The 72,089-nt window shown below is 39.3% G+C and overlaps 2 protein-coding genes across 3 annotated transcripts; one reads left to right on the forward strand and one right to left on the reverse strand.

Moving 5' to 3' along the window:
* Window positions 1-9,402: 9,402 nt before the first annotated feature.
* Window positions 9,403-24,403, forward strand: LOC120537562 (leucine-rich repeat-containing protein 25-like). 2 transcript variants are annotated; one of them, XM_039766590.1, is made up of 3 exons: window positions 9,403-9,548; window positions 17,770-18,608; window positions 23,608-24,403. In XM_039766590.1, exons 1-3 carry the CDS (start codon window positions 9,465-9,467, stop codon window positions 23,759-23,761), a joined length of 1,077 nt encoding a protein of 358 aa, XP_039622524.1. In that variant the 5' UTR covers window positions 9,403-9,464; the 3' UTR covers window positions 23,762-24,403. The 2 variants fall into 2 exon arrangements, with proteins under 2 accessions (XP_039622524.1, XP_039622526.1); XM_039766592.1 differs by lacking the exon at window positions 9,403-9,548 and adding an exon at window positions 11,267-11,736.
* Window positions 24,404-44,147: 19,744 nt separating this feature from the next.
* LOC120538240 (trichohyalin-like) lies at window positions 44,148-46,861 on the reverse strand. Its single transcript, XM_039767692.1, has 2 exons — window positions 46,085-46,861; window positions 44,148-44,195 (listed from the first exon to the last, which is right to left on the reverse strand). Exons 1-2 carry the CDS (start codon window positions 46,859-46,861, stop codon window positions 44,148-44,150), a joined length of 825 nt encoding a protein of 274 aa, XP_039623626.1.
* Between the last annotated feature and the right edge of the window lie 25,228 nt (window positions 46,862-72,089).

The following is a 72,089-nucleotide window of genomic DNA, read 5'->3' on the forward strand; positions in this document are numbered from 1 at the left end:
CATCAGTGTCAGCTTCATTGAAACTAGTGAATTTCAGTTTTGTCGTTAAGCAAAGACATGTGGATGCTATCTCATGTTACCCATCAATTATCAGAACTATCCAGATCTCTAAAGTGATATCAATGCGATTCTAAACAGCTCAATTTGGGTGATAGACATAATATAAACATCAAATTGCTTAGTAGGACATGCATGTTTTTGAGATGTTGAAATTCACACTTTTTGTCTTTCATTATTCAAAAATATACAAAAAAAGCAATAGTGCACATTTTCTCCAATGTGTTGTTCAGATTGGTTATGCGGAGAAGCCAATCACAGTTTATGTGATTTGCATTGGGTGTGATGAGGATGGACAGGATTAGAAATGAGGACATTAGAGGGTCAGCTCAAGTAGAGAGACAAAGTCAGAGAGGTGAGATTGTGTTGTTTTGTACATGTGCAGAGGTGAGATGCTGGGTATACTGGGAAAAGGATGCTAAGGATAGAGCTGCCAGGCAAGAGGTAAAGAGGAAGGCCTAAGAGGAGGTTTAGGGATGTGGTGAGAGAAGACATGCAGGTGTTGAGTGTATCAGAGCAAGATGCAGAGGTCAGGAAGAAATGGAAAAAGATGATCTGCTATGGAAACCCCTAACGGGAGCAGCCGAAAGAAGAAGAAGAATTACAGTTTAATTACAATCTAAAATCTACAATCTACAACTATTCAAATAATACATTTTGTGTCATCATTAATTTTTTGTGGCCAAAAACAGATATCTTTTAAGTTAACAGCCAAAACACTTTGCTCGCCATACATTTCATTGCTTGAAGATTAAGAACTACTTGAGCTTGAAGATCGCTTTAATTCGGAAACTTTTTCACGTGCATTAACAGTAGTTTCTTCACAGTTGAGGTATTTAAATAATGCCCTTCATTCTTTTTTAATACTTCTTCCCTCGCCTTTTTCTTTTTTCTAAAAGCAGCACCGCTCTCTTTGTTTTGCGCATAATCTTGAGATCGAGAGAGTAATTAAATTCTAATTATGAAACTGAAGGTTTGTCCCTTTCGGTCGGAGGAAGTCGGTGAACCGGTCAAGAATCACATTTGTAAAATATAACTTTGCAGCATATGTATTTATAACCATTTTAAAACTTTAAAAATGGTGTAATTTTGGAGTAGATTACACATTTGACATTAGCTTGCCAAAGCCCTATCAAACAAAATTGTCAAAAAAGTCTAAGAAGTCTAGAGTTTATTAAAAGCGCCATATCCCCCTACTTGAAACAGCTTATCCTGACTAGGGGCGCCGTGACGACTCTCATGAATTTATAATACCATATATATATATATATATATATATATATATATATATATATATATATATATATATATATATATATATATATATAGTGTATATATAAATATATATATATAATATATATATATATACTGCTGAAAATAATTAAAGGACCACTTTTTAATCAGAGTATAGCATCAAGTCAGTGAAACCTCTGGGCTATTAATCTGGTCAGTTAAGTAGCAGAGGTGGTTGTTAATCAGTTTCAGCTGCTGTGGTGTTAATGAAATTAACAACAGGTGCATTAGAGGGGCAACAATGAGATGACCCCCAAAACAGGAATGGTTTAACAGGTGGAGGCCACTGACATTTTTCCCTCCTTATCTTTTCGGACTGTTTTTTCACAAGTTTTGCATTTGGCTATGGTCAGTGTCACTATTGGTAGCATGTGGTGATACCCGGACCCTACAGAGGTTACACAGGTAGTCCAACTTGTCCAGGATGGCACATCAATACATACCACTGCCAAAAGGTTTGCTGTATCTCAGAGCACAGTCTCAAGGGCATGGAGGAGATTCCAGGAGACAGGAAGTTACTCTAGGAGAGCTGGATTGTAAAAAATAAATCTTGAATGTGTGAAAAATGATAACACAAAATAACTATGTGCAAAATAATCATCAAAAATGGGTTTTACCCTTTTTCTTGATAATTTAATTCTAATTCAATAAAAAATTAAGAATAATTTTTTAAGTAAAAAAAAACTATACTGTGAACTAAACACATTTAAGATAAGTTAAAGTTAATGACACTGCACTTCACCTCACATCGATTTGTTGGTCTTTACAACAACGCATTCAGCTGTAACTTTTATCCATAATAAGAGCTATTTTACTACAAATGTGTAAATTTAAAGCACATTAATTCTGTAATGAATAACTAGTATTTCATTTCGTTAGTTACAAACGTATTCTGTTGTTGTTGTTGAAACCTTTCCCTTCATATGGGAAACATGGTGAGCAAGGTACTGTCTTTTTAACAACCTACCTCGTTGGTTTGCTTTAAAAAGAAAGCACATTTCTCAGATAGCTATGTATGTTCATATATATTTTTATCGTTTAAAACCACTATTTTACACAGAAAAAGAAAATGACACTTTGAGATAAGTTTGAGAACGATATGGCTTTTGCCCTAAACTATGACCAGTAAACAACATAAAAGGATGTTTGCCTAGCCGTCACAGTATTATTTGACCTCTTATTTAATTAGTGTTCTGCATAGATAAAAAAAAAACAACTTGTGATTTCCTATGTCCTTTTTTATTTCATGATTTTCACTATCGCATTCTGAAAAGTAGTGGAAACTGTCTCCTTCCCATTTACCTCTCATTCCTGGGACATTACTTGATTGAGATACAGTGTACTTTTTGTGTAAGTTAAAAAAAAAAGTAAATTTGCATTGACATTTGAATGTCAGTAATTAAGTAAAAATAATCTTCAGACATTTGATTTAATTTTCAAATGTTTCCATCTATCCATCCATTATCTAACCCGCTATATCCTAACTACAGGGTCACGGTGGTCTGCCAGAGCCAATCCCAGCCAACACAGGGCGCAAGGCAGGAAACAAACCCAGGGCAGGGCGCCAGCCCACCGCAGTTTTCAAATGTATACATTTCAAAGTATAACTCCATTGTTGTGACTGTCTGGGTATGTTCAAATAAATAAAGATATATGGAATTTTAGCATTTATTTGTTATACAGTCATTACTGTCCAGCGTTGCATTATTACTTTTTTTGTGTAATTCAAATGAAAGTCGGAGTAAAATAAAAATATTTTTGCCACTTATAATATTTAATCAAACTCATTTATTTGAAGTAAATTTGAGTAAATTAATAAATGAAGTTTACTCAATAGTGCAGTATATTAAATCTACTCAAGAATATTGCTGGTAATTTGTTGCCTTTTTTGAAAATACTTTTAACAAATTATTTTTTACAGTGGGGCCATAGAAGGCCCTTAATCCATCAGCAGGACTGGTATCTGCTTCTTTGGGCAAGGAGGAAAGGATGAGCACTATCAGATCCCTATAAAATGACCTTCAGCAGACCACTGGTGTGAATGTATCTGACCAAACAATCAGAAGCAGACTTCAAGAGGGTGGCCTGAGGGCCTGAAGTCCATCTTCCCTGTACCGAGGAGCTTGATTGGCATTTTCCATAGAAAACTAGAATTGGCAGGTCCACCACTGGCTCCCTGTTCTTTTCACAGATGAGAGCAGGTTCACCCTGAGCACATTTGGCAAACATGAAAGGGTCTGGAGAAGCCGTGGAGAACGTTATGCTGCCTGTAACATCATTCAGCATGACCAGTTTGGTGGTGGGTTAGTGATGGTCTGGGGAGGCGTATCCATGGAGGGACGTAAAGATCTCTACAGGCTAGACAACAGCATGTTGACTGCCAATAGGTATCAGGATGAAATCCTTGGATCCATTGTCAAACCCTATGCTGGTAGAGTGAGTCCTGGGTTCTTCCTTGTGCGTGACAATGTGCCCAGCCTCATATAGTGAGAGTATGTAGGCAGGTCCTGGAAGATGAAGGAATTGATACCATTGAATGGCCCCCACGCTTGCCTGACCTGAATTCAATAGAACACCTCTGGGACACTATGTTTCGATCCATCCAACACTGCCAGGTTGCACCTCAGACTGTCCAGGAGCTGAGTGATGCCCTAGTCCAGATCTGGGAGGAGATCCCCCAAGACAGCATCCTTTGTTTCATTAGGAGTATGCCCCAATGTTGTCAAGCATGCATACAAGCACATAGGGGCCATACAAACTACTGAGTATGGTTTTGAGTTGCTGCAGTGAAATTTCGGCAAAATGTACTAGCCTGCTGCAACATTTCTTTACTTTGATTTTCAGAGTGTCTCTGAATTCTGCCCTTCGCAGGTTGATCATTTTCACTTCCATCAATGTGGCATCCGTTCGTTCCTAATACATTACTCAGTCCATATCAGTATAAATATCCAGCATCATTTTTTTCCCATTGAGATTTGATGTATTTTCAAAGTGTTCCTTTAAGTTTTTGAGCAGTTATATATATATTGTGACAGATGCTGGGAGGTGACCTGGCCGGGATGCCTTGGAGGACCGGAAGAGGGCATATGCCCACCTCAGTCCACGTGGGGGCGACCACGGGTACAGAGCTTTGAAGCTCAACCCAGTAGGGGCCTGTGGTCATTGCCAGGGGGTTCCCCAATGTGGTGGAAGTGCTGGGGGGAAGAAGTGCAGGGACACCCAGAGTGCTTCCGGGGATACAGCCAGCACTTCTGCCACACTGGGGCGTGTCGGTGAAAGATTGCCGGAGCACGCCTGGAGCTCATCCGGGTGCTTTTAAAAGGGGCCGCCTCCCTTCAGACAATGGCTGGTGTCAGAAATGAGAAAGACAAGATCTGGAAGGAGGTGGCCTGAAGAGTGAAGGCGTTGGTGTTGTGGCCAGGACTTTGGGGGTTTTGAGGTGCACAATTGTAAATATGATTGTAAATAAATGTGTGTTGGGTGACATCAACGTGTCCGCCTGTCTGTGTCCGGGCCGGCTTCCACAATATATATATATATATCAACCCCAGCCCCTAATCCAGTAGAGTTAAAGGCAGTAAACCTCAGTCCTTCTAACATGGGGTTTAAGAGGGCCTGCATATCTATAGAAAAGAATCTCTTGCATCTGCTTTTAGAACAAATTCCTTCCACTTGATCAGGTCTGCAGGCGCATAGATGAATCAGATGGCACAAATATATATACGATAAGTATTTACTTATGTTTCCTTGTAAGAAGTTGTGTTTTCTTATCACCATCTATCCACCTTTATTTTATATAGTGCATTTATGCAGGGAACTCCATGAATTGCACATGCGCGTAGAGCCAAGCAGTCAGATTGAAAGACTGAGGGTCATATAGCAAGTCGCTTGATAAAGTCAAATTATATCTTATCTGCAGATGAGATTAAAACAATGTCCAGAGTCCTGAGGTCATATCCTTGAATGGGGTACTGCAGTTTACAAATTTACAAGTTTACATTATAGCAATTTATACAAATGTAACCAGAGATGGAGTGGGGGTCCTGTCCAGTGCTTCCGGAAAAGGCTCTTGCACGACAGAAACCTGTCCTGCAGAAGCTGGCTATAAAATGAATGGGAGGAAAGCATTTAGAAAAAAAAGGTAGTGAGAATAATGAAGAGTTAGTTAAAGATCCCATCTGCAAAATATACATTTTGCTGAGTTCTAGTTTTGCAATCTTACACTCTTGGGGGGTTTGGGTTCAGTTGGTACATTGCACTGGGGCAAAGGGAGCCTGGCTTCCGTTGCCAAATGTCGGTTTAAAAAAAAGAGGAACTACATTAAAGATAGCAACACTACAAATAGATACGCACTTCGTACTTTTCTCTCCATGTAATGTACAGACACAATTGGTAGTTTCCCTTGTACCAGCATTTCTTAACCTTTAAGTATTTGCGACCCGAGTTTTCATAACAGTTTTAATCGTGCCCCCCCTATTTTTTAAAGGAGCCCACTAATACCAATTTGTTCTTTTTTAATTAATGATATATCATAGATGCATATTTTATTATACCTACTTAACCTTTATCTAACTCTATATTTATTTTTCTAGTATCAGAATGTAGTTTAAGTTAATTTGTTTTGGTTTCAATAGATGTATTTTTTCATATTTTTGATTCTTATTTTCTTTTATTCACATCTTCGCGCCCAACAGATTGAGATCCACTACCTTGTACAGTATTGGGCAAATGTTTTGGCAGTGACAAACACGTTGTGTTTTGCTAAATTTTCAGCTTCAGTGTTTGTGGTGGTAATTCACATTGTTTTTAGATTACTGTGCAGTGTGATCAGATGCATATTAATTCTTTGCAAAGAGTTTTTTTTTAGCATAAAAAGTTAACTTTATCACAAAAAGCCATTTTCATTATAGTTTGGCCCTGGCACAAAATGATCAGCTAACTTCATTTCCATATAGTCACATCATCAGCACAGGTGAAGGTGTGAACAAGTACAGTTGAAATCACTCTATTAAATTAGAAGGGTAGACTGATTACTACAAAAGAGGGGCAGATGTGATTGAAATCAATGTCTTCTTGTGTTAACAACGGTTACCTCCAAAGAAACGTGTGCAGCCATCATTGCTTTGCATCAAAAAGGTCTCACATGCAGGGAAATTGCTGCTAGGAATATTGCACCTGAAAGAACCATTAATGGATCATCAAGAACTTCAAGGTAAGAGGTTCAGTTGTGGTGATGAAGGCTTCGGAATGTCCAAGAGTGTCCAGCAAGTGCCAGGATCATCTTCTCCCATGAAGTCAGCTACAGAATCATGTTGCAAAGCTTGCTCAATATTGGCAACAGGTGGGTGTGAGTGCATCTGCACACTCAGTGAGGCAAACACATTTGGACAATGGCCTTGTGTCAAGAAGGGCAGCAAAGAAGCCACTTCCTTCCAAGAAAAACATGAAGTTCAGACTGAAATTCTGTCAGAAAGTATAACGATCGGACAGCCGAAGACTGTTTTTTTAAAAAGAATCCTCCTTCCGACTGTTCGGGACATGAGGAAAATTGATTTTCTGGAGAAGGAAACGTGAATACTTCCATGAGTCCAGCGTCATGCCAACAGTTAATCATCCAGAGACAATCCATGTGTGGGGTTGCTTCTCATACACAGGAGTGGGCCTACTCACAATTCTGCCCAAGGACACTGAAATGAATCAAAACGTCTTGCAAGAGCAACTTCTCCCAACAATCCACTCTCAGTTTGGTGATGATCTGTGTATTTTCCAGCAGGATGGAGCACCATGTCACAAAGCAAAAGTGATAAGAAAGTGGCTCACAGATCATAATAATGAAAGTTTGGACTTGTGGCCAGGAAACTCCCCAGATCTTAATCTCATGGAGAACCTATGGTTGATTCTCAAAAAGCGGATGGACAAGCAGAAGCCCACAAATTGTGATCAACTCCAAGCACTAACAAAGCAACAATGGTTCACCATCAGTCAGGATTTGACCCAGAAGCTGATATCTACCATGCCAGAGTGTATTGCAGAAGTTATGAAGAAGAAGGGTCAATACTGTAAATATTGACCATTGCATAAATGTAATATTATTTGCCAATAAAAGCCTTTGAAACTTATGTTTATAATTGTTCTTTAGTATTTCTATGAAATACTAAAAAAATTAATCTAAAAATGCTGAAGCAGCAAAGTTTGCAAAGAACAACATTGTGTGTCTTTGCTGTGTGTGCCTCTCAATCAATATTAGATCAACCCACACACTGCCAAAATGAAAGTTGTGCTTTCTGCTTATATTAAAACAGATTTGTTTTACAGGATACAGGATTGCATGAACAATCAAATAAAACTAGGCATTGCTTTTTCCAAACTGATGGGACTAAAGACCAAAAGAATGCGTCATGGTTGGGTATAGATCGAGAACAGAATACACAGGTAAAGTATATTATATGTGTTGCAAAATTACTTTTGCAGAAAATATAAGTACTTCATTTTTATTAATTTCTTTATGTTGTCAAACTACACATTTAAATTATATGCAGTTTGTCTGGAGGCTAAATTGTTCAGAAATTGTAATACAGAGAGCAAACTGCTTTATAGTGTCCACAGGCACAATCATAACGATTGGCTCATGTAATATTGTAGCTCCAGCCACTGCAGAGCTCCCCGGCTTTAAGTGCCAGTGGATTCTCCCTAATTCTTAATTCTTCTGCTTCTTCTTCAGTTGGCTTTGGTGATAACTTACCTGATGAAATGCCAGCTCATTCTGTTAGTGACTCTTTTTCAGGCTGATGTATAATGTCGGCGCCGTCACACTATTTATGTATTGCATAATTGTAGGCAATCACTTGGCTGAATGTTTGTTGTTAGTTTTATTTCAGTATTGGATTCTGTTACATTCTAATAAAATGAGAAAGAAATGATATGCTTTAGAAAGCTTTTTTGCTTGTTTAGACATCAGCTTCAACAAAAATGTCCCGTGAAGATAGTGAAAATAAAAATGTAAATGAAAAAAGCACCATGCAATTGGAAATATGACGATTTGTAAATTAAACTATGATTAAAACTATGAGGGGGTAAAGAACCAACAATATGTGAGCAACGCACTGAGGGTATCGCTCAGTATTACTCAGTATTTTGAGTGACACCATCAAACAGCATGATTAACTGTAAGATTCAATGCTGTGGAACCATTGACTTGATGAAAGTTGTATTTCTATTATAAATGACTTAAAATTCTGAAAGGGATTTGAATTGGAAAGCTTTGTTTTTATCAAATCAATATCTCAGTGTCCGTAATGATGAGAACTTTGTAGCAGAAATTCAAACTTTACCCTCTGTACATAAGGAACATTTTGGAAATGCACAACCACTAGATCTGTTACGCATATTAAAAGAATACAGACTTAGTGAACTGTTTTCAAATGTATATGTCAGCTTTCAAATACTTCTAACAATTCCAGTGAGTATTTTCTTCTAAAGAGAGATCATTTAGCAAACTGAAGCCGATTAAGAATTCTTATAAGGTCTACAATGTATCAAGAGCGTCGCGTGGATATGGCCTGGCTGAGTATTGAATCAAAACTGCCAGAACAATTCATTTGGATGCTGTCATTAGAAAATCTTCACAAAAAAAGTTAAGAAAATCTAATTTTTAAGTAAATACTAAGCCTATTTTTCAGTTATGATTTATAATTATATGCATTGTAGCATTTGAAATATAAATAAAAGAATGTTCACATACTATTTTTTTTTTCTTCTGATCTGACCCCTCTTTTCACTTTTTATCATGTAGGAGGGAATATAGGGATATGCAGAAAATCAACGGAGTGCTCAAGTCCACCCCTCATCTTTATAGATTTTTTGAACTTATTCTTAAAACCAAACTGGATGAAAACGCAGTGGAACGGGCCAGGGAAGGGGCTCTGAGGATATTTTTGAACCACCTCATAAAATTTCTCTCAGAGGCCCCGATGCAAAGCTTTCATGTTCTCCCTGTCTGTGTGTATGCATGGATTTTTATCTGGTATTTCGGTTTCCACCTGCTTCCCATTGAGGAGAGATGCACGCACACGCGGCACGTTTAGCTCCAGAAACCCCCAAAGGGCACTGCGCTGATGGGAAAGAAACGGTCCGGGAGGACGCAAAAGTCAACCATCCGCCACCACCACGGTGGCCAGCACCGTGGGTTGCAGCAGGAGGTAGGTAACGGATTGCGAGAATGTTACTCTGCCTTCTCGTCTATCTGCCTCCTAGACGCTGAGGGGTGAGATACTCGTTGGTGGTCTGAGGATGGGCTTCCATGGCAGGTCGGCGGAGTGAACCCCGGTGAGAGCGAGGCCGACCTGAGTACCTTTTTCGGCCTCGGAGATCCTGCGGAGGACGGAGGCCCGGACGATCTCCCCAGCACAGTGGCTCCAGCGGAGGTGCAGAAAGGCCTTACCTTGTCTGGTAAGGGGGTGAGAGACGCGTGCCGATCCCCCGTTGAGACAAGCGCCGAGATGGGGGCGGCGAATCTCCACCCCGAATCCGAGAGACACCCGGAGGGGCCCCTGGGTGGAACGCTGGACGGGGGTGGCTCGCGGTTGGTGGGAGGGGTCAAGAGGAACATAAGTCCACCGCCGACCGGAGAAACTGACCTGCGTCAGGCTGCACGGGGTATGGAGGCCATCGTCCTACCCCTGCAGTCCCTTTTTCAGGTGTTCCAGGCCCTGCAAGACTGGTGACTGATGTTACGAAGGAGGTGCGTGAGGGGAGGCAACTGAATGACTGCAGTTGTCAAACAACCCTCCCACAACTACCGACATCAGTCTCGCGGGCGGCCAAAGGGGTGCAGATGGCACGGGGTCCCCGTTTCTCCCATAAGGGTTCTCAGACTGTCATGGCACCTCAGAGAAAAAAGAAGACTTGCAAAAAGGCGGGGACTCCCAACAGTGCGCAGCACGAGCTTGTTTGCTAAAAGTCAGTGAAGGGTTGCGCTGCGAAGGGTCGGAGACACCGAGAGCGCTCTACTGAGCTGCCGTTGAGGCAGGAATTTCCATCCTGCCTGCTTCCACACCCGCACGGTTTGGAGTAAGGTGGAGCGGCGCTGCTACGAATGCGGCCGCTGTGGACATGGTTAGAGGGCTTGTTCCTGGAGGACGTCCAAAGGATGCGGACATCGGGACAACCCCTCCCGGTTTTCCAATGTTGTCTCCACAGGTCAGGTCCGCAAACCGGATGACGCCGTTCTCCCATCTTGGAGAAGACCAGCCCTCGCAGGACGTGTCGATGATCACGATAGGGCTCATCGAAGAGAGGGGCACTGTGCCCGGCGGCTGGCGTCCATGCCCAGCCGGGACGCCCCTGCATACTGTATTCAGGGGGAGCAGCCCTGGACAGTGCAATACCTCCCCCTGGATGCTAGATGGCCGCCCCCCTGGGCTGGTGTAGTGCCTCGGTTTCCCACAGGGCTCCCTGGGAATTGGAGTTGGGGCAGCCCTGTTGGGGTGCTGTGTTTGGGACTCCTGAGCCCGTGTGGGCAACAGATTCATCACACCTGGAAGTGCCATCGGATCTTGGTGATCAAACACCTGGACCACTTCCAGGTGACCTATAAAAGGGAGCCAGCAACTACCACTCATCGGCCAGAGTCGGGTGGAGGAGGACAATGTTGCGAGGGAGAAGTGGTGGTGCCAAGGAAGAGAAGAGAAGAGTGCTTGTGCTGTACTGGTCTTTGGGACTGTATTGTGGCTGGGGGGAGAACAGGGAAGACGTGCCCTCCAGCTGAAGAGTAATGAAAGTCTTTTTATTTTACACGTGCCTCCCGTGTCCAAGCTGTGTCGGGTGAGGCGCTATGTAGCGTCTTCTTACTATATATATATATATATATATATATATATATATATATATATATATATATATATATAAAATTACACCAAGAGTGTTTATGAACATCTCCCTATAACTTGTAATACATTTAACTCAGCATGTTTTCTGTTTGCCATTAATGCTGGACCATCAGTTTGCACCCCCCTTTATTCAGAAGCAGCTGTGCTGTCCTCATCTCCTGGAAATTACAAGTGTTTGAGAAATGCTTGCTCAGCGCTGGTCTGCATTTCTCAACAATTCAACAGTGGTAATGAACAGCCACAAGCTTCTGGTAATGGAGCAAGGGGGAGCTTGGCTTCACCCGGGTTTCTTTAAACATGCATGCCTCAGCTTGAGAGAAACAGGAACTGAAATCCCCGCTCTGACAGAACGGCTGTCCAAGTTCCTTTTTCTCGACATTGGTTCAGCGACATTCGGGAGAACGGCGCTCAGTGTGCTTCACTTGTGGGCGCAGGGAACTCGTTGGGTTTCATCTCGGCCTAAGAGATATTTTGAACTGGGAGTACAGTGTTCAGTCAGGTAAGAAGGGATGTTCTTGGGTATATAACTTATATCTGTGGAAGTAGTTTGGTTGCTAAGTTATGACAGACCAACTGGTCAGGGATCAGGTCAAAACACAATGTGTCTATCAACAAATTCATCATGTTGGGACCAGCAGTAAAACTGCTTAGGTTACAGAAGCTGGTATCTACTACTCCACCTTCTATCTTTGCATGCATTAATTTATCTATTACTGTATGTATTTTCAATGTTATCAAAACTCAGCATTTTAATTTAAAATACACAGACACTGTGTGTCTCATTAGTCAATGTTGCTTCCTCACAGCTCTAGGCATGTGAATTTTCAATCCTTGTTCAGCAATTACATTTGTGAAACTGTCATGTTTTGTCTGTGCCTGTGTGTGTACTTTCTCTAAGTATTCCTTTTTCAATTTTATTACTAATGTTGAGGAAATTAGATTGATTGGTGACTCTAAGTTAGCCCAGTAAAAATAAATGTGGGTATAATTGTGAGTGTACCCTATGATGAACTGGTATTCCATGGAAAGTAAGACAACCTTGCACACTTATAGGTAGCACTGGTGCAAAGAATCTCCCCATTAACAGAGAGTATAAATACAGTTGCAGGCAAAAGTTTGGACACTTACATAATTTGTTGATATTTGAGGCAAAAATAAGTGAATACAACTTTGATAGCAATAAAACTAAACAATGACATTTTTATGAAAATTTTAATGTACAACTACAGTTTTATCAACTTAAAAAAGTAAATAAAAAGGTGAGTGTAAAATATGCAATAGTGTGGGCACCCTACTACGTCGGTGCTAAGTAACATCCCCTTTGACAAAAATCACAGTTGGCAAACATTTTTGTAGCCAGCTTGAAACCTTTGAATTGTTGTTTTGGAATTTTTTTCCCATCTTTCTTGCAGATCTCTTCCATCTATGAGATATTCTCCCTGTGCCTCAAGTGTGCAGCATTTTTAAGATCTGCCCAGGGCTGGCAGTCTTTGTTGTTTACCGGCAGTGTTTCATAAGTTCCCAACACACATCACAGATATCTTTGTAGTCCAACTGCCATCTCAGATCAAATTAATGTTTCTTTGTACTTAAATGGAAAATACTGGTATTTATGTGTTTCCACTTCAGGCACTGGATCCACAAATTGATTTTCAATACTGTTCAAGTCTGAGGACTGCATGGGTCATTTCATAACCTTCACCTTGTGTCTCTTAAGGTACTTCATAGTAGATGTTGTGGTGTGTTTTCATTGTTGCCCTGTTGTAGAAGTTCTTTTTAAACTTCAGTTTCCTGGCTCACTTTCTGACATTCAGTTGATTTTCATGTTTGCTGAAAACCATTCTTCCATGTACTTACACAATGTACCACTCACTACCACACAACCCCAAAGCATAATGGATTCACCAATGTATTTAAGAGTTGGCAAGGTGTACTTTTCTTCAAGTGCTGCTGCTTTTTCCCCCAAACAAATCTTATGTGGTTGCAGTCAACGAGTTTGATTTTAACTTTACCTGTCCACATTGCTTGGTTCCACATGTCTGTGGTTTAAGCAGATGTTGTTTTTCATGATGAGATCACAAGAGGTTTCCTTTTGATGGCTCTTCCATGAAGGCCATGTCTATGTAAGTAACGCTTCTGGGTAGGGCAATGCACTACCACTCTTTTCTCAAGTAAACCTCACTGTAGGTCCCTTGCAGTCATATGGGGGTTTTGTGTTTGTCTTCCTGCATAGTACATGAGCTGTTCTATCTGTCAGCTGTCTTGGGTTTCCAGACCTTGCCTTGACCTCCACAGTCACTCTTAACTGCCATTTCTTAATGATATTTTGAACTTTGGAAATTGCTTGGTGGAAGTGCTTTACAAATTTTATAGTATTTCCCTCCTTTGTAGGTATCAGTTGCTTTCACTTTCAGATCCTCAGTTGGCTTGTTAGAAGAACACATGATAGCTGAGTGTTGCACAGTGTTTGAGGAGTCATGGAATATATTAGACTCTGTAAGTGACTTCAGCTGAATATTCATAATAGATAGATAGATACTTTATTAATCCCAAGGGGAAATTTACATACTCCAGCAGTAGCATACTGATATTAAATTTAAGATTGATAACAATCAAAGTATAACAGACAGACAATAATTTTGTATAATATCAACGTTTACCCCTCCCGGGTGGAATTGAAGAGTTGCATAGTGTGGGGGAGGAACAATCTCCTCAGTCTGTCAGTGGAGGAGGACGGTGACAGCAGTCTGTCGCTGAAGCTGCTCCTCTGTCTGGAGATGATCCTGTTCATTGGATGCAGTGGATTTTCCATTATTGACAGGAGCTTGCTCAGCGCCCATCACTGTGCCACTGATGTCAAACTGTCCAGCTCCGTGCCTACAATAGAACCTGCCTTCCTCACCAGTTTGTCCAGGCGTGAGGCATCCCTCTTCTTTATGCTGCCTCCTCAGCACACCACCGCGTAGAAGACAGCACTCACCACAACCACCTGATAGAACTTCTGCAGCATCTTATTGCAGATGTTGAAAGACGCCAGCCTTCTAAGGAAGTATAGTCGGCTCTGCACTTTCTTACACAGAGCATCAGTATTGGCAGTCCAGTCCAATTTATCATCCAGCTGCACTGCCAGGTATTTATAGGTCTACACCCTCTACACACAGTCACCTCTGATGATCACGGGGTCCATGAGGAGCCTGGGCCTCCTAAAATCCACCACCAGCTCCTTGGTTTTGCTGGTGTTCAGTTGTAGGTGGTTTGAGTCGCACAATTTAACAAAGTCCTTGATTAGGTTCCTATACTCCTCCTTCTGCCCACTCCTGATGCAGCCCACAATAGCAGTGTCATCTGCTAACTTTTGCACATGGCAGGACTCCGAGTTTTATTGGAAGTCCGATATATATAGGCTGAACAGGACCGGAGAAAGTACAGTCCCCTGCGGTGCTCCTGTGTTGCTGACCACAGTGTCAGACCTGTAGTTCCCGAGGCAGTCAACAGCCTCTTCAGTGTTCTTACTATGTGACCCCCAGCAGTATATCCCAGTCTGTAGTTTCAAAGCAGTCTCTCAGAGCCTGCTCTGCCTCAGGGGACCACATCCTTAATGAGCGTGTGGTTGTAGGTAGCGCCTTCACTCTTGGTTTGTAGTGAGGCTGAAGCAGAACCAGGTTATGATCTCCTTTCCCAAGCGCAGGCAGCGGGGTAGCGCTGTATGCATCTTTAACATTTGCATACAGTAGGTCGATAGTCCTGTTTCCTCGGTGTTACAATCCTTGACCAGAATAGCAACCTAACGAGCTAACCCAGACAAAACTAATGTCCTAACGTGTTCGATAACCTTACAACTAAAAGGGTGCCCAAGTTTTGCATATGCCACTTTACAGTTTAATTTTTATTTTTTTTCAGTTAACTAAATAAGTTGTAAATATACATTAACATTTTCAAAGCCAAAATTATGTTTAGCTTTTTTTAACATTGTAATGAAAATTTGTGTGTGAGTGCTTGTTTGTGTGTGTGTGTGTGTGTGTGTGTGTGTATATATATATATATACATATACAAAGTCAGCGTCGGTATATATAAAGTCAGAACTTGTTTCTGAATATATAAAGTCAAAACTTGAATATACAAAGTCAGCGTCGGAATATATAAAGTCAGCGTCGGTATATATAAAGTCAAAGCTTGAATATATAAAGTCATTCCCGAATATATAAAGTTAAACCTTGAATATATAAAGTCAAAACCTGAGTATATAAAGTCAGCGTTGGAATATTTAAAGTCATAACTTGAATATACAAAGTCAGCGCTGAAATATCCATCCATTTCTCAACCCGTTGAATCCGACCACAGGGTCACGGGGGTCTGCTGGAGCCAAACCCAGCCAACACTGCGCGCAAGGCAGAAACCAATCCTGGGCAGGGCACATGCATCATTTTCAAAACATTAACCGAACAGTGTTTTTTTAATTTATTTTTCTGAATACGTTTTTGTTAACTTATTTCAGTTTTTTTAGTTTGCTAAAAATGTGAGTCGTTTCAATCAATATATTTTGACTTTGACTTTATATATTCAGGAATGACTTTATATACTCCGATGCTGACTTTATAGCCTATAATCAGGAATGACTTTATAAATTCCGACGCTGACTTTATATATTCAGGTTTTGACTTTATATATTCCAGCGCTGACTTTATATATTCTGACGCTGACTTTATATATTCAAGTTTTGACTTTATATATTTCGACAGTCACTTTATATATTCAAGTTTTGATTTTATACATTCGGAAATGACTTTTTATATTCAAGTTTTGACTTTATATATTCTGACGCCGACTTCATATATTCAGAAAATCAATGTATTTGCCTGTTTGGCACCCCATAATATAATATATCATATATATATATCTCTATTATAATAAAAAGATCTTGGGTCGAGATGTGATCTTCTTGAAAGACACTTTGACGTCCCGTGAGAGACACTTTACTGTCCTGCAAGACAAGGCAGTGAGACAAAAAGACAGCTGCTGTTTAGGCTTTTAAATGGACGACATGCAGCATGACAAGCAGAACACGCAGCTTGGCAGCAACAAGCTAGCAGCTGATCCGTCCGCATCTCCTTAGCATGTGTTCAGGCCCCCCATCCACCTCCAACCCGTCACATCACTATCGGCAGAGACATGAATATACTAGGGGGCTCTGCCCCTGCTCACTTTGCTTGTGGCGGGTGATACACGCTAGCCACTTCGCGGATCTGCTGCTCGCACATGGGGAAGCGGATGTGCAATTTAAACAGATTGTTATTTTCATGGAAATTGTTACATATGCATAATAGAACTAACTATTTTACATTACAGTGAGTAATCAACCGTAGTAAAAAATAGTAAAACATAATAAATGCAGTATGTTTCATGTTGCGTTAGAGGTATTCGTTGCATTATATACTTTTTAAACTTACACTTTTACTGTAAAACCTCATTAAAAAAAATTTTTGAATGAACTTTTCATGAAAATCGCATTGAATTTTGATTCTGTTTTTGGACTTGCATTGTGACAATGCAACGTATAACTGCCCATGAGCGAATATCATTTCTTTCTCTCTCATAAATAAACCGACTTTTTCAAATGTTTGTCCCTGTGATTTGTTAATTGTCATAGCAAAAGCTATTCTAACGGGAAACTGTAAACGTTTTAATATGAATGGCATATCAAGATCTCCTTTGGTATCTAACGTTATCCGTGGAAGATGTGCTACATTACCTTTCTTGTCACCTGTTAAAATTTTACATGTCATTGCTTTGTAGCTGATCGCCAATTTTTGCATTAATTCATTTGACTTCATCGTTTCTCTGTGCTAGGATTGCCCGTGTACTCATTTCTTTTGTTGATAGCCCCTTGGGATGAAATTCATTAATAAGATTTGGGCATAATACGTCTTCTTTTATTGGGAACTTAAAGTGAGGAAAACAGAAATTTATAAGAGCTGAGAGCACAGGAACTGTGTCTGACAAAAGCATTCACACGAATGAGAGGTGAGTGGACCATGGGCGTGGTCGTAAATGGTTGAGAGGAGGGCGGGACTTGACAAAATCTCTTGGCAAAAGTCTTGTCTCAAGATTTTCTTTTATAATATACATATATGGCACATATGACTGGATTTTGCCTTCTAACCATTGATTAGCTCAAGAGGCCAACTGATTTCTCCATAGACAGTCAATCCCACTGGATGTTTCAAACCTTCCTTTCACTCGAGAGCCTCAGGTGTTAATTTTTTTTTTTTAGTGTTCACATGTACTGCTTTACTGTAAACACCTTTATGCATTCTTTAACCGAAAGGACTCAGGTGTCCGTTTTTGTGCTGCTTTTTCTGATAAGTTCTGAATACTAGATGGTAAAGCATCTCCGATCTTCTTTTTTCTAATGGCCTAAATGTTTGTCCTAGTCGAGTGTCACTAGTGGGGTGACTGACACTAGTGTCAGTATGTGACTTATGTATACTGTATGTACTGTATATTTTATTCACATTTTTTTTCTTTTACCAGGACATGGTCGATCAACTTTTACTTTTCCTGCTTCTTCTGAATATTTCCACCACTCTTGTTGTTGGGTGTTCCATAGGCCCCAGCTATATAAAAAAATCTGAGAGCAATTACAGCTATCTGAACATGGATATGATTGAAAATAGCAGGTGCCTGTATGTGGAGAATCGGACTATATCATTCATTACAGGGTACGGTGACAGAGTGGCACAACTCGTAGACATAAACCTGGCTTATAACCTTCTGACCTCTCTGCCAGAGCAATTTCTGAAGAATGCCACCAGTCTATTGGCACTCAACTTGAGCCACAACAACTTGACAAAGCTGCCTTCTGATTTTCTTGCACAATCTAACAATCTTGAAATCCTTAACCTAGAGGGAAATCAGCTGAGCACACTTCCCCTCACCATACTTCACGACACTTTGAAGAACCTGACCACGGATTGTAGCTGCCAGTTTGAATCTCTGCTGTCCAAGATCCCTTCTAATGTTAGTTTTACTTGCTACAGTGGTTTGGAGAGACAAAATATGGCAAGTTTTGCAGCACAGACATGCTCTAGTGGTCTCATGACTGGACTTGCTGTTGGCCTGAGTGTTTCTGCTCTAGTCATTGTTTTAATAGTTGCAGGGTTGATGTATTTCTTCCGGAGTCGATCCTCTAATCTCACCTGCCAGGAAGTCAACAAGACAGCAAAAAGGCAAAGTACTTTAAAGACTTGCCAACCTGAAGACGAAAAGAAAAAGCTACACTATGAAAATGTACAGCTGGGTGCCGCTCCAAGCCATGAGCAGTCTCTACGCTATGAACCTCTCAGCTTTTGTAAGCTGCCGCAGGTGACCAGGTGAGTGATTGGTGTCTTGTGGAATAATTAATAATTAAAATACAGATCCAGTTATGTCATGAAAGTATGACTCACCTGATGTGCCATAGGCTGTGCATCTTATCTAACTATGGACAGACACCAAAAATTAAAGGTTTGACTTCAGCAGTGGGAAATGTGGTGGCCTGTGTGAGCAGTGTATTGTAACTGAGGGTTTTGCACATTATCTGGTCCAGCATGCAACAGCTCAAGGTCAAAAACTGCCAGCAACAATGTCTTCTTTAGAAAAACTCATTCTAACAAAACACCTTCTTCCTCACAAACCTTACCTTTTCTGTCCTTCTCCTCAGGCCAAGTCGGCTCTTTCCACTTTTATCCTCCTGACATTGAACCTGAGTTATGGAAGCTTCTTTTAAAATCACACATGAAGAGTGTAGTCAGGAAGCACTTCTAGGCAAAAGCCCCTGACGGAGAGTGTAACTGCATTCCAAGCAGCTGCAGACAGTCCCGATAAGTAGACCTACAATACTGGGCAGCCCTGTGGGAGCCCATACTGGAGCAGCAAGAAAAAAAATGTTGTCATCCTCCAGTGTAGGGGAACACTTGTCCCCGTCCTTTCATTATGATGGTGTCCTGTCTGGACACATTGCCAAACACACTGTAAACCTAAATTACAGCAAATATCATGGAGCAATGACAATGCTCCCTTTAGGGAATGGGTTGGTATGTGCAAAAATTGTTCTTTGTAAGAGACAATTTTTAGTTATGTAACCCTGTGAGAACTACTTAATAATAAGCAATATTCGGTGCATTAGCAAAGCATGAGCGCATCCCATTTTGTTATGTTGCAGCCTTATGTTAAAGTCATTTAAATTTAGCTTTCTCTCAACCCTGACTAGTCTCCCAGTCCTCAATCCCATAGCACTATGCTCCTCTAGCATGATTCACCATTGGAATGTTAATGTACAGGTGATGTGTGGTGTATGGTTTCCTCCAGACATGACCCTTAATTGAGACCAAACGGTTCAGTCTTGGATTTATTAAACCAAAGAATCTTGTGTCTCACACTCTGAGAGTGTTTTAGGTGCCTGTTTGCAAACTCCAAGCAGGTTTCCAAGTGTCTTTTACTGAGATAAAACTTTTTGTATGGCCACCCTGCCATAAAGCCTAGAACAATATAGTGCTACAGCGATGGTTGTCCATCTGGAAGTTTCTCCAATCTCAAAACAAGTTCTCAGGAGCTAAAGCAGAGAGTTCCTTGGGTTTACCCCCTTCCTCCTCACCAATTCTTTTGCTCAGTTTGGCCAGGTAGCCAACTCTAGGAAGAGTTGTGGTTGTTACAAACTTCTTCCATCCAAGTATTATGGTGGCCACTGTGTTCTGGGAAGCCCTCAATGGTGCACAATGTTTTTGTGGCCTTTCAGAGATCTGTGCCCCTAAGCTCTTCAGGCAATTCTTTCAACCTTGTTTCTTCGGTTTTTGTGCTGTGTAACCATGTAAACAGGTGTGTGTCTTTCCTAATAATGCCCAATCAATTAAATTGGTCTCTAAACAAAATGTATAAGCATCTCAACAGCGATTAACAGAATATGGTGCAATTAAGTCAGATTTCAGGAGCTATGGCAAAGGGTCTTAATACTTGTGTCAATATGATGTTTAGTTTTTTTTTATTACTAGGGGGCTCTGCCTCCTGCTTGCTTTGCTCGCCAACCCCCGGGTGGGTGCTACATGCTACCCACCGGTAGCCCAGCAGATGTACAATTTAAACAGATTGCTATTTTCATGGGAATTGTTACATATGCATAATAGAACTAAATATTTTACATTACAGCGAGTAATTAACGCTAGTAAAATGTAATAAATTGAAAGAAAATGATGTTTCATGTCGCGTTAGGGGTATTCATTGCGTTATACGTTTTTGTTCTGTTTGGCATTGAAAATAACACGCAAATACTTTTTAAACTTACAGTATTACTATAAAACTTCAGTAAAAACAATTTTTTTAAATTAACTTTTCGTCAATATTGCATTGAAATTTGATTCTGTGTTTGGACTTACATCGTGACAACACAACGTATAACTGCCCGTGAGTGAATATTGTTTCACCCTAAAAAATAAACTGACTTTTTCGAATGTTTGTCCCTGTGATTTGCTAATTGTCATAGCAAAAGGTATTCTAATGGGACACTGTAAACATTTTAATATGGATGGCATATCAAGATCTCCTTTGGTGTCTAAGGTTATCCACAGAAGATGTACTACATTGCCTTTCTTGATGCCTGTTAAAATTTTACATGTCAGAATTGTTTGACCAATTTTGAATGCAACTAATCTTGTCCTATTGCATAGCCCATCACTCAGACATAAATTACACAATGACATTATGAGACATCCTTCTTTCAACAGTAATTTGACCAGTGAAAGACCAGACGGTGTTAACGGTTATAGATATTCTAAGTTATTGTAAGATATTGTAAGTTGATGTTTTCATCTTTGGCACCACCACCACCACCAACTGTTTCAGCATAGTCTTTTGAATTTAACCAATTTGTCATGTAATTGATTGACAATTTTCATTTTAATTCATTTGACTTCATTGTTTCTCTGTGCTAGGATTGTCCATGTACTCATTTCTTCTGTTGATAACCCTTTGGGATGAAATGCTTCAATAAGATTTGAACATAATAGGTCTTCTTTTATTGGGAACTTAAAGTGAGGAAAACATAAATATGTATAAGAGCTGAGAGCGCAGGAACTGTGTCTAACAAAAACATTCACACGAATGAGAGATGAGAGGACTGTGGGTGTGGTTGAAAATGGTTGAGAGGAAGGTGGGACTTGAAAAAATCTCTTTGCAATAGTCTCGTCTCAAGATTTTATTTTGTAATAGAAAGATTTATGACCTGTAGGGAGCATAGCGGCACATCAAACACTATTCCTCATGTAAAAGTCCCAGGTTCAAACAAGACGTCTTTATTGTACAAAGCACCTTGTCAGAGACTCTTCTTCCACAATGCTATCAATCACCATTCCTGCTCTTTTCTCATTCCTTTTCACTCTTCTCATTCTAAAAGATTGTGCGTCACAAAATTTTTTTAGTAATAAAATGCATTACATTTGTCATTCTAAGAGATGGCCCTTCACAAACATTAACACTACTTTTATGAATCCCATACCAAATGGTATATAATGGAGACATATGCATTGCATGGTGCACTGCAAACATTCCAAGCTGATTATTTAGATTTCACCATGTCTTAGATGGTTTGTAGAGCTAGTTATAAAGAAGTTTTTATGCTGAGATAATCATGAATGAGTAGTAATGAGATGAGAGAACAATAATAGTGTAGTATCATTTCAGAGAAGGTAATTGGATGAGATTGTCACAAGGAACACAGTAATACGGTGGTTCTCAACCTGTGGCAGGCCCCCCTAGGGGGGCGCGAAGTAACAAAAAGGGGGGCACGAAGATGTGAAAAAAAGAAAACAAGAATCAAAAATATGCAAAAAACATCTGTTGAAACCAAAACAAATTAACTTAAACTACATTCTGATACTAGAACAATAAATACAGAGTTAGATAAATGTCGATAAAAGTTAAGTAGGTATAATAAAATATGCATCTACATTTCAAAAAAATGTTAGGGGGGTGCTATTAAAACTGTTATGAAAACTCGGGTCACAAATACTTAAAGGTTGAGAAACGCTGCAGTAATAGGATATGATGACCATAGCATGGGGCTTAATAATAAATTGAGCCTATCATATAGAATATAACCATACAGGACAAAATAAAAAGGATGTGATGATTACAGAAGACATTAGTATGAGAAAAAAATGTAAATAGCAAAAGGATGGCTGGATGATTATGGTGAGGGAGCCATTCAGGCAGGAAGGCAATCACAGGGTGGGAAGATCTTGGGAAAAACATTAAGGGGTGGCAGAATGGTCACATATGATTGTTCAATGATATTTGGAATTATAAACATAGTGCAATTTATTAAATAGTTCTGTATGAGGTTTTCACCAACTAAAGGGTTGTCCAAAACTGAAGTACTCATCAAATTATGAAGTCTCTTTGAGGTGTTCCCAAAATGATTAATCCTCTGCAATTATTTAAATTATACACCACACATGAAAGCTCAGGGAAATTAAATCTTCCTATAAAGGTAAATACAATTCAGTGGCATCAGCAGGTGGAGGCTTACAGGGTGTTAGCCCCTGATCTCTAGCTACTAGCCCTTGATGTTTTAGAACCCAGCCTTCCCTTCCTCCTGTTCTGTGTACTGACCTGGATGGACAACTGCATGAAAGCTTATTGGGACTTCTGCTCTTCAAGGGCATATAACACCATGGGGGTCTCACTTGCTTTTTATCTGCATGAAGACCCAAGAAGGGCACTCCATTCACTTTTCCACCTGACTTGCTTGTAGGACTAACAGCATTGGTAGTGGCACCCCTTGATACAATCTAATAAAAATGTTCAGATGCTACCAAGATCCATTTTCATTAAAAAATAAAAAAAACTATGCACACTAATGTAGCATGAGAAGATGGCTGGCTGTCTTCTACTATTAGAGTTAGTGATGACACCACAGTGTCTCCCAACTAATTTCTTTTTTCATGCCCTACTGGGTGCTTTATTACAAATGAAACTGTAACACAGCCATTAAGGTGGCAATACAGCAAAAAGATGTGCTTCTGTACCAGGAAGCAATTAGGCATATACTGAGAACTAAAAGGGTCCCGACTTCTTGCTCCCATACGTCTCCATGACATCATCCAGCACTGAAGTTTCTGCCTATCTCTGGTGTAGAGCACCTCAGGGTTAACCTCTAATTACAAAAGAACAGGAAGAGTGGATCCCAGGGACAGTACAGCTTTTGTTATAACACAGGGTCAGCATACATTTTGCTCTGTTTTATGACAGTGTAGCTTGTGAGCATCTGTGTGTATTGCTGTGTGTGTTTCTTCATGTATACCAGCTATGACATCCTTTTGCTTGTGTGTTTTTCTACAGCCTTCCTCACTCTGATGGAGAGGATGGATGCTACATGCAGTATGACCCATCAGATGAAGCAATCTACAACAACGATCCTTCTTTTTATCCAGAGTACCACAACCCCTTGCAGGATGATGATGTTTATATCATGCCAGATGAAGAGGTGCTCTGAGGACCTGGGTGTCTGATTCTGTTTGAAAGGATGGCTTCCTGTAAATTTCATACAGCAGACTATAGGTTGCAACATTAATATTGCCATATATCATATAAAATACATTCTAGGTCATACTACTTGTGCAAACTTTGAATATGGTTCTATTAGGCTCACAGAACACTTTACACAACCAGACTTCTTTTGTTACTGTGGCTTAGCTGGCAGACTGTCCATGATGTATCTGGTGGACATTTTATATGAGGGACCTTGCTCCTTTTAGATATATTATCCATACACTTATTCATTTTCTGAATTTGTTTAATACAACTATAGGATCACATGGAGATGATTACAGGAACCAGATTTGTACAAAGTGCCAGACCTTCACATGGTACTATAAGGCATTGCAAACACCATTTACTTCTGGTTATTTAGAATCATCAACCAGATTCAGCTGTGGGAAGAGAACCCAAAAATCATTTAATCAGATTATTTTGACTTCTGTGTTCAGAATTAATGCAAACTTCTTCTACCAATATTCCATAGCTGGTTAGAAGCTTTTTGTAAATTGCATTTATGTAATGTTTTGGGGTTACAGATACTCGTCATATTTTGATTTGTAACATATGAAAGTTTTAAAAAATGGTCTCTTCCTTTGTGCCTTTGCTACATTCATTAGACTGTCTTTCCATGAATTTTTCAACTCACCTAATCCAGTTTCAGAGTTGCACTGATTTGGGGCCTATCCTGGTAACACTGGTTAAACGAATGCTGGAAAGTCCAAGTCTGGGTACTCTTGTAACAGACCCACTTCTAGTTGCAGTTTAATACAATTATCATGTCTTTTATTATGGAAGGAAAGCCAGAGTATCAAGAAAATGGCCAAACTCCAAAAGGACATTGGATGGACAGGATCAACTAGTTTCCTGGAGCTGTGAAGATGTAGAGCTAATTACCACCCTTTGTTACTGTTTTAGATTACCTGAGAGAAATTCATTTTGAACAATAAGGTCAATTTTAATTAGCATTTGACACCCTATAAAAAATGCAAAAATAGAAATTAAGAAGTTGTGTCCAAGTACACCAACAAAAAGGGCTGCTGAACTTCCTACGCTCTTAAATTGTGATTTGTAAGTTGCATTGGGTAATGTTGTCTAATATATCTATCTATATCTATATCTATTTATATGCTACACAACATTTTTTTAATACAAATATGCAGAGATGTTCTCGATATATTATGTGGTTACACAAAAATGATATACAGCAGGCAATTTAGAAGAAGCCAGAAGCTACACATGGCACTTTTGGGGTTTTATAATTCAGGCTCGTGTAATCTTTGATCCCTGATTCTTTAGAGAACAAAATCACTCTCCGGTGCCCAGGTGGGTGCCATTCAGCTCTTCTTCTTTTGTGGTGGTTATGAATCTCAGTCAGGTGGACCACCAGGAGAGTAAACCTCAAACTAGGAAGATTTAGCTATTTGTCTGTGGTAAGGCAGACAACAGCATATGTAGGCTGTCAGATGGACAGCAAACAAGACACACTTGAGCTCCCACCTCTAGGTGCACCGCCATGAGGCATTCTACTGAAAACCCATCACTTCCCAAAAATGTATCTGAACAGTTGCAATGGTTTTCAAACTTGGAGCTTTTTCAGGTCTGATGCTCTAAGTCTCCTTGGAAAAACAATGTCAGCCATATATGCAATAACAAGAATAAGAAAAATAAATAATAGTGAATGTAATATTTAGTAATAATATAATACATTTAATAATTTTTAATAACAATAATATAAAAATATTAGTAGAAATTAACATAATGAAAAATAAATTGTCTGCATTAGTACCACTCTAACCCAGTGTGTTTTCAAGAAATACAATGATTTACTTCATGAGGTAGAAGTACATAATAAACAAGAATAGTTATATCAGATAATGACATATTAAAAGGTTTGATTCAATTTAAATGTTGAAAGTCTAAACATTCTCGATTGCAATAGAAATGTGCCATTTTTCACGCTGATTTTTTTTCTTTTCTGTAACCTCAGTAAGAGGGAATGAAAAAATAGAAGAGTTGATACAAGTTATCTATATGAAAGGTTCTATATAGTAGATACATAGATAAATGTGAAAGGTACTATATAATCAACATAGAACATTAGAACAATCTAGATGAGAACAGACCATTCAGCTCAACAAAGCAAAGTCCTATCCACTTAATTTTTTTAAAATAACATCACAATTGACATTAATATCAAGACAGATGGGAATCAACAGATGTGTAGATTACTAGTGAAGGATCAAAATCAAAAATAACATCATATTCATAATCATTGACCTTAAAAAAGTCTAAAATGATACTCTGTATGTTTATGTTTGAAATATGTCATTTTTAACTTTCCTGGAGTGTCCTTTAGGTGGCTTGGGCCTCTGGCAAAGAATCAAATATCAAAAATATTACCATATTTATGATCAGTAACCTCAAAAATGGTATAATGCAACACTCCACATGCCTATATTACTGATCCCATTTTTTGGATATTTTGTGAAAAGGAGCAAATTTGACTCCTCATATCCCATTATGGGGTGAGCCCCTGGGATTGGTTAATGTGGCACGCGCAATTTAAAATCCTTCTGATCATTTTTGCTATAGACACATATTGGTTTACTCTATATCAAAAAGGTGAAATTGCCTGGACAAAATAGCCTTAAAATTAGTTTTTTGGGGATCTAGAGGGTCAAAAATAGGGGGGAGCCCTAAAGATCTCAATATTTTGCACAACTAGACATTAAGATGAGTAAAATGATATATTGCATGTGTTTATTTGTCCCAGTTAGTTGGGAGATGCCAGACAAAGACACCTGATTCTTATTAACACAATAGTAATAGCAGTAGTATTGTCATGAGTACACACTACAGTGAAACTCTTACTAGTGTGTTTAAACGTGCAACATGTCCCCACTGTACACCACCATGATAAAAACTGACTGTGCTAAAATGTACATGGCAGAGACTGTGCTGCGTCCTTTGTACAAAAGTGTTTTATAACAGTGTCGAACAGTCATCAAGTGATCTGGCGTGTTTTCAAACAATGAATCACATACTGAAGACCACCTAGTGGGTAATCTATAGCTGTCTCAGGGCATCTGGTCAGATCTTGAGTCTGTTTTCAATTAGTCTAAAGTGACTGGTGATAGATGACATTCAGAACATTGGTGTACCTCATCACAGCTCAGAAACGGCTCTTGATAGTGTTTGCGAATGATCTCCTCATGAATGCAGATGATGAAGCTCCTCCTGTGATGCTTCTCCTTTGCTAAACTTCACTGCTGATTTATTTTGGTGCTGGAGGGTAATGAGATGTTGTGAGTTGGTTGGAGAAGAGTATCAAGAAATATTCATGCTGTACTCTGTACACATAATGAAACAACTACCTCTACTTTTACTACTACTACTACTATAGTAATAAAAATAAAAATTGCCCACCCCTTCAATTGAGTAACCTGCTGGTGGACTGGCACTTTCTGAAACTTCAGATGCAGCCATAGAGATATAGAGAGGATGAAGAAATAGCTGGAATAAATGAAGGTGAAACATGGATGCATACGTCATGCATTTGAAAAGCAAATCAAGAATCACCGTTGAACTAACAAAATACTTCTGCACATGGAGCAATTAATATGGAATGAATCTTGCAAGAGACCTTCAAAACTAGATAAAGGGAAAAACCTGTGGCCTTTTAATTAGGGACCTCCATTCAGAATCTAGAGAAAAATAGTCACTAAGCTACAAAGTATTAGAAAATATCCGGGTCTCAGCTAGAAACATGCTTAACTAAAGGGTTTTCATTGGCATAACCCACGGGCAGTGCACTAGACTTCAGTTTCGTCCTGTGAAATGATTGGGTGGCTGATCGGTGTGGAAATGAAAATGGAATGTAGATGGTGGTAAACATTGGCACCTAACCAGGAAGCTGACCACCTGGCTGAAAGCAAAATTCAAGGCATTTTCAGAAGGCACCATGGACAATAAAGATCTCCCATTATGATTAGTCTTATTGGGAGGGAATGGCTGGGGAGTGGTGGGACAGGTTTGAGTGCACTCTAATGACTAAAGTACTGATTAATAGAATTAAGAGGCTGCCACCTAGCCTCACTCTTAAGTATTATGTTATAACTTTGGATTTTCTAAGTTGCTTAGAATAAAAAAAAATTTGAATGCAGGAAACATTGTGAGTTATCTGCTGAACCACAACAACTAAGTGAGCAATTGATTTTCACTATGTCAAACTAACCTCTTGTCAGTTTAAAATACAAAACATTCAGACCATGCATTAATCATGCCGAAACTGAATGTAATCAAATAATTAAAAGGTGAGGAAAGGAGTGCCAACAGTTGGGGTAACAAGCCTCCCACTTGTAAAAATGTCTGTGTTCTGGCAACATGCCTATTAATATGGACTGATTAATGAGAAGTATGTTTTAGGTCTTTCTGAAAAAAAAATGTGTGTAAATAATGTGTTATGCTTACCTAATATATTATTACGTTCTTCTTCAGATAGTCCTGACCGTTTCATCATACTGATATCCCCATGGCAATTACAAACCATATTTAGGGGAATATTGGTGTTCAGATGTGCTGGTTGATGAACTACAAAATCATATGCCACAGCTCTTCAGGCTCTTGAATGCCTTCTAAATATATTACTGTGGTAGTTATAAACACTTCTCCTGATGATTCTTCTATTGCATGGAAGAGAAAGTAATCAGCGATGACACCTGTTTAATGAGACGGCAGATCCCCAGCACTGACAAGTCACCATTTGCTGTCTTCACAGTGGCATTTAGATTACAGAATATACTGGCCAGATCTCTGTAGGTGGGAAAATCTTTTATTGGTCTGTTCACTCTGATGGCTGCCATACTCCGGGAGTAGCTGTTGCTGTGGCAAAATGGCCCCTTTTGATGGTGTCCAATGTCACTCCTTTCAACATGCGTATTATGAGACTCAGATTATGACACTCTCTGGGTGCCTTGTCTGTTGTCTCGGTGTATACTCCGATCACAGTGAGTGATGTCTCGGTGAGGGAGACATTTTATTTGCAGTTTCGCTTGGTGGTTAACAGGTACCTGCGTGGTGAGACTCTTCTGGTAATGGGTGATTTTAATTCCACCACTGGCACTGACAGGGCTGGCTATGAGGATTGTATCAGTCCACAAGGGTCTGGCGACCATGATGAAAGTAGCTCCATGTTCCTTGACTTGCAAAAGGTCAGAGGCTGCGATCGCTGGATCCTGGTTCCAGCACCCTGATCTGCATCGTTAGATTTGGTACTCCACTACTAGTGGTGCAATGAAGAAGATCAATCACATCCTCATGGGCAGATGCTGGAGGCTTTTACAAACAGTAAGGTCTACAGAAATGCCCAGTTTATTAATTCTGACCACAGACATGTTGCTACTCTGAAGATCCAGCTTAGGTTCAACAGGTTAACAACTACTAGGAGAATGAGGATGGACCTGGCCAGACTCCAAGACCAGGCTGTTTCTAATGAGTTTGCATACAGCTTGTGTGAGGAGCTTACACACTTGAGTGTGAATTCTTATCCTAATATGATGTGGGGACCTTCTGTGACAAGACCCTGAAAGTTGTTGAGGGTTGTGTTGGTGTTGCCAGTATTCCCAGAAAGAGGTATTTCATCTTGTAGGGTGTGATGATGCCGGTCCACTACAGACTCCCTCTTCCCACATGGCAGTCTGCTGAACCAACACCGTCAATAGTTATGATCGAGATGAGCTGACAAATGAGGACAATTCTCTGATGATGGCAGAGGTTGGTGGAAAAAGTGCCCAAGTGCCTTTATTAAAAAACAGCCAAAACAAAAGTAAAACCAAAAAAGTGTCCATTCTGCAGGGTTCTAAAAACAGTGCATATATAAATCCATAACAATCCAATGAAAAGTGAGAATAAAAATCAACAAATAAATCTGTTAAAAATCCGAGGTTAAAATGCAGACTAACTCCTCCTGGTCTCGGCCAACCTCCTTCTCATTCTCCCTGGCTCACCCTTTGCTCACGTAGCCAGCGGATACTCACCAGCCACAAGCTCCTTTCGGCCAACCTCCATCTTGGCTGCCTCCAGATTGTCCGAGGTCGGCTCTCCTCCCTTCTTCCTTCGTGCTCACGTGGTCGCAACTCAGAAGCCTAGGGCGGGCACTTGCCTTGCTCGGCACACTCCACCCGAATGTTCAGTGGGGTGAACTTGCCCCTGAAGTGCCACAGCCAACACTCCTTCGCGGGGCCCCAGCTCATTCTACTTCCTCCTTCCATGTGGCTAGATCAATCACCAAGACTGCCTTTGACATTTTTAACCTCTTTCTGTCTTTTTTCCTCTTTCCTTGTGCTGACCCGTATATATACACTCACGTCTCTGTGGGTGCAGCGCCTTAATCACACACCGCAGGAAGCCAATAAAGCAACTGAGAACGGTCACGCCCGCATGTACAGGTGTGTTTCACCCAAACTACCTAATTAACTCCCTGTGGTCATGCAATCGCGCCCACAGAGAGTGACACGGCTTTATGGATTTAAAACTGGCCCTTTTTTTTTTTGAAGCCACAGACCCGCTATACCACACAGAGCACCCTGGATATCACCGAGAGGTATCACAGCACATGGCTTGATGGAAATTCTGGTCTGTACCAGGAACTGAGAAGGATGGCTGTGAGGATTTTGAGGGCTGATAAGGAGGCATTTAAAGGAATCTGTGAGCAGGTAAAACATCATCTATGGTCTAGTGACTCATGTTCTGCTTAGAGGAATCAAAGCATTATGCACATCTGAATCTATTCCTCAAGAGAGTCAAGGTCAGGGCAGGTGAAGGAACAGTCCTTAAGGATTATGATATAATTGTGACCTGCTAGGCAGGCTACTTTGAGCAACTGTTTAAAGTTGATCCTCTGGCTAGGAGGATGGACATCTCTGAGTCCACGATTCCTGAGACTGATCCTCCAATTATCCATGAACCACCCAGTCTCACTGCGATTGCACAGGTGGTGAACCAGCTGAAGGTAATAAAGGCTGCAGGGATCTGTGGGATCCAAGATGAACTTCTCCAGGCTGGTGGTAAGGCTGTCCTTGCTTTGCAAACAATCCTTGCTTCCATTTGGGAGACAGGAGTCACCCCAACTGACTGGAAAACAGGACTTGTTGTCCTAATCTGGAAAGGGAAGGGTTATCGCCTGGAGTGCAGCAACAACAGGGGGATAATACTGCTATTATGCTAGGTAAGGCCCTTGCTAGGGACATCCTGAATAGGATCAGTGATCACTTGCTCAACTGCCAGCAACTGGAGCAGTCTGGTCTTATGTTAAGAAGTCTACCATTGACCACATCCTGGCACTATGGGTTCTCATGGCGCACAAATGTGAATATTGGCAGAGTTTCTTTGCAGCCTTTGTAGATTTTCGTAAAGCATTTGACTCAGTTGAGCGAGCTGCCCTGTGGGACATCCTGAAACTTTGCTTATATTAGCAGCGACATTAATGTGTCTGGTGACTCTTCCTATGAAGTCAGTAGATGAACTGGGAGAGCACGGGGGGTTATGAGGTCGCCGGAAAGGTGTGTGTGGTGTTGCCAATATCTTTGCAAAAGGATGTAGGTCCAAGTCTTTAGAGTCCTGGTGCTTTCTGTTTTGCTATATGATTGTGAGATATGGATGCTATCCAGTGGCCTGAGATGAAGACTTTGGTACTGTGTCCCTTCGGAGTATTATTGGGTACCACTGGTTTGACTTTGTGTTGAATGAGCGGTTGCACGAAATGAAATAAAGCACATTACCTGCATTATGAGGAAACTTCAGTTACGGCACTCTACAGTTTTATGGCATGATTCCCCAAGGGTGATCCAGCTCACAAGATCCTCAATGTTGAGGACCGGAGTGGCTGGATCAGGCCAAGGGGATGCCCATGTAACATCTGACTGCGACACATAGATGGTCATTTTCCTTCAACAAGAAGCAAACAACTGGAGGAAGTGAAAGGGGGCCCCACACTTGTCCAAGACATTTATTTCTCAAGCAGCTTAAAGACAACACCAATTATTTAAAACCATTTGTAGGAACTATGTAGTAGTAGACATACTGTACTTTAGTAATAATGGAGGGAAACACCATAGTGTTAGTCTGGTCCACATTCCCTATCTATCTATCTATCTATCTATCTATCTATCTATCTATCTATCTATCTATCTATCTATCTATCCCCTTTAAGAGGAATACTCTTATTGTTTTTGTTATTTGCCTTTTCATATGAACAGTTTGTGAATTCAAAATCAATTTAAATTGTCATACACAGTACTGTATGTACTGTATATCATTAGTAAGGATTTTGGAACCTGGTGCTACCTACTGGTTGCAATCTAAATGTCACAAGCGTAAAATAAGTAAGGTCAATAAAATAATACCACCCAATGGAAGAATGTAGGGAGCACAAATATCTAAAAAGAAAGACCAGTGCCATCTGGTGGTCCAGTCACAGTAAAGTGGTGCCATCTGCTAGACATTGCAGACAAAACTAACAGCACACAAGGCCAGTAAAGTGGGGACACCTAGAGGCTCCATGCAGAAAAGCAACATGGTCAGGAATGTATTAGTGGTAGAGTTGGCATCCTTACGTGTACAGACTGCAATGAAACACTTCCTTGCATGTCTGATGTTACATGTCCGTCCAATATAGATGGTACTGGACACAGAGCACTCTCAAAACCTGTCTTTCATTATATTGCTTTTTGTACACCCATGGAGTAAGACTGTAAAAAACAATGGCTGCCCAGTGCATGTCTAGATGTCTAGTTGTCAGATGCCAATCATTGCATCTTTTCCTGGTAGTCAATGATGTGATTTTCTGTTGTTACAGAACTCATCTGCATCTCAAACAATTCTGTCTTTTGTGCCTTCTTGCTTGTGAGCTATTAAAGACACCTCTGAAATGGCGACACAGAATTCAATGCTGCAGTGAGGTTTTACTTTACAAAGCTTAGACTATCATGTAGTGCCGTGCCCTCGAGCTCCATGTATCACTGCAATCAAACCTATTCTACTGATTGAAAAGTGACAGGCTTTCAGTGCAGGACCGTCTCCCTGGATATCTTTGGAATACACTTATTATCGACTGTGTTAACTGTATTAACCGTGCTTAGTAGGGGGGTATGGGCAGCTGTCTGAGGTCATTCTGACTTTCATGGTGCAGAAACTGATTACCATCAGACCTAACTATATCATTTGCTCATTTGTGTCTTCCAAATGTGGCCCTCCAGAGGTTTATTTTTCTCCTATGGCCTCTCGTGGGAGTTTTTTCTTTCACCTCTTCTGTGTCATCTGGCCAAGCAAAATCAAGAACTTCATCTACAAACTAAATCAACAAAAAACACTAGGGACTGTTTTATTTGCTTTTATATCTGTTCTTTATCTTTAATAACATCAGAATGTTTCTACTCAGTTGGTTTCCATGTACATATGTATATAATGAACATATTTATTTTATATATAATAGAACTGGTTGTTCTATTGTCATCCTTAATGTATACATAATATTTTAATTAGAAAACCTTTTTCTGACAAGAGTGAAGGTTTGTTCTGTACTTAAATGGTTACATTTTGCTTAACAATACCTGGTTGATTTTGTATTTAGTATATCTGTATTTATTAGTAATTATTATAGTATTTATTAATGATAATAATCCAAGTAAATGTGGTATATCTTTGTTTTCGTTGATTAATCTGTGAATAGCACATTGAGTTGCAAGTAAGTGTATGATATGGTGCTATATAAATAGTTATTATTATTATTTCTTAAAGAAGAGAGTTACGGTGTAGGAAATTGCTAACCCATAGACCTTTGTGGTTAGGTTCCTCCCATGTGTTTGAACATCCTCCTAAATTCAGACTTGTCACAATTCCCAGCCGGATTAGGAATGAGTACATTAGTGGGTCAGCTCAGGTTGGATGGTTTGGAAACAAAGTCAGAGAGCAAGATTGCGTTGGTTTGGACATGTGCAGAGAAGAGATGCTGAATATATTGGGAAAAGGGTGCTAAGGATAGAGCTGCCAGGGAAAAGGAAAAGAGGAAAACCTAAGAGAAGGTTTATGGATGTGGGGAGAGAGGACATGCAGGTGTTGGGTGTAACAGAGCAGGATGCAGAAGACAGGAATATATGGAAAAAGATGATCCGCTGTGACAACCCATAATGGGAGCAGCTGAAAGAAAAAGAAGAAGAGGAGGAAGAAGGTGTCTAAGCTGTCATGTTGAATGACTTCCTTGGAGTGGACCGACTGATTATGTTGTCCATAGTTGCTTTATGTTTGGATATAGCTATGGATCTGTACATGTCATAGTACATGATGATTTGGGGTACCACAAAAGTTTGTAGGGTGGCATGGTGGCGCAGTGGTAGCACTACTGCCTCGTAGTTAGGAGACCCAGGTTTGCTTCCCAGGTCCTCCCTGCGTGGAGTTTTCATGTTCTCCCCGTGTCTGCGTGGGTTTCCTCCAGGTGCTCCACAGTCCAAAGACATGCAGGTTAGAGGCATTGGCGATCCAAAATTGTCCCTAGTGTGTGCTTGGTGTGTGTGTCGGGGTGGGTGGGCTGCAACCCTGCCCGGGGTTTGTTTCCTAACTTGCACCCTGTGTTGGCTAGGATTGGCTCCAGCAGACCCCTGTAGTTAGGATATAGCAGGTTGGCTAATGGATGGATGGATGGATACAAATTTGTGCAAGATGGATACCCAAAGAGCTTACTAATGCACAAGTTAACATCTTTTGGTGAATTTCTGCAGGTTTCTTTCCGTCTGCCCAAGGACTGAATCATGAATAATAAACCCAGTTTGGGCATATTCAGTTTATTTTCTAAAAAGTGGATTTCTTATGCATTAATGTGGAAGCACCACAATAATGGGAATTAAAATGAAAACTACTGACTAATTGAATGTCAATGCTTACGAGTGTGTACTGCTCACAGAGTGTACCAATCTATTAATGTTGGTTGGACATGCTAGTAAGAAATTCACTGTGCCCTGTATGTATGACAATGTCACTAGAACAATAGAACAATTGAGAAAAGGACAGGTCTTTCAGCACAACAAGGTTTTCCATCCTGTTCAACTAGATTCTCCAAAATAACAGCAAGTTGAGGTTTGAAGGTCCCTTATGTAATGCTCTCCACCACACTGCTTTTTTTTTTTTTGCATGTGTCTATGATTTTTTGTAAGGAAAAAAAACATTTTTACAAAATCTTCCCATAAAAAAGTTTTCAACTGTGTTCCCCATGCTGTTATTGAAGAAAGTACTTTAAAGTTAACAGTTGGGATCCCTGAAATCACATGTTAATCTGTTTTCTTAAACTGGAAAGATTCAACTCATGCACTCTCTCCTCATTCCTCACAGTCCTAATAAGCCTAGTGGCTCCTCTTTGGACTTTCTCTTGTGGTGCCACATGCTATTTTTACTTAACACAGTATTCCAGGTATTTAGAAATTAAGTATAACCTTGCTTGACTTGTACTGTGCACCTCGTGCTATATGACCCAACATACTATTTGCCTTCTAGATTGCTTCTGTGCAATGAAGTAGACAGTGATGAGTCAACTGTGACTTCTACATCGTTCTTGTATCTGGTACTTTCAACATTCAGACATTCCATTGTGATTTCAGATCTAACATTTCTACTGCATACATGCAATATCTTACATGTTCTCACATTAAATGTCATCTGTCCAACCTGTATGCTTTCCAAGTCCATTTGTTATAATTTAGCTAAATTCTGCATTGTCTGCTCTATCTAGTTTGAAATCATCAGCTGAATTAACCTGCTTTAGTTATATTCTACTACAACAACTGCTTATAGATATTTGTGGCAGTGGAAGGAGATCGATGCACATAAGGATTCTAGGGCTTAGCTCTGACCCCAGATACACAGAACTGATTTACAGCTCAGCTTTAAAATCCCTTCCAGACAATACTATAGATGGAGCTTCTGAGAGTCAGTAGGTAAGACAAGGTTACTGTGAGAGAAGACTATCCAGAAAAAGGTTTGGGAAAGAAAGAAAGCAGTGTATTCATGTAATAATTTTGCAGCCCAAGTGCATACGCCAACCCTTCTATATAACAGAAGTGAAATAACCTTTTTTACATAGGCCCAAATGAGCTGTTGGTTATTTGTTTTGTTCTGTTTATGTCATACTCTTGAGTTCCTTGGTGTCTTTCCCCATCCATTTTTAAACAAATGTGACAATAGGAACTCTAAATCTGGACATGCAACTGCCTTTGCGGTGCTTGGGAGTCAACAGGGGGGCACCTCTAGTGGTGACTGTGCATAGATAAAGATACACAGAAGGCACATGGTTGCATTTGTACACACAAAGAAATGATGACAAAATTCACACAACACCCATAAATGCATGGAAAATGATTTAGCATTTCAGTTTATTTATATTAACATCAAATGTCTCAAAATTACACAGTTTAGCAAAGATGTTTGAATATTTTCTTTTACCTTTATTTGCTTAGTAGATGCTTTTATCCAAGGCGACTTACACAAAAGTAGAACAGAATCAAATAAATATCAGTCTTGTGGATTGTTATTTAATGAGTTACTGTCTTATAGGGGACGTTAATTAAAATGCACAATCTACATCATAACAACGGCTGCAAACACACACACACACACACACACGAATGTAAGCAGTCAGGATACAGGTGCTTACACACAAAATAGATAGAAAAAAAGAGACAAAACACACACAAGTACATGTGTAGATAATATAGCACCATGGAGAAACCACTAAACATGCATTTGAACAGAGGAGTGGTTCCAATTATACATAATGAAGCATACATTTTTATGTAGACATTGAAAGACTATACCCCTTGTGTCCCCTTTCTGAAAATGCATTTTTCTATTATGGGGTCACATTTAGCCTTACCCTATTCCCAGTGGCTGTGAAAGAAAGCCAAGGCATCAACGGGCACACTTATGCACACACCACTTAACTGTTGCCAATTAACACAAACACATGTTTGGGATGGAGGATGGCTTGAATACCCAGTAAACCAGCCTTAAAGATGAAAAGAGAACATGCAGATTTCACATGAACAGCAGTCGGCCAGGGGTTTAAGGAGGAGTTGCTGCCCACTGCAGTACCGGGCCACTCTTTTCAACAACAGAACGAGACAAAGAAAGAGATGCATACAAGTCATAGCATGATCAAATATTAGGCGAGTCTCTCTTATAGGATGGGACTCTGATGCTAACAGACAAATACAGAATTCAGATTTCAATAATTCAGGAGATATGATATTTATAGCTTACCTAATCCTTTTGTTAAAAATTATATATGTTTATGTTTTTCTCCCCTGCAGCAGTCGCTGTCAAATGTTATTTTGATTAAAAAAAAGAGGATTATTGCTTCAACAGCGTATTGAAAAATCTGACTTTCAGGGATGATCAGAAAGGATGTAATGGAACTTACCTTTAATATGTTTGCACAGCTAAATACAGTATCATGAAACGGATTTTGAAATGAGTACTACTTCATGGAAAAACAAATTCTCTGTTAGATGAAATGGTCAGCATGACACAGTTTAATTTCCAATACAGAAACAACCTCAGCTACATGTGGACTACTAGTAAATTTTCTAATATCAAGGGGATCTGATGTCCCTTATTTCTGAGGGCAGCTCCATATATCAGCCATAATTTAGTAGGGATCTAACTTTAGAAACTGCCAGAAGCTTTAGTAGGAACGATCATGCAGTAATGCAGGATGTGACTTTTAGACTGTCTTATCACTTTGTAGTTTGATTCCCATCAACCCAAATTCTGGAGTCTATACCGGATGTTTATTTGCTGCATATGTTGGATGTATAGACTTTGTAATGTGAAGGTTGATGCAGTAATTAGTGTCATTGCCTCACATCCTGGATTTGACTCTCACACCTGGTTGCTATCTGTGTGGAGTTTCTCCACTTTTCCCATGTCTGAATGGTTTTCTCCGCATCTCTAAGACATGTTTAGTAGATGGATTAGTGACACTAAATTGCTCCCAGTATGTACAGTGGTGTGAAAAACTATTTGCCCCCTTCCTGATTTCTTATTCTTTTGCATGTTTGTCACACAAAATGTTTCTGATCATCAAACACATTTAACCATTAGTCAAATATAAACACAAGTAAACACAAAATGCAGTTTTTAAATTATGCTTTTTATTATTTAGGGAGAAAAAAAATCCAAACCTACATGGCCCTGTGTGAAAAAGTAATTGCCCCCTGAACCTAATAACTGGTTCGGCCACCCTTAGCAGCAATAACTGCAATCAAGCGTTTGCGATAACTTGCAATGAGTCTTTTACAGCGTTCTGGAGGAATCTTGGCCCAATCATCTTTGCAGAATTGTTGTAATTCAGCTTTGAGGGTTTTCTAGCATGAACCGCCTTTTTAAGGTCATGCCATAGCATCTCAATTGGATTCAGGTGAGGACTTTGACTAGGCCACTCCAAAGTCTTCATTTGGTTTTTTTTCAGCCATTCAGAGTTGGATTTGCTGGTGTGTTTTGGGTCATTGTCCTGTTGCAGCACCCAAGATCGCTTCAGCTTGAGTTGACGAACAGATGGCCAGACATTCTCCTTCAGGATTTTTTGGTTGACTGTAGAATTCATGGTTCCATCTATCACAGCAAGCCTTCCAGGTCCTGAAGCAGCAAAACAACCCCAGACCATCGCACTACCACCACCATATTTTACTGTTGGTATGATGTTCTTTTTCTGAAATGCTGTGTTCCTTTTACGCCAGATGTAACGGACATTTGCTTTCCAAAAGTTCAACTTTTGTCTCATCAGTCCACAAGGTATTTTCCAAAAAGTCTTGGCAATCATTGAGATGTTTCTTAGCAAAATTCAGACGAGCCCTAATGTTCTTTTTGCTTAACAGTGGTTTGCGTCTTGGAAATCTGCCATGCAGGCCATTTTTGCCCAGTCTCTTTCTTATGGTGGAGTCGTGAACACTGACCTTAATTGAGGCAAGTGAGGCCTGCAGTTCTTTAGACGTTGTCCTGGGGTCTTTTGTGACCTCTCAGATGAGTCGTCTCTGCACTCCTGGGAAGGTTCACCACTGTTCCATGCTTTTGCCATTTGTGGATAATGGCTCTCACTGTGGTTCGCTGGAGTCCCAAAGCTTTAGAAATGGCTTTATAACCTTTACCAGACTGATAGATCTCAATTACTTCTGTTCTCATTTGTTACTGAATTTCTTTGGATCTTGGCATGATGTCTAGCTTTTGAGGTGCTTTTGGTCTACTTCTCTGTGTCAGGCAGCTCCTATTTAAGTGATTTCTTGATTGAAACAGGTGTGGCAGTAATCAGGCCTGGGGGTGGCTACGGAAATTGAACTCAGGTGTGATACACCACAGTTAGGTTATTTTTTAACAAGGGGCAATTACTTTTCACACAGGGCCATGTAGGTTTGGATTTTTTCTCCCTAAATAATAAAACCATCATTTAAAAACTGCATTTTGTGTTTACTTGTGTTATATTTGACTAATGGTTAAATGTGTTTGATGATCAGAAACATTTTGTGTGACAAACATGCAAAAGAATAAGAAATCAGGAAGTGGGCAAATACTTTTTCACACCACTGTATGTGTGCTCTGTAATAAACTGGGACCCTGTTCAGGGTTGCTTCCTTTCTTATGGTGAGCGGTTATGGGTTATTCTCCCTTAACTGGAATAAGTGGGTTTGAGAACGTATGTATGTATATTGGTGCAATCAGGCAGCATGCTAGGCAGCACTAGTTGTATACAAAGTACAGTGGAATTTTGGGTCAATGAACATGAAACACTTCTTCACTCACTGGTGCCATGATAGTTGAGAAGACCTTACTTTGAAATTCTGTCTTCCTTACCTGACATGTGCAACCAGAGAAACATCAGTGTGCTGCATTTAACCACCAATCACAGTAAATTAATTTAATCTATAAGTTGTTAATGCTTATTTAATTATGGCCTAAAAGGGAATGCAAATATCTAATATTTATCCAATTTGGTCAATAACAAATATCAGAAACCCATTTTGGTCAATATCAAATATTAGAAATGTGGAGGTAAGTTTTCTGTTTTCCACAATGTTGTAACTCACCATATCCATCTCTCGATTATAAAAAAAAAAAATCCTGTGGAATGAATGACTAGGAGACAATATGTGATCTTCACGTTAAGATCACGAAAGACAAATAAAAGAATTGCAAGATGAAAGAGAAAATTCAGAGAAATCAGCAGGGTAAAGGTAGGCAGCACACACAGATAAAGGGGTCTCAGTGCATATAAAGTGCATAAAGGAAATGTCAACAAATAAAAGATTGCATTAGCGCAAAAAAAGGAAATTAATCATCAGGACCAGGTGTAACTGAAAAAATAGCAGGTCAAAGCGAGGCCAGAAATAAAAGGGAAAAGAGCAAAAAACAAAGTATTTTCGCATTTGCTTCATTCAATGCACAAAATGTAGATTTACACAATAATGGAACATACGCTATGAGAATCTGTGGACCTGTAACAGTTAAAGCAACGGCAAGTTTAATTTCAAAGAAAACACAGTTCAGTCAGGTGTAGATTTATGATCACAGATAAGCGATCACAATGAGAGTAGCAGAGACACAAAGTAGCAAAAAGGACAGCGGCTGTACAGGCTTTAAAAAGATCGAAGGGCAGCGCGACAGCAGCCCCCTAGTAGCATAAAGCAGAAGGATGAAGAGAAGTTTTAAAATGTACCATGTCATGTCTTAGTTATCTTTTGGATATTAGACAAATTCCTACAGCAGACTAATTTTATGTAAGTAAAGGACACTTTTGTATACCATTCAGTGTTTCAGGTCTGGCGACTGAACCTCCACATTAATCGTATAGTGAACCATCAAATTGGAGGCCCCTGTATGAAAGATTTTTGAAAGAAATGAACTAAGATTTGGAGAATTGTTAAATTATTAGTCCGAGTGCAGATGCCTCAAATTACAAGGCATCAAATTTGAATTACGGTCTTCTTTACCTTTCAGTGGTGTAAACACGCACAGACAAGAATTCCATTATCGGCATGGAGAAATGGCTTCTTTGAAAATGGGATGTCTTCAGAGCAGTTTGATAAGGACTCAGTGACAAGGCTGAAGGGCTCGGTGTGGACAACACTAATACAAATGTTGGCAATGCTGAACAAACTGAAAAAGTTGAAGAATCATAAGTTTGTAAATGACATTGTACAGAATTGGGAGTAGAAGTAGTAGGTGTACTGTTGCCTGAATAAATTACTATGAACTTCTTACTTGCACATCTGAAAAACATGCAACATGTCATCACTCTCGGGCTCCATGAAGAAAAGAAAAAAAAAAAAAAGAATTTATCAAAATACATTTAGCATTGGTTGTGCTGGACATGTCGAACAGAAGTGTTTTAAATAGCCATGGACTGTCATCCAAGTGATCTTGAACAGTGAATTACATACTCAAGAGAACACCTAGAAGATACTAAAGGAGTTGTATAAAGGAGGAAAACCCAAAAAAAAACACTTTGCCACACAAAGGACTTGAGAATCTCAAACAAAATCATAAAGAATGGATTTAAATTGAAAACCCTGATAACTTTAAAAATGAAAGAATCATTCTGAGATATTATGAGAACTTAGCCACTACCAGTCATTTGTCACGCTTGCTATGTTCTTGTTTTTGCATTTATACATCAAGATGTTTTGGATAATTATAATGTTTAAACTGGGGAGCTAAAGGACTTCTTTGATTTTGTCCAGTATGTGCATGAAAATACACAACTACCCATGGTTTCTATCACTGGGTATCTCCAGGTATCTGATAGGCCAAAACCTACTCCTTTATAAGGCAAATATCCCACAATCTTCTTAATGACTTTCTGACTAATCTGTCTTGCCTGGTTAAATAAAGGTAAATAAATAAATAATAATAAATAAATGACTTTGGGGAAAAAAAAAAAAATTGCTACTATGCTGAGGATATGTACTGCAATATATTGATTGTTTCTATTGTATGAAGGACATTCAGAACGTTTCTGCAATTCTTTTTAACTCTATTTCAAAAACAAATTACATCACTATTCTAAATAGTCACCTTCACTTGCAATACAATTTTCCCAGCATCATACCAACTTTTCAATGCCCAATTACTACTTCTCCCACCTTCACCGTTTCCAGCGAAAATATAAAAGTGAGGAAACTTTTTGAACATCCCTAGTATAAAGCACTTCAACTCATCCAGAATTACTTAAGTAAGATTTAAAAGCTACATTGCTCTGTGGAAAAGTCTGGAAAACAGAAGCTTTACAAACTTTGTGTGATCCACCAAGTATTATTTAAGCACAATAAGACCCTGCAAAGACCTTCTATCATGTGACTTCTTAGACTGTTTGTTTTGTTGGTTAAAATGAAGAATTGTTCTAACAATTAAGAACTGTTAATTATAGCAATTATCATGAAACTAGAAAGTCGAAACTGCAAATTCAGCATTCATCATACGGATTGGATAAAAGACAATCAAGAGATTATTTCTGCACATATGCTGGTACAACTGCAGTGCTGTCAGATGTAACAGTGAAGTGCTTTCTAAATTAAACTACAAAGCAGAGAGTGACACTTGCTTACTTGTACAGGGAAATGACACAACTTTGTCGAAGTTTGCAATTGCATCAAGGTGCACCAAAAACTAAGAATGAACCACAGACAAATAGGAAGAGTTAAACAGGACTGGATACACAAGGAAATTTATGGTGATATTTGGAGTTCTCATTGATTGAACGACTGGACCTGTTCATATATTAACACTGAGAAGTTAGAGTGGACCTTACTGACAAGTATTGCATCATGGAATTAATTTGGGTAGAACTTTTCCCCCCCATTTCCTTCTAAAAACCCCAGTTTTGTTGTCTTCAGTGATGTAAGCACACTCAGTACAATAGACCAGGGGCCTGCAAAGTTGGTGCTGAAGAGCTGTAGTGCCTTCAGGCTATTCTTTCAACCCAATTTCTTAATGTGAAGCCAATTTTCAAGGTTGAACTTGCTTATTGCTCAAGAAACATTTTTATGCTTCATTTTAGTCATCTTGCTTGTTAGATTTTCAGCCCTTACTTACTTTTTTTATATCCTTATTAGCAATAAGAAGCAAATGACTAAGGATCCAGCAGGTGTCCATCCATCCAACTCGTCTATTTATACCTATTTGTTTTCATCCTAAACTATCTGGTTTAACAAAATATTTAGAGGGAAACAAAAGAGAAAAAAACTGAATGACTGACAGGCATTAATCCACTTCAGACTACAAATCATTTGGTTGACATTCTTGGAAAGGAAAAATCTAAAAAGATACAAAAATGACCTCACAAGCAGTAAAATTAAACAAGATCTACTATTGGCAAGGGCTAGAATAAAATGTTTCAGCCATTATGGCCCTCCAGGACTGACTTTGCAGACCCCTGTAATAAACTAACAAAAAGACACCAAAAAGCATAATTCTTACTGGTGGGGAGACATTTTCCAGGAATTAGACAAGTTTACTGATAGTTATAGAATGCGGAGTAAAGCCTTGGACCGTGCGTTTTGTGTCTTTCTGGAGTATCAACTGTAATTAAACAGATCTTATTTTTAAAGAAGTCTGCAAGGTTTGTGAAAATATTTTGATTGAGATTTGCCACCATGAAGTCGGTGATTATCTGTCTGATGATGATTATGGAATGAAAAGTTACAAAACCTAATAGCAAAAGCACTCCACAGAAAACTGAATCAAGTGAAAAATCCAGCCATCAGACATAGGACAGCCACCTAAACGCTGCTAGGTCAGGAGGAATACTCGCATGATTGCTGGTGATGCTCTCCAATAGAATATTATACAGGCTTCTTTTTGTGGGTTTCTTCCTTATTTGTTGTCATAGATGGTTTGATATTTGAAACCCTTTGTTACCAATGCATTAATATTGTAGCCTATATAATCGAAATAGCTGCATAATGCTTCCAACTTGCGCTGTGTGGCTGTGATATTATAAAAATTGTATCAAAGAAAATGTAATTAATTCACAATCCATTATACACTAATCCCTTCTCATTTTGGTTCCTACCAGCTTTAGTCATACTACTGCACTGTTCCTATTTTAACATTTTTTTAAAATAAAAATAAAGTATTAAAAAAATACTAGGAGTTCTTCAATGGCTTCTGAAAACAAAGAAAACACTGACCTGGTAAGTTTCAGAGAGAGAGAGAGAGAGAGAGAGAGAGAGAGAGAGAGAGAGAGAGAGAGAGAGAGAGAGAGAGAGAGAGAGAAGAAATATACCAAGGAAGATTTCAGCCTCTAATTCTCAAGATGCTTGTCCTTCTCTTTGAGACTCCTGTGGGTCATCATCCTTCTGCAATATAAAAAACTGGAAATGAAGTGGAACATTTAATATTTGCCAAAACAATCTAAATCATGATGTTCATATTTTTTGATGCCCTGCAGTGGGCTGGCGCCCTGCCCAGGGTTTGTTTCCTGCCTTGCGCCCTGTGTTGGCTGGGATTGGCTCCAGCAGACCCCCCGTGACCCTTTGGTTAGTATACAGCGGGTTGGCTAATGGATGGATGGATATTTTTTGTAGTCTGAATTTGTATTAATAGAATGGATAGGATAAGACAGTAAAATGTATATGCTTAAGTTTGTTTAGCTGCAGTGAACTTCAGTCAGTGTAGGAGGTCTGATAAATTGGCCTGAGAATGTGTATGTTGAGTTTGACATACAATTTAAAAAAGTGCACTAATCAAAGAAGGAAACAATTGCAAGCTGCTTAAGGACTGAATATCTTGTGACACAGTCGGTCTACACCTACATTCTGAATAGTGAAAATTCAAATCCTAGATCTATCTGCAATTTTGGACACTCAGAGTTGGAGTTAGAAATATCTAGAATTCTATTTCATCTAATAAAAATGAAGGGACTTTTCCTATTGACCTCTGTGAAGGACGTTTCACAGGTTTTCTCTGCAATTCTGTTTTAACTATACATTAGGACTAGCAGTATGGCACGACATCCAAGTTTCCTTCCAACCTTGAACCCAGGCAATGCAGTCCTGTGACGCTGGATGGACAAATGTATTTAAATTTTAAAACAGACAAATCTGTAACTATGTAAATTAGTCAAAAATTAAATTTATGAACACCTCAGTTGTGTCTAAAATAAAAGGCAGCAAAATGTAATTTTGGATATATAAAATACAAAGTTAACTAGTCAAAATAGATTGAGATATCTCAGAATTTAAATTTTAGCCAGTCAAAATCTCTGTTGATATCTGCAATTCAGATTTTGACTAGCCAAGATAATTCATATTAGAATAGACAACACAGCATCATTGATGGCAATGGAAAAGCCCTTCACTTGTCTAAATTTGTAACTACATTTGCATTTTGCCTAGTCAGTAATGCATTTGAGGTGCAATTATTTTTCATTGTGAATAGTCAAAATGTATGCAGGATCTGTTAATTGTTTATTGTCTAGTGATTTCTCACTTGCAAATCAGGACTAGTAAAAATCTATTTTTAAAATGCAAATTTCAATCATCTGACCAATGGCGGCAGAAGATGGTGCTTTAAACTCATGTACAAACAATTACTCATTAAACAGTGACTTAAATAGTAATAGCCATTTGCAACATCATACTGTAAAAAAAACTTACAGTATGTTAATTTTTGCAGTGTAAAACTGTTAAATAGTGACAGTAAACAACTGGAAAATGGTACAGCAATATTTCAGTAAAACCAAACCACTGAAATGAGGCGTACAGACCGATGTAATAGATTTAACATGGTAAAATGTATATTCGTTTTCTGTGAAAAAATGGTAACCACTACAACAAAAATGAGACAATGCTGTCATAAAGGAAGTCTACTATAAATTATTTTTATAGGGATCTGCACTGGCAATCGGAAGGTTGCCGGTTCGAATCCCGTAAATGCCAAAAAGAGACTGTTGGGCCCTTGAGCAAGGCCCTTAACCAGCAATTGCGGAGTGCTTCGAGTAGTGTGAAAAACGCTATATATATGCAAAGAATTATTATTGTTTTACTTTTTAAAGCAAACGTGATCCCCGTGTCATATTTGCTCTAATACAATGCCACATGGTGAGTAAGAATATTTATTCTGTAACTTTAAACAGCTACCTTACATTAATTTAGCTTAAAATGATCATATGTACTTGATCAGGACTTGCACATTGTCTGAAAAGACCCGAGCATGCATGTCTCAAACTAACCTCGGTCTCTCTCACCTTATTTTTGACATTTTCTACGTTGCCTCCTTTGAGCACCTCCTGCATCAGCTCCAGAATCATCTTCTGACGCGCCTCCTCTTCTTCCTCGCTGCGTTTTTGTCGCTTGAGCTCCTCGATTTCGCTCTGAAGACTCTCCTGCTCCCTCAAAATGTCCGGAATCTGCTGTTGAAGTTCGCGAAACTCACGCTGGATGCTTCGGATCATACTGACGTAATGGCCAATGTGCTGATCTCTTCTGCGGACACGCCGCTTGAAGGACTTATTCTCGGCGGCGCGCTCCTCCAATGAGTCTTCCAGGTCGCGGATCTTCTCTCTCAGTTCGGACACCTCCGTCTCGGCTTTCTGTTTCTCCGACTCGAGGTGTCTCACTCTGGTGGCGATAGCCTCTTTTTCCACAAACCAGTCCCGCACCTGTTCCCTGAGGGCTCGCATTTCCCCCCGCAGCTCGCAGCTGGTGCTCCAGTTTTCACAGATATGGTGATCTCGCCTCCCGAGTTCTTCAATAATTAAGTCGGCACTCGGGCGCTCTCGCAAGGCAGCTTCTTTCTCTAGTAACATCTTTCTCAATTTATCGACTTCTTCCTCTTTTTCTTGCAGTCTGGATAGCATATCTCGAAGCTTTTCAGAATCCGAGGTTAGACGAGCAGTCAGCTCCCTCTGTGTTCTCCGGAGTCTCCATTGGCGACCCGTTAAAAGAACTACACCTGCCATCAGCACCACCTTTACAGCCGTGGAGCCCGTGATCACAACACTGGGGAGAGTCCAGTCATTCATTGGCAGGCCCGTCAGTGCCGCGAAGGCAGCAAGCGGGTCTAAGAATCGGAGTTCGCTGCTTAAAAAGGCAAACACATCACTAGACACCGTAGAGCTACACAGAGCCAGTTTCACTTATGCTTCAAGGTTCCAAAAATAAAACGAAAAAGAAAGAAGGTATGATCAGAAAAGGTCCAACAAGAGTGAAGGGCTACAGCCTCAAACAAGGATTATATTCAGGGGACGTTGCTAGGAAACCGAATATGATCATAATCTGTTAAAAACCGCGAGGCCTTATGTACTCAATCAATTTCGTTAGCCGCTAATACTGATGACAGTGACAGTTTTTCTTAAACTTTCGAGTACCTAATTTCAATTATTTCAAACGATTTGTTTCGGAATTAACCAGCAGTAGACAAATTGGTCATTATAAACCCTGCTTAATCCATTGCACTCAATTATATATTCAGTTTATGTCAACTTTTATGCAGGAATATGTCCCTTAGTGATCATCTAGTTCAGGGGTCCTCAATCACAGTCCTGGAGGGCCGCAGTGGCTGCAGATTTTTGCTCCAACCTAGTTGCTTAATAAGAAGCACTTATTGCTCAAGTAACACTTCTGCTTCACTTTAGTTGTCTCGCTCGTTAAGACTTTGAACCCTTATTGCTTATTTTAGTCGTAAACAGCTGTATTCTTGGTTTATAATTGCTCCTAATTAGCAATAACATGCAAATGACAAAAGAGATCAGCATTTCTCCATTTAGCTTGTTACCATTTACACCTGTGTGTATTTATCATGCACTATTGGGTTTAATTAAATGCTTGGAAGGAAAGTGAAGAGGAAAAAGTGAAGGGCTGAGAATTACTCATCTATTTTAGTCTTCAAATAATTTGTATGACATCCTTAGAAAGGGGAAAAAAGTCTAAGATATGAGAATGACCTGACATAGCAGAGTTAGAGCACTAACAAGCCATGAAATTAAATTAATCTAATTAAGCAACTGGTTTAGAACAAAAACCTGCAGCCACTGCGGCCCTCCAGGACTGTGATGGAGGACCCCTGCTGTAGTTGGAATAAAAAAATAAAATGCATGGATGTAACTGAAGGCGATTTGGGAAGCATTGTTATAGCTTAAAGGCTCCAGTTCATGAGCTTTATGCTTATTACATTTACGTTAATTCTTGTTATCGGGTTGCTTCCTTAAAGGAATACGTCACACATAAATTATACTTTTTATATGTTACTAACACCATGTAGCTTGTAGAAGTGGCCTAGAAATTTTTTTTTCATTTTACGTTTTCACTGAGAATGAGAGAAAATTAGTTTATGATATAAAGGAACATAATGTTGACCCGTTCGGTCTAACGGCAAATTGAAAAATATCCATGTGAAAAGAAAAAAAAAATCTCACATAACTCATGTCACATACCTGTAATCCAAAGTAAATAATTAACACTTAAAACAGCAGGTGCAGATGATGATGATGACAGGGTGTGGGATGAAAGCCCCCTGTGAAGGGCCCTCTGATTGAGATGTATTCTTTTCCAGTTGTTACGTGAAGATTTGTTGTGACTGGGAGCACTCCCCAAACGAAGACGGATACAAATAAGAGGAAATCACAGGTACAAGCAGGCACAGGACAATCACATACAACCAGATAGAAACTGTAATCCAAAGGGGTTGTAGTTGTAATCCAATTGTGTTTGAAGCCTAGAAACAAATATACGCAGAAGATCGCCTTCCCCTCAGTGTCTTTTTGGCTCCTTTATAAAGTGAGTGCCTCATTTAACCCCAGCCACTCTGAATCTGCCCAATGGCATAATGCTACCAGGGCTGCTGGGGGTTGTAGGAAAGTTAAGTATCGCTCTTACAACTGTGTATTTGAATTGAAATCAGCCACAGTAGCACTCCAGTACCAAGGTTAGAGACCCCTGTTTTAAGTACTATCTTTCTACAAGTTACAACTAACACCTTCTAGGCAGTACTGGGAATAGCACAATACATCTGTGCTGGCAATTCAGTGGATACATTGACAAAATATATTGTAAAAGATATACAAGTGAGGTGAAAAAAATGGAGCAGCCTGAGGGTCTGCCTAATTAACTTATATTCTCCCTGATACCCACCAATGAAGCTTTCACTTTTACAGTCAACTGTCTTTTCTGAGACATCTTTAAATGCCCAACTTGGTTACAGTGATCCCCCGCTGTATCACAGTTCAGCTATCGTGCCCCCGCTATATTGCGGAAAAATTCAATAAGTACATCCTACCTGTAGTGTACTTTGCAGCCAATTCATAAAAATGCATACAGTTTTCAGCAGTCATTATGGTAGACAAAGAGTTTCGCATTACACTACCCAGATGATTTGTTAAAAGGCCCATTATTGGCTGAAAGAGGAGACTCAACCAATCAGAGCAGGATTTTCATTCTCTTGGGCTGTGATTGGCTGCTGCTAACATGGTGTAATCTCGCAAGAACAGTGAGCATGGGTCCCCGACACATCTCAGTTCTCTGCGTATCGCATACCTTGCTTGTGGTCCCAATGTTGTGAGCAAAATTTTTGGGAACTTTTCAATTTGTTTTAAGCCCTACGATGGCTCGCAAGCGTCCTGCATCTTCTAAGCCTTCTGGTAGTAGTGAGCCTAAGTGCCAGAGGAAGACCTTGACCATTCAGGAGAAGGTAAAACTCCAGGATATGCTTTGGGAAGGAAAGCATTACATGGACTTCCCTTGCCATTACAAGTTTGCATGTGTCTAAAGCGTGTGGGAGAGGTATTTTAAGGCTTAAACTATAAAAAAATGTTTATTTATATGGTCTTTCTATATCGCGGATTTTCACCTATTGCTGATGGGTCTGGAATGTAACTTCCGCGATAGGTGGGGGATCACTGCACTTTCCCACAGACCTCTACAATCACTTCCATACTCAAGAATGGCCCTGCTCCACATTAGGTTTTCATTCCTTTGAAAGGTTATTGTGTGCTGCCTCCTAGTGAATTAACAGGAACATGCTGATACTGACCTCCTGGCAGTCTTCCCCAGCTTTGGTTTTAAACTCCCCATCTATAGATGCTACATTGTCACTCACCAAGACATCAGCCAGGTGGTCTTGTGTCCCCTTGTCCATTTTCCCTGGCCCCTTTCTCTCTCTGTTTTTCTCCTGAAGAGGCTCGGCACTCACAGAACCTGCTACTTGGTTGACTGCCCTCTAGTGTCCATGGGGATTATGGAACATTTCCAGGTAGGGTTCCAATTTCCAATGCATTTTCCAGTACAAAGCCTACTGTCCCCTTAGTGGGGCCTGGTTTCTCAAACTGGTATGTCTAGGCATTTTGCCTACTGTTGAGGATCTTAGCATGTTCCTTGTGTTTTGCTGTTAGTTTCCCAGTGTTACATCGTCGCAAAGAGGTAGACTCTTTCCTTCTAGGAAACCATTCACAGCAGTTACTTTGCACAGAGTCTCATATTTGATCATTTCAAATGAAATTAAGCTAGGATCAGTGCTTGAAGAATATGGAAAAAAGAACGAGACACCTTAAGTCAGTTCTCATGTTTGTGCTTCACCTCTCTGAAAGCTTTCCTGCAGTAGCCACCGCAATGATTGGTATTAACCGGCTTTGGCCCTAAGAAGAAATTAAGACAACAGTATTGGCACCTCAACAAGTTTAAACTAATCGTGGGTTTATGCATTATTGTGCTCCGTGATGGACTAGAAACCCATCCAGGGTTGGTTCCCAGCATTTAGCCAAGCTGTCTATCTATCTTTTGGTTGCATAGTAAGAGAAAACCCATGCAGATAATGGGAAAATATGCCAACATCATATTGATGAGGCATACAGTCGATGCTAATGCTTATGCCACGCTCTATCACATCTCGCGTTTTTTACTTTTCTTAGTTTCCCTAGCAACGGCACTGCCATATAGGCAACGGTAAATTCTGGGACTTGTTATTCTTGATGCTGACCTCTTAAGACTTAGAAGGGTTCCTGCATGAGCCCACCAAGGCCGATTCACCATATGCCATTCATAGTATGCTCTCTTCTTCTGGACCTGATATAGTATTTGTATTTCCTTTCCATTGTATTTAGAGAGACCATGTTTCCTGGAAATTCTGTTTTTGGTGACTTTGCACTTTCTGGTTCATCTGCATTGAAGCTGTTGTTGCTGGCATCAGGAATCTACACAGCAGAACGTGTGTGGAGACTAACTCAAAGGAACAGAGAGCTCATGGCTCACTTCTCATCAACCAATGACAGGATTCACATCCTGACGAGTCAGCTCAGTACAAAAGACGAAGAGTTGTATGAGCTGAAGCAGGCCCTTTGTGTCCTTGAAGATCAGCTCCAGAGAGACACTACTGAGATTCAAAAATTTAAAGTGTTGGAGCAGAAGAGAATTGCTCAGATCCAAGAAAATAAATGGGAAAATGCAGAGCTGAAAGAGGAAAGCCGTCTGCTCCAAGAGCAACTACGGATGAAAGAAGCCCAGGTTGGTGAATATGAGCGAACCATTGCAAAACTGGAAGAGGAAAACCGTGTCCTCAAGAAACATTTGCAAGTGGTACGCAAGGAGATGGAAGTGAAGGTAGACTATGGAGAGTAGTGGCATCTTTGAAGAAGTGCAGGTGTGTAAGTGACAGCCAAGAGTGCACCTCAAAGACTCTGTGTTTTGCATTAATGTATCTACAAAAGACCAGCTCAGCATGGTTATCTCCTCTTAGTCCATTCATTTTTTAATCTTTCTTCTAATTAAAGACTGGGGGCAGCATTCGGCACAAGACAAGAATCATCCTGGGACAGGGCATATCAGGACACATTCACTCACACTGGGCTGATTCAGAATCATCAAGTAACCTAGAATAATTAGAGGAAATCTTGAATACTTGTAAAAGCCTCACAGAAATGGAAAGAACATTTAAACATCATACAGGTAGCACCCATTCCAGTGTTTAAACCCAGGATTGTTTAGTTGTTTTAAATCAAATTAATACTGTATATAGTACATACAGATTATAAGAAGAATGAATATGTTTTCAAGCAAGTTCAAAGCTGATTGTGTTAGTAAGCTGGTGGCACATACATGATTTCTAGTCAGGGGATGTCAAACATTATGACTGCAGTAGTGGATCTCGAGTTGCTACCTAGGGATATCAGATAGCAGCACTAGAAATAACATGCAATTACATGACTCTGTGGTGACTTTACAGCACAGTTTTACATTTCCAAAGTACAACAAGCTCACTAAGAAAGTGCTCCCTGACAGAGCTAATACTATATGAATGCTTTTCAAAACGGTGAGTTCAGGGGTAATCTCTGATCTTTTTTCTTTGATTCACTCTGCTATGGTATAACAAACATAAGACATTAAACAGACAAGCTTTTCTTCTGTTTCACATTCCTTATTCTTTGTCACTGCATTATATGCATTGTACTTCTGGGTAATCACTCATTGGCTCTCTGCTCTCATGCACACAGAGCCCACCCTTATGCGTTAAGGCAAAAGTCCGCTTTTTTATTTTAGTGGGTGTAGGTGCCGACTGGTTGGATTGTGTTGCTGGGCATATCAAAATACATAACACTCGGTCATGGGAGTGTACTGTGACTACCTCCGACTATTTAAGATGAAGAAGTCTACAAATAAATAATCGCCGAACACATTGTGTAATGTGATGGGGCTTTTAAAGACATACAGTTAGAACAGAAATACTGCAGTATATAATAAAGACCAAACAAGCCCCCTGTATCATTGAGGGGAGGGTAAGATTCCCTACAATTTGTTACTAGATAGGTCTGCTCTAGCATGTTATGATTAACACACACATGCACAGATCTTACCCACATAAGCACTGTTTGAGTGACTTTCTGCACTGCCAATCTGTACTCTACACAGGGACTCACTATCTTCTGCACTAACAACATACGTGGCCACGTCCTCGAGACACAAGAAGGCTCATACAGCTTCTGGTTATATTGTGAATTTCCCCTTGGGATTAATAAAGTATCTATCTATCTATCTATCTATCTATCTATCTATCTATCTATCTATCTATCTATCTATCTATCTATCTATCTATCTATCTATCTATCTATCTATCTATCTATCTATATGCCGCTTACTAACCAACAATGTCTTACTTATACCAACCACACTGTTGTTCCTAGTAAGGTACTTGATAACCTTGATAACCCTTAGATTAGAGTAAATAGTAATCTCCCATACACCAGGTGCACTAATATTTAATTTTATTACTTCAGTCACTTTATATATAAAGACAAGGTGTAGAAATTTAAAAGCATTGTGGTATTTATTAAAGTATAACAACACTAGTAGAAGAAAGTATAATCGAAAATATAAACAGATAGTAAACTCTGGATGCGTATTTTCTTGAAGTGTTTCACTGCAAATTCAAATCTGTGTGAATTGTTTCACTCAATATATGTAAACCATATTATCATGTGGATTTCATAATGCTTGATTTATTTACAATCAATTATTTTCAACTCTAAATGATGAGTTCAGCAGCCTGCATATAATCAGTCACACCCCATGTGCACAGTTTTGTTTAAGAATTTTTTGCTATCAATCAATCAGTGCTGAATTCAGTCTATTAAACTATATAGACCATTGTAACATCTGGCTTTCAGAATTTGGGTGAATCATATTTCAATCAACCAGTTACTTCCAGCTTTCAATAGGCTATCTACAATCAATAAATCAGTGAGGCCATCAATGTGTGTGCCGTGAATGGGAGTCCCAAACATAGAAAAACTGGCATGAGGCCTCCTAAATGAACCATGAAGGCAGTGCCGTAACCTAACCAGCCTGCCCAAGGAGACTCATTCTAAATCCAGCTAGCTTCAAAAATGTTAACTTTAGGATTTCAGCTGAGGCAAACCCCAAAGCAGGTGAGCTGGCAAAATAACAAGAAATGTCCAAAAATATAGCAAAAGCAATACAAGAGGAAGGCTAACTGAAAACCCTTGGCTTGTGTACAAAAAATATAACCAAAGAATCTTTAATTAGAAAATAGAAAATACAAGCAAAATGCTCAAAAGAGCAAAAATAGGAAAAAAGGAGTTGCTTTAAAGAAGCAGACAATTCCAAATCCACAATCCAGAAGAAATAAACAGGAACAGAAACAAAAATCACGAAAACTGTAAAATCCTAAGAAAACAGCAATACTCACAAACTTCTTCACAAGCAATGTCTTCTCTGCTTTGGTTCAGAGGGATGGGTCAGAAGTGGTGATATTGTGTCATCTCTGCCTCCTGTAAATGTTTGGACATTTAAATGAACAGTACATAATAACAAACATCATGGAAAATAATGATTTAAAAATTAAAAAAAAAATCCAAAACAATAAAAATACTAAATTACACATTAATACATACGAGTATGAACCAATTAAACCATATTAATATCTGGTTTTTGAAAATTTGAGTGAACCGTGTATTAACAATCATTCAAACAATTCAAACTTTAAAAACTGATCTTTCCGTTTGTTCAAAATCAGTGACAGAATGACCCTATAATCTTATGTGAACTATCACCTTACAAACTCTGACCTTATTTGAGTCCACTTCAGACACTCTTGGGTGAATGTAACTGTAAGCTGTTTCAGAGACCAAGACGCTGCAGAAATACTAAAAAGTATTGGTCTGATCAGATCTTGCTCCTTCCCTTTTAGCTATGCTGGCCTAAGTCACAGATGGGGTCAAGCATCATTTCACTCAGTCAGAAATCCAGAAAGCAGAACAGGACACAAAAGAGCAGAAAGGTAATGTTAGGGGGTACTGGTCAAACTTCAAGGGTGTATGTCTTAGTATAGCTGTTTGAAAAATAAGCACATGAAATTAGAAATGATCTGTAAAGGTAACTTTGGGATGTTCCTGAAGAATGAAATTCTAAAATGAAAAAGTCATATAAACTCCCCCTAGATAAGCTAAGAAAAATAATTGTTACTTTTGGGTGTGAGCACTGCTATGGACTGTTGTTTCATCCAGTTATGGTTTCCAACTTTTGTCATTTGCTCCCAGGAATGGCACCTTGAACTAACACATTGAACTAGACATGTGGGGGTAAAATTGGTGATTGGTTGTAACTGTTCATTGTAGACCCTGGAATGAGATTTTTGTTTTCCAGGTTTCTGAGCTTTACTGACACCTTTCAGCCGGAGAACATGTTGACTTGTTGCCATTCCTCTAGGGCTTTCCCCTATTATGGAAAAGAGAGTGAGGCACCACAACATCTGCAGAATTGCTTACCAAATAGTGACCTGAGGAGCCTATTCACTCTGGAAAGTTTCACTTCCTGAAGTAAAGGTTGATAATCAGAGAACCTTGAATGAATGAATAAATGTGAAAAATCCAAAAAGTATAAAACTTCAGGTTTATGGTCATGCACTTGCATGTCCCCACAGATTTGTTACAGTACTAAAATGCAGACAATAATTTAAAACAAATGCAGACAAAGTAATAAATACAATATCACACTTTAAATACAACCAAAAATGATATACACACAATGGACATTCACATATTTGTCAGTATGAGTGGCAGTTGAGTAGTCATGTGACATGTGAAACTGCAATCCCAATGGGATTTTAAGCATTTATTGTATATATGTCATGAACAGAAGACATTTGTATGTCACTAATATTCTTACCAAACTTCACTACCCTCTATAGCACTTGCACTTGTGGTCCTGTGTTGAGAAGGCACCATACCAAGATGTACTATTACCAATGAGTATGGATCCATGTGTAGCTCTAAAACTGTTAAGGATGGTTGGAATTATCTGGCCTTTCCTCAGGTATCAATAAGCAAATACTTTAGTGAGTCTTTCTTCATGATAGCCATGATATGCCATGCTCACTTCACAACCTCACTGATAGTGAGGCCAAGAAACTTAGATTCTAGATGGGAAAGCGGTCCTCTTCTGCTTGAGGTCTATTACCAGCTGCCTGCTTCTACTAATATAAAGAACATTACTGACCTGACACCACTGTGACACAAAGTGAACCTCTTCTCTTTAAGCCATCTCTTCATTGATGGTGAAGATATGATGATGGAGCCATCAGCAAATTAATGTGGAGTTAAAGCTGTGTCTGCCCTCCTATTCATAGACCAGTGATACAGTGAGGGTACAGTACACTACCCAGTAAGGGAGGGTCGAGGGGACAAGGGTGTCAGTGCATTGAAGATGAATGTGGAGGAAGTGATGCTGCCAATATGCAAATGTGGGGATAATGACACTGCCAGGTGTGCCAGTGTTCTCTTGAGATCTTAAGAGGTATGAAAGACAACGATATTAAACAGGTGCAGCATTTTCACATGAATCCAGATTCTCTTTCTAATGTTTTAACATTCCTTAATGTGATCAAGACTTGGGAAGTGTTAGGCTCTTATAATTTGCATTTTTGACTTTGAACACTTTTATTCCATTAAATATCAATTTTTCTCAGTCTTAAAAAATGTAAATGTTTATATATTAAATGTAAATTATTTCAAAAGAGATTTATCAGATAATGCAGGGGATGAGAATGATAGTAGTTGTATTGCCACATTTACAGAGAACATAAATGTCCAGTCTCTACTGGTGTAATGATAAGCAAAAGTGGCTGAAAATATTATGTGCTTCTGAACAGTGATAGACGATCAATCTCCAAAGTGATCTGTAGTTTTACAACTTTTTTGAGTGTTATACCAAAGATTGTACAAGCACAGATAAGATCTTGCTAGGACTTTCGCAAATATGACATGTCTTGCCTAGACTGGTTTTCTCTGAAACAAAGGATGAATTGTTCTAATAAGTAATGAATTTTAACAATCACAGTTTTCATGATGCTAGAAAGGTTATAGTCTGGGAATCCTAAATCTGTATATTCATTGCTCTGATCAACCACTGACATATATGCCAAGTTGGAATATTTGGTGAAGAGTGGATTTCATGAGAAGGATGTTTAATGGTCATGTTAACAGATTTCATTCATTGAATGTGGGACCATTGGTGACAGCTATTCAGGCTCAAATCCTAACAAACTTCAATGGCTGGGGGCATCTCCAGAAGACTGCTATTACCCTGAAGAGGGATGTGTGGATTATGACAGTGGATGCAATGGCAATATATTTCTGCAAAAAGCTGAAAGTTGTTTAATTTTAATTTTTTTAAGAAATTGCATTAACATTGTTATGTTTTGGAATCAAGTGGCTTATAATAAGGACTAAATACAATTCCCGTATACTTTTTAAAAATACTAATAAATGTCATAAATGTTTAGAGAATGACAAATAATTGTTTGATTATTGTTAATATAAACATTTGCATACTGTGCTATAATACTTTATTTCTCACATCATGTTGTTGTTGTTTATAAATCAATATAAATAAAATCATAAACTGTTTGGATGTCTGTTTGTTTGTTCTCCAATCACGCAAGAATGGCTGAACATGGTTTTTTGTGAAATTTTGAATGTGCATTGCCATTTGTCCAACTCGTCAGCATGCTGGCTAGACTGACTCACTACGCTTAATGTCTCCAAGTTTCTTAAATGTTGGTGTGGGTGTTAATTTGCCTTGCCATGGATTGGAGCTCCATCAAGGGTTGGGTCCTTCCTTGTACCAATGCTGCTGCAACAGCCCCCACTTCCCAGCTATTTTAGTGGAGAGAACATAATAAATAATGAGATGTTTGTCAAGCTAAGGCCACTTTAAACACATTTTGTTTAACATTCACATTTAAAAAGTCAACATTTTCAAGCAAGTAGCTGCTATACTGAACTTGCCCCTTGTGATAAATCAGTCACAAAACAATTATAAAGATTTGGGGAATGGCCCCGTATAATGTTTTTTTCGGTCAAATTGATAAATAGAATTATATCAAACATTTGACATTCGTTGTTTGGTTCAGTCGGCTTTTATAAGATGGCTACAGGAAATGACAGAAGTAGGAGGTGATATCATCTGTAGGAGCCAGAAGTGACGTCACCATGGCAGAGTCGGAAATGACCTCATTCTCTGGACCCGGAAGTGACGTCATCATGGTGGAGCCGGAAAGTGACGTCATTATGGTGCAATCTGGAGTGTATGGTGAACCAATTGAAATATAGGTTGTTGTGGGTATGAAATGATTATTTTTCTTCCTTAGTTCTGCAGGGTCAGAAAGAGAGGCATTAGCACCATCATACCACCCCTCATCTTGTAGCCATTCACTCACCTCTGGACTTGTTGATTGCCTCCTAGTCGCACGTATGTGACACCCTCCATAAGTAAAAATGGACACAGTTCTGAACATCTGTGGATTGGGAAATGTGGACAGCAGAGACATTTTAGACAACAAGACAATCAAAATAGTGAACTCTGGTTGGACCAGAATAGTCCCCAGTCATCTTGACAGAGCTTGGGTAATTTCTCAAAAATAAACACACATGACAATGTCTAGGCATGCAAAGCTAATAGAGTTTAACCCCAAACAAAGAATATCTACCAGAGGTGGATCAGCTATCATCTTCAAAGGGGATAGTCTTGTGTATCATAGGATTCTCAGATATGCCACTTTATGAGAAAATGAAGTTACTGTTAATGGCATGTTTGTTATGAAAGGGATGCCAACTTTCTAGTTTGACTTTCTTGCATTTACTTTTTTCATCATATTCATATTCATATTTCATCCAATTTCCAATTTGCTCTACAGGGATGTATGGAGCTGGAGCCTGTCTGGGAGGCATTGGTCATTATTAGTCTAACATGTATATCTTTAAGATGTGGGGGGAAGAGGATGGACTATTACTACTACTTCCACTACTTACAAATAAACCTTGTGCACATAGTTAAACATGCCAACTGTCATGATCAGGCATTTGCTTTTTAAAAATGTCAAGATGGCCTCAAATTTGTTTTTGATGTTTAAGAGGTTATTGAGTCTTGTTTTTATAATTGATATACAACATTGAAAAAAATGTACTGACTTCTTACAACATTATGTTGTTTTCCTTATGTTTCTTTTAAAGGATGGTAAACAGCAAATGTGTGGTGTATAATATCGCCATGTTGAAGGCATAAAGATGACCATCAGACACTTCAAAACCTTACAAGTATTATTAAGCTGACACATTTATCCAAGGTGACTTACAACATCTGAGAAACATTCCTTTGTCCACTTGGAGCAGAGGCAGGTTAAGTGACATGCTGAAGGTCACACAATATCAGATGCAAGATTTGAACCCATAAGCTCAGGGTTTGAAGTATAAGGAGGTCCTTAACCTGACATCCTTAACCACCACACCACACTGCCTGGCATGATGGTCATTGGTCCTTTGTTCCGAAAAGTTCTGCTTATGGCTTTGTTTCTTAACTACAATTTAATATTAACATTTTGTCTCTTGTTATGTTGTGTGTTTACTGTTTTTTTGTATTTCTGCTCTGTTACTTGGCTATTGGTTACTTGGTTATTTGTTTCTTGATCTTCTGGTTACAACTCCCAGCTTGTTATTTTGGTCATGATTCATCTCCCCTTTCCAATTCTGCACATCAGCTGCACATTCTGAGTGACCAGGCTGGGAAGTGAACACAGATCCCTGAAGCTGTGAGACATTTGTATTTCATATAATGCAGTCTGTTTTGTTATTTTTGAGTATATTATTATTAGATCATACACAACCTGCATAGAGCCCATTATTTTTGTTGATTTTTAAAAAATTCCTCTGACCTTTTGCATTCATTATGCATGATATGTTCATCTTAAAAATATTTTTCTGCCTTTCCTTTTATTTTCTGAAAAACCCATTTTGTCCATTTAGAGGGTGTGAACGTTACCCGGACACAGACAGGCAGACATGTTGTTATGCACCACCACACGTTTATTTACACTATATACAATAAAGTTCAGTGCACGCAAACCCCCCAAAGTCCTGGCCACACAACGCCTTCTCTTCGGGCCGCCTTCACACTCTCCTCTGCTTCGTCCTGCTTCCACCCGACTCCAGCCCTGAATGAAGGGAGGCGGCCCCTTTTATCCTCACCCGGATATGCTCCAGGTGCTCCCCGGCAATCACCCGTCGACACGCCCCTGTGTCGCGGAAGTGCCGGCTGTTCTCCTAGAAGCATTCCAGGTGTCCCTGCTACTCTTCCCCCCAGCACTTCCTGGTGTGGTGGAAGTGCTGAGGTCCAGGACTCCAAAGGCATTGGGGCGCCCCCTGGTGGTGACCACGGGCCCCTACAGGGTTGGGCTTCCAAGCCCTCTACCCATGGCCCCCAAAGCAACCAGGGTGGCAGCCCCCACGTGATCCAGGATGGGTGTAGACCCTCTTCTAGTCCTTCAGGGCATCCCGGCCGGGTCGTCGCCCCTGGCATCCCTGACAAGGGTTTTGACTATTCAGGATCCATTCGTTTATTTTTTTTTTTGTTTCAACTTTCTTTTGTGGTTGTTGATTATTTTCACATTCTCTGATCACGCTATGCTGTTTTTCATGTGCATCACCATTTTGGTGGTTGGTTTTTGATTCTTGCTATGAATAAGCAACTTCCAGGTTGTCCAAGATTTCAGATTCAAAATAAAGACTTTCTATGCAAGTATTAAGACTTGGTCCTCCTCACTTAGATTTCTTTTATTTAATTTTTTTTCACTGCTACTTTAGTTCAGTAGTTGATGCAGTCATTTTAGTTATAATACCTTTTGGTAGTAAAATTTGACCCATTTTGAAGCTATGCTTCATCTCTTTATGGCAAACCTGCATTTTCTTTGTTTAAGCAGAAAGGCATTAACCTCTTTGTAGCATTTGAGTTATTGCCATCCTTTATTACGGCTTAGCTATTTTTGAAATTTTTTTTTCTCAGACAGTGAAGCACTAGATGTTGCTAAATGGAAGGATGGAACTGTGAGGCATCATTACGGTACTTTGGTATGCTATTACAAAATTCTTTTTTTTTGTGATTAACATTTTATTTAGCTGAACTGTACAAGAGATTAATAATTTTAACTCATTTTTGAATCAAATTGATACAATATGAGACTCCTACTCCAGTTCTGTTAAAAGGGATTCAAAAGAAGTAAAAGAAACTAAAAACATGCCAAGAGAGGGTGACCATTTATGGGAAAATTAAAACGCCAGGAGTGTATGAGAAAGAAAGAAAAAAAGAAAGAAAGAAAGAAAGAAAGAAAGAAAGAAAGAAAGAAAGAAAGATCCCACCAAAATGATTGGATTTATTTACAGAAAAGCTGAGGACACAGAAAGTCACCAGTGCCAAAGCCCACAGTTTCCAAACAATTGCCTTATCCTAGATGATGATATGTTCACTACAGATCTTTATTTAAATACAAAATGATATGCAGATAAATGTGGAATTCATTCATGAAAATGTATTCAGACAGGAATGAAATGTTTTTCTTTTTCTGTGAATGACCAAATTTTGCTGAAACCAAAATGCACTTTATTTTGCTTTTTTTTGTGTGAAGCAAAACATTGAATTTTGCTGCAAATTCAATTTTATGCAGAACATTTTGGTCTTCACTAGTTGTCTCAAAACACACAGTCATTTAAATTTCAGCACTTTAGCTTTAAAATGATCTTCCTAAATCACTGCCCTATTTTATGTGTAAGATATAAGTTGTTCAGATGGTGTACTCTTGTGGATGTTCACGTGTTTGCAATTTCAATTCATATACACCATCTAGCATATTTAACTATAGTGTGTGTGTGTATATATATATTTATGTGCATGTCTATGTTGGTATGCTGGTTTTCTGCTTAATAGCACCCTACATGGACACCTTAACTGCACCTGGATAGATGCTTAAGCAAAATGAGACTTCAGTATACTGTAGCGGCTTTTTAGTACACCATGTGTACAGCTTACCTGCAAATGGACGGTTGTCTCAAGTAAACGGACTTAATAGCTTGCCATGAGTAGACCAAACAGTTGTCATTTGATTTAGGTGTCACTCAACACCTGTGTCACTTTCCAAGGCAGATACCCACTCACCAAACTCCTTTTTGTTTTTAAATTTTATTGATTTTATTAAAACCAAATAACATTCCATACACATAACTCAAGTTTTACAAGAAAAAAAAAGGATTTGAAACAAATCAACCCCCACCCTTGAAAAAAGAGAGCTAGGCCAGCAGTGTAAAACTTTATGCTAATAAAGACTAGGAGGCTCCGCCCCCTGCTTGCTTCGCTCACCCACCCCCGTGTTTGGTTTACCGGATATACAATTTAAAGAGATTGTTAATTTAATGGGAATTGTTACATATGCATTATTTTCACTTTTACTTTAAAAACTTTTGTAAAAACAATACTTGTCCTTTATTTCCAGCCCCGTGCATGGTTACATCTCTTCCTCGCCAGACATATAATGCTGCTCGCGTTGTGAGGGGGGGTGGCTGAACGCATGCTAAGGATATGCCGTCGGATCATCTGCTGTCTTTTTGCTGCTTGCGAGCTGCCTGTTCTGCTTGTCGCATGTCGTTGTTTTAAGAGCTGGGAAGCACATGATGCTTGTCTGCCAAATGCAATCCAACAACTGCTAGGTTAGATGTCTGTGGACTTGTTTTAAATGATGGCTCACTGCTTTGTCTAGTGTGATGTTGTAAAAACAATAATTTTCCTTTATTTTCTGCCCCAGGCCTGGTTAAATCTCTTTCTTACAGGATGTATAAAACTGCTCGCGTTGTGAAGGGGGAGCAGCGTCGATCCTTTTAAAGCCAGTACAGCCGCTCTTCTTTTTGCCACTTCGTGTCTCTGCTGCTCGCGTTGTGCTCACTTCTCTGTGACCATAAATATACACCTGACCGAATTGTGCTTTCATTGAAATTAAACCTGTCGTTGTTTTAACTGTTGCAGGACCACAGATTCTCATAGCATATGGTCCATTATTGTGTAAATCTATGTTTTGTATATTGAATAATGCCAATGCGAAAAGACTTTCTTTTCTGCTCTTTGCCTTTTATTTCTGACCTCGCTTTGTCCTGCTATTTTTTCAATTACACCTGGTCCTGATGATTAATTTCCTTTTGTTTGCGCTAATGTGATCTTTTAATTGTCGACGTTTCATTTATAACATATTGTCATTTATACGCTTTATATGCACTCAGACACCTGTATCTGTGTGTGCTGCTTCCCTTTGCACTACTGATTTTTTTTTGCTGGCCATGATCTGGTATTACTTAGGGCGTGTCATGCAAGAATTTCATGTTCTATATCCCTGCGATCTTTCGTCTCACGGGTCTTTTATTTGTCTTCCGTGATCTTAACGTGAAGATCAGGTATTGGCTCCTAGTCATTCCCTCGCACAGGATATTTTTTTATAATAGAGAGATAAGTAAATAGATAAATTAATAAATGAATAAAGATACATGGAGTAAACGAGGTAAGAAAACCTGCTTCCTCAATTTAAATGCTTATTCTAAAATGTTATCAATTAGATCCTGCCAGAGTTTGATCCTGTAAGTGAGAATTAGATTTTTTCCAGGTTCAAACAGTATATAACATCAGTTACTCACTGACTTAGAATAGGTGAGTTAGGATTCTTCCAGTTGAGCAAGATATGTCTGCGTGCCAGTAGTGTAGTAAAGGCAATCACAGTTTGTTTGTCTCCACTTTAAGCCCATCTGGAAGTACCCCAAACACGGCTGTTAGGGGATTAGGAGGGATTGTGACACCAAGGCTGTCTAAAAGGCATTTCAAGATTTTTTGGTCCAGAATGATGAGAAAGCTTCTAAATATTGAAAGTGCCCCTTCTCAACCACGGACCCCTGCAGGAATATGTAAATCACCCGCATTAGGTAGTCATACCACTATACAGTGGAACCTCAGGTCACGATCGTAATTCGTTCCAAAACTCTGGTCGCATCCCAATTTGGTTGTGACCCTAAGTAATTTCCCCCATAGGATTTTATGTAAATACAATTAATCCGTTCAGGACTGTACGAACTGTAAGTAAATATATATTTTTAAAGATTTTTAAGCACAAAAATAGTTAATTATACCATAGAATGCACCGTGTAATAGTAAACTAAATGTAAAAACATTGAATAACACTGAGAAAACCTTGAACAGAGAAAATTAACATTGCTGTAGTTCACGCTATAACCTTACGAACCGCTCTCTGTAAACAATTTTTTTAATGAGTTTTAAGCACAGGGAAAAAAATGAACATTTGAAAAATCCGTAATTAATACAAAAAGTAACCATAAACAGCTAAGAAAACGAACCTTGCATGAGTCGAGTTCACGGCATGAAGGAAGTGAGGAGGAACTGGGTGGAAAGGAGATTACAGTTTTGAGGTAACATCCCTCTGCACGATGTACGTCTGACCGAGAACAATGTACTGTACAGGGAGAGACTGAACACATGTGGAAATCATCGGCGTGTACGAAGCAGAAGGGAAACGAAATAGAGCACAAAGAGTTCACAGCGAATGCACAGGGAGAGACTGAACATGTGCGGAAATCATCGGCTCGTACGAACCGGAGGGGAAACTGGCTTGTTCGTCACCCGAGTGTGTGGTCGTGAACAGATGCAAAAGTTTAGCGAACTTTTTGGTCATAACTTGATTTGTCCATGTTCCAAGACATTCGTGACCCGAGGTTTCACTGTACATTGACCCAACCAAACAATCTATACTTGCTATTGAAATAAAACAGAATGAAAAAAACATAGCAAAACCAACAGTAGTAAAAGTGAGACATGTATTTGAAAATAAATCTTATTTAAGGGCACTTCTTTTAAAGATGCAACAGCCAGGGTGTCATTTCTTTAGTCCACAGTGATCTTTAATCTGCCATTTTCAGTGATAACACACTGAAGTCTTGCCTGGTGATGGTAAAGAATCCCACTCTCCATCTGTGAAGCATGCATCCCAAAGGATCCCAAATCTGTCCTCATGGAGTTAACAATGACTATATAAATGATCAATAATCGTAAAACCACTGTCATGTTTACGTTTTAAAATTATGGGCTTTTTTTTTTCTTTTTTTCCAGGTTGATGCCCATACTAATCTTATAAACCCCTGGCTAATATATCAGATTGTGTTTTGTACATTCCAGAAATAATCATTTTTGGGGGAGATTTAAAAAAGAAGAATACTTCAAAGTGCTTCACAAAAAGTTAAAGAAAAAATTGCAAGAAAAGAAAAACATAACCGTAATATAAAAGGATAAGAACGAATAAATGAGACGCATAAAAAATAAATAAGAATACATCAATACACAATTACATACAGTAGATTATTACAGATATACAAATAACAGAGTTCTTACTTATAGATTTGTTTTTCAGTCTCTACTGCTAATTCTGATGATATGGACAGATGGCTGACTAGGAAAGAAAGAAACAAAAATCTCCAGCTGGTGAGATTCTGGAGGAAAAAATAAAATCTGCATGGGTTCCATGGCCAAAAAAAAAAAGCATCTTTAGTAACGCTTGTCTGAGAAGCTCTATGACTGATAACAGGTCTTAATTTTTTCACACTTTGTCTGAAACACATCGTTCACAGCTTAACTGGGATTGTTTCATGAGAACATAAAAATTCTAAACAAAAGACAAAGAAAATGGAAATCATATTTGAAATGTGCCAATCTGTGAACCAGGCAACAGACAAAATGTCACCTCTCACGCTTTTTTATGTGTTTCTTAGCAACACGATATGAATATAAGCCTTATGAGAGCCCGTGAGCCTTCAGTACTGACAGGGTTCCACAGATACACAAGTGATACACAGATTTGAGGTCCTTTGCTCAACATATAGTGCCATTCACACAATGCTTGGCTTTTGCCGCACTGCACTTGACATTCTGTCTCCGATTGCTTACTGCAGGGGAGCATCGACCCAATCAGAAAGTCCTCTTCATCCTGACATTTTAATAAGCAGCCCATGTGGTCTCAGCAGGAACAGCACTGATTCAGTGGCCAGTGCCTCATCAACCCATCAGGAAGCGATGACACACCTGTGTGAAAAGGATGTACATGAGCTGCGAGAGGCCCTGCGGGCTCAAGAGAGTGTATTGCAGGAATGTGCTACGCAAATTCAATCACTTAAAGTGCATGAGCAGAACCGAGAAGATGACATGACACTTCATGACCAGATCTTTGAAATGGTTTTTCAAGATATAAAGATCAATTTAAGAGAGAATGAAGAGAAGTTGGAGGAGCAACAGGAAGAAATTCGTCTTCTCCGCCAGCAAGCAAGGAAGACAGATGCTCGTATTGGAGAGAATGGAAGAATCATTGGAGAGTTACAAGCGGAGATTCACTTCCTCCGTGATCAGGAGTGGAGGCCAGTCTCAGATATAGAAGAACATCAAGAGGTCATTGTGGGACGGCAAGAAGAAATCTGTCTTTTCGAGGAGAAGGCACAGAAGACAGACATCCACATGGGAGAGAAAGGGAGGATCATTGGAGAACTGAAAGAAGAGATTCGCCACCTTATAGAGCAGACACAAAAGAGAGATGCTCAAATTGGAGAGACCAGCCACATTATCAGGGAAATGCAGGAGGAAGTCCGCCATCTCAGAGAGCAGGCCCAGAAAGCACAGAGCGAGGTGAAAGAAAAAGGACAGGTAATTGGAGAGCTGCAGGAAGACATTCGCCTGCTTCGGGAGCAGGAATGGAAGAAATATAACCAGATGGGGGAAAATGAGCAGAGAATTCTGAAGCTGGAAGAGGAAATCCACACAATGAGAGAGCAGGAGCAGAGGAAGGATGCACAGATAGGAGAGAATGTGCGCAGAATTCAGCAACTGCAAGAAGAAAGCCACCTTCTCAAGGAGCAGGTGCTGGAATTATGGAAGGAGAAAGAGGCTAGGGGTGAGCCTCACATATTGTCAGTGATGAAGGATAAGTGCAGTCAGGTAGGATCCAGATCACTGGCTGGTTGCCACTCTATGGTGATCCACTGCAGTAATGTACTGTTCAGCAAATTTCAACATTTACCACACAATAGTCAGATGTGTAGATAGTGCCATGCATGCTGTTCACTGAGCTGTCATTAGGCGACTGACTTCCCACACACTAAGGCAAATTGGATTTATAAAAGGTACAACTCTTGTATTAAACCATTCGTGTCATTGTGAGCCTCCATAGTTCTTCCTTTCAAGCACATTAGTTTACAGAATAACAAAAGACACTTTTATATGAAGAAAGAAAATGCAATTGCTAAACAATTATGGAAATGCACAAACTTTATGAAATACATTTATTTGGGCATGGTGGTGCAGTGGTGATTGCTTCTGCCTTCCACATTCACTGTCCTAGGATGAGTGTGAGTCTTCCTGTGAGTACTCCAATATTCCACACACATCCCAACAGCACTGGTTAGTGACACTGGTCTTGTGTGGGTGAGTAAATAAATGAAGACTGTGTTGAACTGTCAGGAATTGCCTTGGTCTTGTGCCTAAAGCTGCCAGTAGAGGCACTGGCCCCCTAACACCTCAAATTTGATAAAAAGGTTTGATAAAATAATGTTAATTTTTCCTGGTCTGCTTAAAATCCTAAAATGTAGGGTTTGTCTTGTGAATCAGTAATTAATATGAACCATTAAGGCACAAATATTTTGAAGGCTGCATTGTCACAAAAATAAAAACAAATAGGATGCATAAAATTTGCTCCTGTTATGATCCGGGGGTACAATCTTCAGACTTCAGGGTCAGAATATGAAAAAAATGGTGAGGCATACCCCATAAAGGTTTGGGGGTTGGAACTGTGAAAGCACCAGGCCAAAATAAACAAAATTTATATAAATAGAAATTCAATAAAGCAAAATAATTTACTGATTTCCACATAAACAAAAGTACAAATTAAAAGGGCCCATGACAAAATATTAAATCATTAAAGAATACTCAAATCAAACTAAATATTAAATAAATAAAAAGCAATACAAATTATTAACAAAGCCATTCAGCTGTATAAAGAGGAAAAAAAAAACTTAAAAAGAACAACACTGGAAAAAGTCTAAACTACAAAATCCAAACCAAAATGGCCAAAGAACAACAATCTTCACAAAGCAAACAGCAAAAGGAAGTAAAGAAAAAAGGAGAGCCAAACCACAAAAGCAGTCAAGTGAAATATACAGTATAGTGTGCCCTTCAGGTCATGCATAATTACACATTAATAAGAAAGGAATAATGATAATATTACCCATAACACATAATATTCAACCGAAAAAAAAACAGGGAAGCTAGGGAAAATGGAACATTTTACAAAAAATGAAAAATTCAACAGAATAAAGGCATAATCGTGCTAGGTCACAAAGCAACATGGAGGAGGTTAGGAACACGCACTGATACAGTGCATTGCCGCAGCCACCACACGACAAACCAACTCAGGATCCCAGATTAGGACCTGAGTGCAGCCATACAACGGGTGATACCTCAGCACCACACTAGTTCAGACGGAGTGGAACAGTGTGAGTTTTTTTTATGATGGCTGGAGTGTTCCCTGCAGGTTGGAGGGCCTATATGCAGGGACTGATGCAGATTAACGTCATACCCAGGATGGAGCAATTGCAGGTTAAGGGCCATGCTCAAGGGCCCAACAGAGCAGAGACCCATTTGGCATTTTACGGGGTTTGAACTGGCAACCTTCCGATTGCCAGTGCAGATCCCCAGCCTCAGAGCCATCTCTCCGCCTCATAGTGTTAAAACTTATCAGGCCCTATGTTCACCCTGGAAAAAAAGATACAAATGGAAGAAGGGGTTACTTGGCTCGCTTAGCTCTACATAACCACAGCAGTGTCAGGCATATTAAACTACTGTAGCTCCTAATTCAAAAATTAAGAAGGAACATTACACTGTACCAAATACTTGTGTTCAAAAACATCAAAAGAAATGCACCAGTGAAAAAAAAAGATTACAGTGATTCAGACATAGAATGTCTGAGAAATACTTACTAAATAAGAAATACTTTCTAAAATAAAAAATTAGGATGCAAATTTTGTAAAAGTCCTTCAGATTCTATTGAAACTGAAAGGAAGGAAGGAAGGTTGGTTTGTAGATATGTAGGCAGGACTTTATTTGTCCCCAGGCTGAACTTTTGCTTTTTATAGAAGCTCAATAAATGAATAACAATATTAAATTACGACAAACAACAATCCCCTCTTAAATATACACAAGTGATGTTACTGGACCAACACACCACATCATAGAAAACTGCAATGCCATCCGAGTTGTAGAAGATGAGAAGGATGTCACTTCCCACCTTTAAGGTATTCAGTCTCTTAAGGAAAAGAGTCTTCTCTGCCCTTTCTTATATAGTTCCTCCATGTTACGAGACCAGTCCAGTCTGTCATTGATGTGAACCCCCAAGTACTTGTAGCATATCACACGCATGTGTAAGTACCCTTCATTCTCAAGTATGAGTTGGAAAATGAAGGGACAGGTTTATTTGAAAGATCAAAAAAGATGACTAGACACCTGCATCCAACTTTCTAAAGAGAATCTCCACCTTTATGAGTTCCTTTAGTGAAAAAAATGGCTGCAATGACATCTCAGAACAATGTACACTCTGTGTTGTTATATACTGTACACTGTATATGCACTCATGTCAGAATAGAAAATCTCCAATATAATGTCTTCTTGGAAATAAAATGATTGAAGAGTGTAATACAAAAATCACAGAGGAATCATTCAATTGATTAATTAAAATTGCATATAACACGTTACACCTTTCACATGCACTTTTCATTTCACATCTAGCTACTGTAAAAGGAATTGACTCGACACACTTAAAAATGTTTGGGGCAGCCATCTGTATATTATTCCTGGCTGCAAAAGATTCTTTGATAAATACAGAGATGTTCTCTATACCGAGTCCAAAATAGAACTGATGATGGTTTGTCAAGATGGCGGCTTTAAGGGATAGGACAGGAAGTGATGTAAGGGGACCAGAAGTGATGTTCTTCATTAGTCAGAGTAGGTGCCGGAAGAGATAATCTTTTAGGTGCCGGAACCGGAAGTGACGTCATCTGTTTTAAATCAGACAGGGTTTCCCGCGGCTGGTCCGTAGAGATAACAGGAGAAGGTTTAGTGCACCCCACCACCCCCTGGCCTGGCGTGGAATTACCTTTGCATGGTCCATACAACGTCTTCCTAGTCGCACGTGTGTAACACTACTAAAGCCTTCAGCAAAGATGACCCAAATAATGGAGCTCTCTAAACTGCCCCAACAGTCTTTCTCTTTTAAAGTTTTATAAACTGCAATTACTTTTAGAGAAACAATGTGGAGTCTCACAGAACATGATCATCTGTTAGCTGATGCCGTGCTGCTCATTTCTACTTGTATACATTAATTTTCTCAGTCATGTGATCATCAAGCAGGCTTCTGGACCCCCAGTTCAGATTTCATTGTGTGCTGTGCTTATCTGTCTTTTTCTCTTTCTATACAGGTGGCCGTCAAGTTAACGGAGCTGCCACTAGAAAACATAAAGGCAGTGGAGCAGCTGCAGGGTGGAAATTAGGCATTCATTCTGGTACATATCCATGCTGTTAGGTCCTACCACTAAATAAAATTGTATGGTCTAGTTTAATCTTTTTGTTCTCAGAATGGGTCATCTAAAACCTAATTGCTTTACATTCTGCTTCCAGGAGAAAGTGGCAGTGAATATACAACTCATATTCTCCCACATTATTCCATAATGGGAGAATTTTACAAGTTGCCTACTTGTTTCTGAAAAGGGTGGCATAGATATGCAGTGGTTCACAATGCCTTCTGTTAGATTCAGAGTCCTGGGTTTCACTCCCACCTAGTCACAGCCCAAGTGAAATTTGATATTTATTATAGTTTGTGTCTGTTTTTATCCAGGTTCTGTGGTTTTCCTACAACACCCCAAAAACAGATAAGTTATATTGGTTGACTATGGATGTATGAGTTTGTCAAGTCCAGGGGTAGTTAAATAACATGTGCCCAGTGCTTGTGCAATAGCCTCTTCCCCTGAAATGGATTAAACTTGTTCAGAAATTAATGTTTCTAGCGATAGATGGTATAGAAAAGAGAATTTCTGTGATCCATTTGTGTTAAGACCCTGTCACATTACATGGATTTTTCAGTGATTCACAGTCACAGACTTCATTAACGTAATCTTAGTGAGCCTGTGACAGTCGTGTCTAGTCAGACATCCCTAGTGAATCATTCCAAGCAGTTTGCATCTTTTTATTTTAAGTTGTAAGGATGGACTTGTGTGCTTGTAAGACCTGTGAGCCAATGAGGGCTCAGCCGGAAGTACAATGGATATAATAAAACTGGAAAAAGCAATATGGGTGTTTTGGACCTCGCAAACGGAACAAAGGCTCATCTGTCTGATATCTTGTAGTTTATGTATCAAGACAGAATGGTAAAAAATAAAAATAAAAAGGGCAGACTTTGAATGAACTCAACATGCCTGGAAAGGATTGGCTCCATCATGCGCCATGTTAATGTTATCAGAATGAGGTGAGCTTGCTCTGCTTTAGAAATGTGAAACTCTGCTGGAAAGTCATGACAGAGTTTTGTAGTTTCTCTTCTCCTGCAAATCCTAGTTGAGTAATCTGACATTCCTAGGTGACAAGATCAGCAACTGCAGCCATTAATTTTGACATCCTCTACTATTAGAAGACATTTTAACATTAAATTTGCCATCCTTTGTGGTTTCTAGCCATGTATTCTAACATAATCAACCACGGTCATCAGGTTTGAGAACCCTTCTGACCAGAACTTATGAAGTGTGATGCTGCCTTAATGGGAACAGGTTTTCTCACCGCCCATCTGCATTGCTTAAAAAACACATTCTATTTTATTTCTTTTCCAGCCATTTCATTCTGGTTCTGGTTCTTCTACTTGCTAGAAATAATTTGTTATGCACCACTCCACCCCCTCAAGTTTTATTTTCTTCAAAAATTAACTTGTTCATTGTCTTTGGCACAGAAAAAACATGGATATGAAATGTTTGTAGCACTCAATGAATATCTAGGTAACCTGAAGCTGATTATACCTGAAATGAACTAAGAAGACATATTGTATACATGCTTTCATTATGAGTCCTAAATATTTTTTATTTTATATATACCTGTCTATAGTAAACACCACCCAGAAGTAGTATGGAGCTACTGTTTAGATATACATATACAACCAGTATGCTAAGTGACTCTTTTAGGGTCTCACAGTGAGTAAGAAGTGGGGACTGAACCAGCCTATTCTACTACCTTAGCCTCTAGACCACAATGTCAAATGGCACCCTTCACATGTAAATGTGAGTTTTTCGAATTAATAAAGTTGAT

The sequence above is a fragment of the Polypterus senegalus genome, chromosome 10 (assembly GCF_016835505.1).
Source record: "Polypterus senegalus isolate Bchr_013 chromosome 10, ASM1683550v1, whole genome shotgun sequence".
NCBI classification, from domain to species: domain Eukaryota; kingdom Metazoa; phylum Chordata; class Cladistia; order Polypteriformes; family Polypteridae; genus Polypterus; species Polypterus senegalus.

What these genes read in the sequence shown, in the direction of transcription:
- LOC120538240 (XM_039767692.1), bottom strand. Translation starts at nt 46,861, where the DNA reads ATGAATGACTGGACTCTCCCCAGTGTTGTGATCACGGGCTCCACGGCT. An exon ending in TAGAAAATGTCAAAAATAAG is followed by an intron (nt 44,196 to 46,084) that starts GTGAGAGAGACC and finishes TTTATATTGCAG; the next exon opens with AAGGATGATGACCCACAGGA.
- LOC120537562 (XM_039766590.1), top strand. Translation starts at nt 9,465, where the DNA reads ATGGGAAAGAAACGGTCCGGGAGGACGCAAAAGTCAACCATCCGCCAC. An exon ending in ACCGTGGGTTGCAGCAGGAG is followed by an intron (nt 9,549 to 17,769) that starts GTAGGTAACGGA and finishes TTCTTTTACCAG; the next exon opens with GACATGGTCGATCAACTTTT. An exon ending in AAGCTGCCGCAGGTGACCAG is followed by an intron (nt 18,609 to 23,607) that starts GTGAGTGATTGG and finishes GTTTTTCTACAG; the next exon opens with CCTTCCTCACTCTGATGGAG.